General features: G+C 34.2%; 1 protein-coding gene across 1 annotated transcript; it reads left to right on the top strand.

The window, feature by feature from the left end:
- Positions 1 to 2,725: 2,725 nt before the first annotated feature.
- On the top strand, positions 2,726 to 43,242 carry PPP1R3A (protein phosphatase 1 regulatory subunit 3A). Its single transcript, XM_063099371.1, has 4 exons — positions 2,726 to 3,538; positions 37,081 to 37,136; positions 37,236 to 37,360; positions 39,268 to 43,242. The coding sequence occupies exons 1-4, from the start codon at positions 2,751 to 2,753 to the stop codon at positions 41,653 to 41,655; spliced, it is 3,357 nt and encodes a 1,118-aa protein (XP_062955441.1). The 5' UTR covers positions 2,726 to 2,750; the 3' UTR covers positions 41,656 to 43,242.
- Positions 43,243 to 72,089: the final 28,847 nt, after the last annotated feature.

Genomic DNA, 72,089 nt, shown 5'->3' on the forward strand with positions numbered 1-72,089 from the left:
ATCTATCTCTTTACATATCTTAGAAATCAGCCTCTCACAAACACATATAGAAAGAAAAATGATCGCTAATTTTACTATAGGTTTTGTGCTAGACGTTTAACATTCATCTTATTTAATTGTAACATTGCATGTTAATAATTAAGAAAACTAAGGGCTAGAAAATTTGAGCAACATTCTGAAAGTTATCCAACTCATAAGTAGCAGAGGCAGGATAGGAACCCAGGAGTCATCTCCATGCCTCTGCTTGTAACCATTAGATAGTTAAATTACTTTAGTGCATTATTACATCGTTAATTTTCATTGTTCTGTGATTAACATAACCATATGGATTATCTTACCAGTTCTACAAAGTATTTTGCACTAATTTCCTTGATTACATAATGATATATTCTAGATACCTTGAAATATGGCTTCTCAGGGTCATCAGGTTTGCAAGGGATAGCCATTTCCACAGCCATATCCCATTCTTGAACGTCCCACGTGGCCACCACCCATTCTAGCTGTGTAAATAAGATAAAACCTAAATAATTTCATTTCCTTATCCTCCTAGACACTGCTCATTTTTAATTTTGAAAAATAACTTCTCCACCCACTACTTTATGCAATTTATGTTATCCAATAACATATCATATTTATGAAGCTGTCACTTGAAAGAAATTATGCCATTAGACTCTCTTTCATGAAAAAAAAAATCACCTCTCACACTTTATATTTTTTTAATTTATAGATATTTGGAACAAAAACCATGCTCATGTATAACGTTTCAAACAGTACAGAAGACTTTAAATGAAAAAGAAATGAATAAGGCTGCAAACTTCTACCTCTGTGGTTAGAGGTAAATGCTGCTAACATTTTCTTTTGTATCTTTCCAGGAATTTTCTATGCACATACCTGCACATTTTCTTTTTCTTTTCTCTCTCTCTGTCTTTTTTTTTTACTTAGCCATTTATCTTGGATATCTTTCCACGTCAGCACATAAAGTGCTACTTTATCCTTTTTAACGACTGTAAAACATTCTATTGCATGTGTGTAACATTATTTACCCACTTCCGTGTTGATGAGCATTTAGATAGTTTCCAGAGATTTTTAAATAAACATTTCTGTTATGAATATGTATCTACATTTACCTTTGCATACTTTCCCATACTGATAGGGCAAATTTCTAGCTGAGGCATTTCTGGGTCAAATCATGTGTGTGTTTAAAATTTTTATAGGTTTTTACCAAAATGGGTTTTATGTTAACACAAAAAGCATGTGAGAGTCTAAAGAGGCTGTTCATACTTTAAAACTCACATCGAACTACAGGTGTTGTGGTATCAACTGCTTCGTGGGCATAAAATGGTAATTTTCCCAAGATGAACATTTTATTATTATTATTAATTGACACATAATAATTGTATATATTTATGGCATCCAGGTGATATTTTGGTACACGTATACAACACATAATGATCTAATCATGGTAGTTAGCATATTCATCTGGTAGTTAGCATATTCATCACCTCAAACATTTGTCATTTCTTTGTGTTGGGAACATTCAAAATCCCTTCTCCTAGCTATTTAAAAATATACAAAACATTGTTGTTGACTATATTCACCCTGTTCCTCCTATCTAGACATTATATTATATGTGTTAACCGATCTCTCCCTATATTAACCTTCCCCTTCCTTTTCCAGCCTTTAGTAACCATTATTATACCCTCTATTTCTATGAGATCAACTTTTTTACCTTCCACATATGAATGAGAAAATGTGGTAGTTATCTTTCTGTGCCTGGCTTATTTCCCATAACATAATGTCCTCCAGGTTCATCCATGTTGCCATGAATGACAGGATTTCCTTTTTTTTTTTTTTTTTTTTTATGGCCGAATAACCAAGATGAACATTTTACTCTACATAAATATTTTACTCCCGGGCCAGGTTCATCTTTTCCAGCTTGTATTTTCAAGTCAATAATACATGACTTCTGTGTATTTTTCCATGGCTTAATTAAAAGAAACTAATGTTTAAAATAATAGATTGTGTGAATTCTTTGTTCTAGGCGTTGGGTCAGGCTATGTCTTCTACCTGGAAAATCCACCTCATTCCAACCTGCATCTCTAGATTGTACCTGCCCTTCATGTTTTATTTCAAATGGTACCTTCTCCCTCTAAATCATGTTTCCTCCCTCAGAACTTTCAGCACCTCTATTTAACCCTTTTGTAGTAAAGAGTTTACATTATAAGTACCTGAAAATGGTAGCTATCATTATTAGCAGGCTCTAGATCATTCCAGTTCTGTAAATGTTCCTATCCTCCTCTGACTGCCCTGCCCGCTCTGTGGATTGATTTAGCTCAAACTACATATTCAGTATTACGATATTACTTTTATTTTCTTTTTTAAACAAAGTTCCAGGTTTTAATTTTTAATATCAACTGGTTAAAATAATATTTCTAGGTTAAAGTTCCAGAATTTCTAGCACAGCAAAAATGGTATTAAAATGTCTCTTTGGAAGTCTGCTTATAAACAAATACAACATTAAAAACTAAGACTTAAATCTGAAACACACTGGCGAGAGCTGCATGAATGCTATCATATTAAAGGCCTTTGGAAGCAGGCTAGCATAGTTTACACGCCATCGGGTCTATTTATAGAGCTGACTCCTTTCTGCAATGTCAACTGTAACGTTATACTTATTTTAAGCCTAAGTATCTCAAATATCAGCCTCTACTAGTTGTACAATTCTCTCTCATTTGATATCAGAGAGCCCAATGGAGCCTTCTGAAGTACCTAGTCAGATCAGCAAAGATAATTTTTTAGAAGTTCCTAATTTATCTTATTCTCTTTGTGAAGATGAAGAAGTTAAAGCTACCTTCAAACCTAGTTTCTCCCCTCAACCGAGTAGACGAGGTTCTGATTCTTCTGAAGACATGTACCTGGACATCCCATCTTCAGGTACGAGAAGAGTTTCATTTGCTGACTCCTTTGGATTCAATCTTGTGTCTGTTAAGGAATTTGATTCCTGGGAATTACCGGGTGTTTCAACCAATTTTGACTTAACTAAGAACATTTTCCATACAGAAGAATATGTTTTATCTCCACTCTTTGACTTGCCTTCAAAAGAAGATCTTATGCAAAAACTTCAAGTACAGAAAGCAATACTGGAGTCAACTGAGTATCTTCCTGGCTGTACAACTATGAAGGGTATTATTCGAGTTTTGAATATTTCTTTTGAGAAGTTAGTATATGTGAGAATGTCTTTAGATGACTGGCAGACACATTATGACATTTTAGCAGAATATGTTCCTAATTCATGTGATGGTGAAACTGACCAGTTCTCCTTTAAGATTTCACTGGTTCCTCCTTATCAAAAAGATGGTAGTAAAGTTGAGTTTTGTATACGTTATGAAACTTCTGTTGGTACATTTTGGTCAAATAATAATGGCACAAATTATGCATTGGTTTGTCAAAAGAAAGAGCAAGAGCAAGAGCCTGTAAAACCACGAGAAGAAGCTCCTAATAGACAAATAAAAAAAGGCTGCTTAAAGGTAAAATCAAGGTGAGGATATATCTTACATTCTTTAGTATTCATAGTCTTAAAGTTTTTTCTATGTCATTCTTTATTTCATGTGTTTTAAGAAGTAGCCATCCTATTTGAAAATATACTGCTTTTTATGTAAAAAACAATGCTGCCAGGATTTAACAAGGTCAGTGCTATTCAAATAACAGCATTGTGTTCTTCCTTCTCAAAATGTTAGAAAAAATATAGGTATTTTTCCCATAGATGGGGTGGGTGCAATAGGTATATTACTTAATTAATGAGTTATAAATTGCCTCAGTTCAATCCCTGAAATCTAGATTCTTCACATATAAGAACTATTTATTTTGGCACTTAACATGTGTTTATTTTCAGTGGTTTTAAAATGTTTATGCTCTGCTTTGAAACATTTTTGGTTGATGTAAAACTGTATTTCAATATGTACCCAGTAGCCAGAAATTTGTAGACTTCCCCCAAAAGCTGTACCAAACTTAACGACTGATTGAGTCATATATGGATGTTTGAATTAATGTATGTTAAGTTATATCATTAAGAGATGTGACTGTAATGATAAAATAACAGAAAAATGTAAGTATGTAAGTGATATATGAATTACACGTACAATTTTATAATTATAACCCAATGTAACATTCTGGAACACAAATTGGTATAATTTAGTAAAAGTAAATGGAGCAGAATATAAAAATGACCCAAATAGAAATAAGGACATCCAGCTATATAGATTAGAAGTTTGAGATGTGACCCTTCATTAGTAACCCTGCTCTCCTGTTAATGTGAAAAAAAGAAAAAAATACTAGCATTCAGCTCCCTCTGTAGTGCAGAGTCTGCTAAGTTCTATGATGCTAGGTTAGTAGATAAAACATTCAGGAGGAGTTAGACCTCTTCTGCTCCTCCGGGGTCCCAATGAGAAAGTCCACATTGCTCTACTGTCCACAGGCAAATATTTGATTATCCTGAGTGGTCCCCTAACTGTTCCTAAACCCAAAGATTTTAGTAATGGCACCAGAAATAGTGTGATACAATGAAAAGAGAATTGTATTAAGAATCAACACATCCAGATTCTGATTCTCTAAGCAGACTTTCATAATAAATGTAAGGTATGGCATTGGGAAGTTTTTAACCTCTTTATGCTTTAATGTGTAAAGCAATAAATAATAACTACTAAATGTGTTGTTCCATGAATTAATGAACTAATGTAGTTGAAGAAATAGGTGGAAGAAATTGAAATGTGTAAAATATTTCTATTTTTATCTTCCTTTAAAGTTATTTGAAAGATTGGCCTAATCAACTTTGTGATTCATGCCAACTTTCTTAGTCCAAACTTTCTCAGATTTTAACTGATGCTGTTAAAAGAGATAATATAATCATAATCCCTACATACACTAAAATAATTATTTGGATGTTTATGAAATTACTCAGTAGCATATTAGCTACACAGACAAAATAAGTTCAACACTATTTAACAAACTAATTTAAACACATAAACATACACATGTTAAATACTTTGCAAATGATATCAGAATCACTGATTATCTATTAAGCTTGCTGCAACTTGCTTTAAATGTTAGAGAAAACAGAATTTAGGAAAGATACAGCCTTATTTTCAAGGAGCTCATGAAAGAAGCAGTGTTTATCTTAGCAGATTTTTCTGCAAGTTAAAGATACATCTTTAAAATTACAAGCAATACATGCTGAAATATGGTTTAGGTAGAGGATTCTTTCGTAGACCAAACTTGACTTGATACCATGAACAAAGAATGGGCAGCTGATAGCCTCATCTTCTACCTCAGTCCTGATAATACTGGAACTTCTTCCAGTTTGAAGATATGTGTAACTATATATATCGACACATGCACATTTGTATTCAGAACAGTAATCACTGGATTCATAGCGGACACCATGCAAGTTTTGATATTGCTTTGGGGAAAAACCTGAGAAGAACTAAACCACAAAATGGTCTAAAGGCCTGTAAAGTTTCCTAATGAGTTATAAAAATGGAAAAAATCTCTCTCCTTCAAAACCACAAATACATTTTCTGCACTTCTATAACTTAAAAATGACCAACATAATTCAAACCACATTTTGAAAAAGGCATTTGCCTCTGGAGGAGGCTTTTTGTGCTGAGTTTCAGTCCAACATGAATTTTTACATCTGATTTATATACCACTCAAAATGGAGTGTATAAAGGAAATCCTGACAGATCCTTAGAACAGCATGTGCCATAATAGAATATTTATACAGCTTTTCCATGGTATAATTTATATGCAATGGGGTTTCAAATATTCCTAAAACTCACACAAGAGCATTATCAAATTTCTAAATGAATATTGCAGTTGGATTTTATTGTGAAAAATTTGGTTAGAGAAAAATAGCACACCTTATTAGTATTTTAGAAAATGTGTATTTGGCTAAAATAAAAATGAACTAATACTTCTTTGATCAGAAAATTATACCTTCTAAAATCTCCTCCTCCCTCTAAATAGTTACAGAATCTAAATGGATCTTTTTGAGCATTTCCTCACTTCCTATGTAGCTTAATTTGGAGGTTATTTCTTTCAGAAGATAAAAACATAAATGTATATGAATTTTTGTTGTATATATGCAAATAGATTAATAATACTGTGTAACATAAGTCAGAGTTAAAATGAAAATTAGGCTGTCCTAGTGTAGAGTGATGTCTAACTTCAATTCCTCTTAATACCAAAATTAATTTGCTGTCAGGGTCCCTGAGATTGTATCTTCTGAAAGTGTAAATAATCCCTTCTAATAAGTACAGAACAAACTGTGGAAACACATTTAGTGAGGTAGGATTTCTGTTATGTCAATCACCCACCAGGCATTATGTTTTCTCTGTGGAGATTTTCTCGGGTCAGAGTTTGCGAATCTCTATGTTGGTGAGGAGATTTTCTTTTGATGCTTGTTAGTCTATCTATTTTGGACAGAGAGCAATATCTAGAAGGAGAGGAGAGCAGAGTTTGAAATTCAAAGGCATGTGACTCAGAGTGACCTAAAGATATTTAATTGCACTGAGAGGTATTCATCATGAGACACTTGTTAAGTGTCACCACATATGCAGCTCTGTGGCATGTGCTAGCAAACAAACAAAGCAGATTTCGGACCAACTTTCCATGGGCTTTACTTAAAAATCAGTGACAAAAAAAATTGATTAAAATTGCATTAAATGTACATAGCTAAATAAGCTAAACATAGCATGCAGAAACAGTATAACCTCAAAGTTAAAATTATGGGCTTTAGAGTTAAACAGAGTTAAATGTGTTTGAGTCCAAGATCCACCACATAATAACTGAGTGAATTTGGGAAGGTTAAGCTTGGTTTCCACATCTATTAATTGAGAATAATAACAGATTTATCTCATAAGGTTGTTTGAAATTTCCATGAGGTAATACATATAAACTTTTGTCATAGTGTCTTGCACATACTAAGTTATCAGTAAATTTTAACTGCCGTAAAAACACAACATGAACTCCAGCTTTACGTGTATCTAAAAATCTCTTGTAAGGTTCAAGGTGCCCCAAACTCCTTCTTCTCTTTCCTCTCAGGGCTCCTCAGTTTTCAGCTTTGGAGAGCCATTTCTTTGTCTCTTGCAGTATTTCAATCAACAAGCAAAACTGTAATTTTTCTTAAAATATTTACCACCTTATATCTTGAACATCTTAAAGGTAGAAGCGAACTTAGTGACTGTTAAAATTTGCACATTTAATAGATGAAAAAAAAAATAATGAAGGACCAGATTGGAAGGGGTAAAAAAAGGTATTAATTCTGGCATTGAAAAGACATGCATATTAATCACAGTAAAATATACGCTTAATAGCTCTGTGGCTGTGGACATATTACTTTACTCCTCAGAGCCTCAGTTTATTAATCTATCAAATTGGGGTCATGATGCCTGATATTATGATGATTAAATTAAAGTAAATCGAGATTATATTTCTAAAGCTTCTAGTAGCATGTTGAGCAACTATGAAGTAGTCATCAAAAGCTAATTATCATACTTGTCATTATCATGGTCAAACCTTGTTCAGCTAACTAATTTCCTGATTCTTGGACTTACGTTATTTCTCCAGACATCATAGGTGTCCTTGTTCAGTTCCAAAACTCATGCAACAAATATTTCTTAAGGGCCTGTTGTTAGGCAGCAGTATCCAACTGAGAACTAGTTGGAGACATGGGCTTGTGAAGACAAGGACAGACCCCACGGGGAAGGCCTCAATTGGGCAGAGAGAGGAGAGTAGGAGAGAGGGTAAAACCAAATTCAGATTCTCTGGGTCTACAATGAGAGCCACAGATAAAAAACGAAATTAGAGCCATTTATGTTTGAGGTTTTAGAATATGTGCTCTGACTGACATTGAGTACTGGCTGGGGATTGGTCTAAGCACCTCATTTTTTTCCCCCACTGTCTGCTAAATATATGAAAGTGCTTCAAGAATTCGTGGAAAAATTTGTATTACCTATAAATTCTATTTTTCTACAAACTTTTTGACGTGCCCTTGCATGTTCCCAACTGTGGGGTACACAGGTTGACTTCATCTGATTTTGTATTTTATTAAATGAAACCGATTTATTATATTAAGTAAAGAACTAGCATGATATAGGTGTTTGATGGAATTTATAAGTTGGCTAGGTGAATACAAATAAAGCCCTAAATGATGTTAAGGCCAAAGGAGAAAATTGATTAGTCCTCAATTTTTGTTCTCGAGGAATAGAACCAGGCACATTCAGGAATGGAAAAAGGATAAATCCTTTTTAAAGCATGAAGTATACATAGAGTTTATCTTTTATGGTGGTAAAATCATTAAGAGGAGGCCAAGAAAAGCATTAGGAAATGGGGCATAAGATATGTCCATGTGGCGTGTTCCAGTCAGAGCCGCTGGATTGTGAGACTTCCTTAATTCACACATACAGTATAATCTGGGGTCCTGGAAATAGTCCAAAGAGGTGTAAACAGTGCCACGAGGCCTTTGGGATCTAATGTATTCCATAACTAACTCGTTTTGAGTCCACACTAATTGTGGAAGCTGGGTCTGTTTAAGGGGAGGGACCTTTGGCAAAGCCATATGGAAACATAAAACACAGCTGCACAGGGCCCATCAAGAAGAGGTCTGGAAACTGCCAGCTGGTGGACAGCAAGGAGCCAGCGAGCTTCGAGTTATCTTGGAGATCCACCAAGGCTTCGTGGCTTCCTGGCTTTGTGGAAATCCATGCCCGCATAAGCCTGGACTTTCTCTAGAGTAGTTTTAAAACTTTTCTGAAAGAAGGAACAAGAGGGTCTCATCATTTAGAGTTTCTCTCAAGCTCTAGCTGAAAGGAGTCACTATAGATGCCGTGTCTCAAATGGATCCTCTGGGATCTCTGTGAGCCTGACTTCTGCACCTGAAACTCATCTGCAGCCTGTAAAAGTGGAGCATGGCTTAAGAGGTCTGAGCCAAAAGTGCCGCAGGCAAAAACATGATGGCACCACTGTGAAGGGGGCCAAGTTAGTTTTTCAGCTTCATCCATTTCTGCTAGCTGTGACTCTTGTCCCTGTCCCAAGATTTTATCCCAACCCCCCAACAGGAATAACAGAGGGGAAGCAACCTCAGGGCAAACACCTAAGGTGGGCCTGATTGCCCAGTGCCCTGTCAGACTTAAAAGATCCTCTATACTCTGATACCTCACATTGTAATATTGCATAAAATTTATACGTAAGTATATATGTGTGTGTTTATATGTGTATGCACAAACACACACACACACACACACACGCACACGTGCACACACACACACACACATATACACCCTCTGCCCCTCGAGTGTAAACACTTCTAGGGTGTCTGGGGCTTCCCTACCTTATACACACTGAGGATAGTTGCACAGAGGCACTTTGAGTTTGAATCGAGACCATGGAAATGGATACTCTTAGAGCAGAGAGCACTATAGGGTGCAATGGAGATCTGAGTACAGAGTTGTGGTAAGGGCTCCATAGAAGCATGAGGACTCTTGGGGTCTGCAGTGTGTCTGAGTATTGGGGGGTGAGGATGGGCATAATGGAAACAATAGATTTGGACTTTAATAATGGAAGAGAGCAAATTGTGGTTATAATTCTAACCAATTACTGTTTAAAGTTGGAGAAATTATATTTTGTATTCATTTTATTCAGGTGTAAAATAGGAATTGTAATTACTCCGTGGCACAGTTGCTGTGAGTAATGCATTAGCTAACGTATATAAGCATCTATTCTTGTTGCTGACACTTTGTAGATACTCAGAATGGTAGTGTCAGTGGCACTAATGATAAATTCCACATTTTACAATCTTGCGTATGGCTAATCATATGCCCAAGATTCGTGGAGGAATGCTTTTTCCCTCATTATCATTCCTGCTGCCTGGACCCAGACTAATGCAGTTTCAAAATTAGTCATGTTGTGGGTTTTGTAATCTTTGGGGCACTAACCAGGGAAGTGCCCAAAATATTTATGGTATTGCTTCTATGGGGAAAATTATTTTTGAAATTCTAGCAACTCTGGGTTGCAAAAGATTTTTGGAACATCACCTGTTTGTAAGTTGGAGACTTTTTGTGTGTGTGTGTGTGTGTGTGTGTCTTGCCAGTACAGGGATCTGAACCCTTCTTCTTGGTAAGATAATTATTTGGTAATTTTGGACTAAATAACTGTAATGGCTGCAAACAATTCACCTAATTATCCCTTCCCTTTATACCTATGAGTAGAAGATGAAATTGAAGTTTTATATAATTATTTTTCTATAAGAAAATATATTATGTACCATTACATTTTGGTTATTGTTCTGTTTTAAGGCATTCTCTTTACTCCACTACTATATAAACAAGAAATAGCTCCTCAAACATCTCTCTCAGATCTTTTCAGGTTTCTGTGCTACTGCTCAAATAGCTTTACTCGATTAACAGGTTTGGTTATGTTATTATCTTTTAGATAAATAATAACTGGTTTTGAAGCCTTAATCATGCTATCCTGTTTCTTAAAGATTTTATGATAAATAGAAATAAATTGCTAAATTGTAGTGTTATACTGCATTGTTTGGTGACAGAGACCAATTGTACATTAAACAAACTTGTCTTAGAAATTATATATTCCCTCCCTGACAAGTTACTCTGAAAATGGCCCCTCATGTTTTGCATTAGAGCTATTCATGTCACAACTATTAATGGAATTCTAACATCGTAAGATAATGATTGTCCTATGTGCAGTCGTGGATTTGAATTTTACTTAGCATTTTTGAAATTTGCAGTGGTGAAAAAGATCAAAATATCTCCTTCCAAACTGATATTTGTAAATCATACTGAATAGTTGATTCTTTTTCTAATTATGTGAAAACATTTCCTAGCCTACTAATACTATCAGAATACCACTCATTTGTTTTACAGAATGAAGCCATGGTATAAAACTAACCTGTTGACTCTAAATCTATAAGAAAAACCTCAGGCTAATTTCTGTTCTTAAAAGTTACTATGGATATCTTCACACAATTACAAATCACATGTAATTGCTCAGGTAAATTTCAGCGTCATAAGCTAGATATGAAATGAAGTTGGGAAAAACACATTTTATGAACATCTTTTGAAGATCAGTATTTATAAATCATTTTATAATATGTTGATACAGCTTAAGTTTTTAAAGTACTTATGAATGGAAAAATTGTACAGATTTAAAAAATCACAGTAAGAAACGGAGAAAAAAGATTGTATTCTTCACATATGATCTTAAGTAGGGCTATAAGATTATTATGTTTAGTGCAAATATAGTTATAATGATCATTTCCAATGTTAATATAGCATGTGATTTCTGAACAGTCTTCATTGAATCATACTGTAGAAGGGACCGCCTAATTTTACCTTCCACTGAGGCACAGCTCAATTTTCCCTCTTACTTGAGACTTTCTCATGATGTCTCCAATTTATTCAGATCCTTTCTTCCTCTAAGCTTAACATTTAATGCCTACATCACTTATCTGGTACATAGTCAAATGTTGACCCCCCCGCCCCTTTTTTTGCACTTTTAAAAACCTTTTGTATGTGTGCCTTCCTTTCCAACTGGATTGCGAGTTCCTTGAGGTCAGGAATAATATATTAGTCTAAGTAGTATTCCCCACAGTGACTAACACAGGATTTTGCACACAAAAAGCTTTGAAAAAATATTTCTCAAAGGCAATCGGTTTTCTCATTGATAACTCTAAGGCATGGTAAAATCCAAAAGTACTTTCTGAATACTTATATAATAAATTGCTTTTATTATATATAATAAGTTATGTTTGTTATAGTTTTAATGATTAATGCTTTTATTGTTTTCATGATCTTTAAATATCAGAAGCCTCATGTACATCTCCATCTGGATATTCAGGTAGCAAATTAATTAGCTTAATGCTCCAAATAAAAGCTATATTTTACCCTTACCTCTAGTTCCCATTCCTTTATTCTATATGTTTTTTAATATCGTAGTAATCATTCCTGTAGTGCAAATAAAAAACTTCAACATCATAATTAATTTCTCTATTGCCAACTCTTATTCATTCAACACCCATATTATATTCTATAGCCATGTATGCAGTGATCGTTTATTTGATCTAAAATAAAAATTATTTTAAAAATTAAGAATAGAATAGAATATACAGAGTATATTTACATACTATAGAAACAACAGATAAAAGGGAATTTTGTCCCTTTATTAACTACATATTTATTGTTTACATTGACTCAAAATTAAATATAGACTTGAACACATTAACTATTGTAACATCTTGTAAATAGTCTAAATTTAGTTGGTTGAAAACTCTAATTTTTCAATCTTTTCTTCTTTCTTTTGTCTTCCAAAGAGCTGATTCATTGAGTCACTACCATCTTACTTTTCCGTAATGTCAAGTAATTCTAACATCTCAAATAAAAGAAATATTCGTTTGTCGGCCTTTGGCTTCCTTTATACCATAATCCATACAAGTGGGACCAGACCAGAAAAAGCCAGCAGGCTGAATAATAAAAGACCAAAGGCATATATTGTATGTCTGCTAATCAGAACCGATTCATTCACTTTTTCTTCTTGCCATGGCCAGGACTAGGATTAGAGCTCAAGTTAGTGCTGATGCTGATGCTCCATGTGGTCCATTGATGTGACATCCATGGACTCTGGGACAGATGATGTCTCATTTGCTTTTCCTTACCTGAATGACTTCCCTTGACTGGGCCATTTGCCTGTCAAGATCTTCTACCACTAATGAATTCCTCCTTTGTACCTAGATACCCTGCTAAGTTGTATACCACTTTCACCTGTATCTCGAGATGCAGTCTTAGTTTTTCCCTATGTGAAATCAAAAGAAAGAAAGAAAGAGAGGCAGAAAGAAAGAAAGAAAAAGAAGAAAAGAAACACTTAAAGGAGAGCAATGCAATGCATCTAAAATTTTAAACTTAAGACCTATAATAATGTATTGTGGATTTATCTGCTACACTCTGTTTAAATTTTTTAAAGTTTGGTGTAATTTTAGATTTACTGAAGTTACAGGAAGAATTCCCATATTTGCATAAACAAATGTTTTAAAATTGTAAAACAAAGGAGTCCAGTTGCATTGATTCTTATAGTTAAAAACTTTTTTTTTGAAAATTTTAAGCAATGATAACTTTCTAGTTTGTAGACTATTACTGATTTTGCAGAATATAACATACATTTAAAATGTTTTGTGGAGATATTAACAAACTCAAATGGAATTATACTATTATCACCAAATATATACTGCTTTTGAAACTTATTTTAAAATTATAATTTTATGACAATAAGAATTGGAAACAAATATGTATTTTAGGAAATTAACATAAAGTCTCAATAATCATATATTTTATATGGCAAAAATAATAATGTATCCCATCTATAATGATATATCAATTAACTCTTATATCACTACCCTTAACTAGCCTCTCACTGTTTTCATTAAGAACTTTACTATACTTCTCCTAATACCCAAAAGAACTTTATTGTACAAAGCTTGAAGTCTCCACTCAAAGTATAAATGTGTTTTGAGGTAGGCAATGCATGGCATTTGCAACTATTTTATTTTTCACTTTCTCAAGAATAAGTGCTTCAATAAAATTAGCCAAAAACTAAAGTTTTATCATGTACATTTTGTTGTTTTCCCATAACTTTTAATATACAAATGCAATGGGTTCCTGCTCAAAATGTTACTTGTAAAATTGAATTAAAAATTTTCTGAGGAAGGATTAGCTGCTGACTGAGCAATATGTGAAGACACTCTTTTTATTACAATAGAATATACTTGTCTGTGGCAAATTCTAACCTCAAGGAAATTAATTTTATGAAATCCCTTTCAAAATTATGTTGGCATGATTTTTTATTTATTTATTTTTTAATTGAAACATAATTGATTATATGTAAATATGGGGTGCAGAGTTGACTATCAGTATTTGTGTACAATATGTGATGATCGAATCAGTATTGTTAGCATGCTTATTGTTACAAATCGTAATTATTGTTTGTGTCCATTACCCAATTTCTCCTTAATACCCCCTCCATTTCCTACCTCTAGTAATCACAGATCTGTTCTCTCTTTCTGTAAGTTCACATATTTTTGTGGATTCTCTCTCTCTCTCTCTCCCCCCCTCCCCCTCCCTCACTCCCTCCCTCTCTCATTCTTTCTTTCTTTGTTCCCACTTGTGAGTGAGGACACGTGGTATTTCTCATTCTGTGCCTGGCTTATTTCACTTAACATAATTTTCTCCAAGCTCATCCATGTTGCTGTGAATTTCATTCTTTTTATGGCTGAGTACTATTCCATTGTGTATATATACCACATTTTCCTTATACTGTCATCTGTCAATGAACATTTAGGTTCGTTTCATATTTTGTCTATTGTAAGTAGAGCTGTCATGAACATGGGAATGCAGATATCCCTTTGACATGATGATTTCCATTACTTTGGATATATACCCAGTAGTGGGATTGATGGATCATATGGCAGTTCTATCTGTAGTTGTTTGAGGAACCTCCATACTGTTTTCCATAATGGCTGTACTAATTTACAGTCCCACCAACAGTGTAAAAGAGTTCCACTTTCCCTGCATCCTTGTCAGCATTTGTTATTCTCAGTCTTTTTATTAATGGACAGTCTACCTGGGGTGAGATGATATGTCTACATGGTTTTGATTGGCATTTCCCTGATATTTAGAGATGTTGGCATTTTTTCATATCCTATTTGCCATTTGTATGTCTTCTTTTGAAGAAATGTCTATTCAGCTCCTTGCCCATTTTTTAATTGGATTATTTGTCTTTTATTGTATAGTTGTTTGAGTTCCTTGTATATTCTGGATATTAATCCCCTGTTGGAGGTATAGTTTGCAAATGTTTTCTCCCATTCTGTAGCTTGTCTTTTCACTCTGTTCATTGTTTCCTTTGCTGTGTATAAGCTTTTTAGTTTTATATAATCCTATTTGTTTATCTTTTCTTTTGTTGCCTGTGATTTTGGGGTCTTATTCACAAAGTCTTTGCCCAGTCCTACATTCAGAAGTGTTTCCCCTATGATTTCTTCTAGGAGTTTTACAGTTTCAAGTCTTATACTTAAATCTTTAATCCATTTTGAGTTGATTTTGGTGTATGGTGAGATGTCTGGGTTTAGTTTCATTCTTCTATATATGGATATCCTGTTTTCCTAACACCATTTACTGAAGAGGCTGTCCTTTCTTCAATATATGTTCTTGGTACCTTTGTTGAAGATCAGTTGGCTATAAGTATGTGGGTTGATTTCTGGGTTTTCTCTTCTGTTCCATCAGTCCAAGTGTCTATTTTTATGCCAGTACCATTCTGTTTGGGTTACCATAGCTTTGTAGTATAGTTTGAAGTCATGATTATATGGATTTTTTTTCTCTGTATTTCTTGAATTCTTGGTGAATTTCTTGACCACGCATTGTAATTTTGCTCCAATTTCCTCTCATTCATTTAATTTCATATCTGAGGATACCAAAGTTTTAATATTTGTTAGAACTTGGCTACAAAATGAGGTAGGGCTCTCATCTCATGTATGATGAACTGTGGCCTCTTAACAACTTCAGTTTTATAATATTTTACTATGTTAATAAATTAGCTTGTTCTTTATCAAATTAGAAATTTCCTTATTTTACATAGAACTCATTCAGGTAGTGTCTATTTTCAAGCACAGATTCAGTTAAGGGTTAAAATTTGTATACATTAAAAGTTAGCTATAGACACAGTATGTGGCAAATGGAGTGAGACATACCCAGAGGAGTTTATAAGAGATATAGAGCAATAGGCATTAGAAAAATGATTATACTGCATGCAAGCTGCCCTGTTTAGGAACAGCACCACAAGGGAATTGAACTTGACTTTGAATTTGTAAAATTTGGTTAGGTTGAGAAGGAGCAGGAGAACATTTATATAGAGTAAAAAAATACTTGTGGAGATGGCAACAAAAATGATAAGTTAAAGGTTTTTTTTAGTCGATCAGACTGCCCAAAATGGAAAAAATTGTGAGAGTCAATTTTGAAAAACAAGGTTGAAAAATAATTATACAGTATCGCTAGACTGAGGATTTTGTACTTTAGTCCCCACGCTGAAAGGCAAAGTATTATTTGAATTATTATTTGGTTAAATAATTATATTAATCCAGAAGAAGTATGCAGGATTAATTAGAGTGGAAAGAAAAGTTTGATCCAGATTGCTAACTGTAAAAAGGGAAATTTAGTGTAATTGTAAATGCTGAATATGATTTTACCAATTTTTTCTCCTGTGATTAAAAAAAATTATACTATATGAATTATGGCATTTATGAACACTATAATACTTACGGTTGTGTTTGGGGCATGTCATGAATTAAATAAACTCTCTTGTGTTTATAAACCATTATTTGCTCACTGTTTCTATATGTTGGTACATTTCAAACATAGTTTTTATCCTTTCTCATTATCAGTATTATTGAATTCAGCTATAGGTAATTTTTAAACGTAAATGAGCAGGTATGTATTATGGCATAGATTTTTAGATATTTCTATACCTATTTTATGGGTGATTCATCTTACCACTCTGGTCATGCTTAGGGAAAATTTCTTGTAATGAGTTTGGATCCAGACTCTTTCTGCAAAAGTTAAGGAATACATTTTAACTTAGTGAAAAAGATTAGTCCAGGCATCTCAATCTTTATGCTTTTAGATGGGTACATGGAAATTATACTAGTATGGTTTCTGCTATATTACCAATGACCTTAAGATTGAGAGGCTGTGGATTTTGGTTAACATGAAAACAAATTATGAAAATATAAGCAGCAAAACTCTTACTATGCTCTTCAACCTGTGCATTGATAGAATGCTAAAAAAAAATTGTGACTAGAAGAAATGAATAGAGGATCTTTATTCATTTAACAGACTTTGGTTGAACACATACTATGTGTCAAAAACTGTACTAAACACTGGGATACATCAGCAAACATTACAATCCCTGTCCTCATGTAGCTTACATTCTACTGAAGGGGAAACTAGTAGTAAATAATATACATAAAAAATAAGTAAGTTATGGTAGAATATGATAGATGCAATTGAGAAAATAAAATGCAAAGAAGCATAAGTAGAAGGAGTATTCTTCCTTCACTTCATTAAGTGAAGAATGTATTTCACTGAGAATGTGAAAATTGATCAGAGACTTGAAGAGAATCGCCGTGAAGATATATGGGGGCAGGAACTCCACGCTGAAGGAACAAGCCAGTCCAAATACTCTAAGGAAGGAGAGAACAGCAGTGTTTTAGGAGAAGCAAGGAAGCCAGTCGGACTGAGGCAGACTGAGTGAAGCTGAGCATAGTAAATGTGGTCAGGGAAATTGCAAGGAGCCAATCATAGACAACATTATAGTCCATTATAAATCTTCAGCTTGTACTCTGAAGGTAAATAAAGGGGGCCACTGAAGAATGTTAGACATAAGAGTGATGATGTAAATTTCATTGAAAAAAAGGCTGATGCAGGCTGCTGTAGGGGAATAGATTATAAAGGGAGAGCAAGGCAGAAAAAGAGAGAACTGTTTGGGGGCTATTCAGTAATCCAGGCAACAGATGACATGACTTTGACCAGGGTGGAAGCAGTGGAGGTAGTAAGAAGTAAGAAATGGAGTGAGGTAAAGCCAAGAAAATATCCCAAAGGGTTGGATATGGGTTTTGAGAGAAAGACACTAGTCAAGGATGACTCTAAGGTTGTTGCTGAGCTCCTGGAAGAAGAGGTTGTCCATAGTATGACACGAGGAAGACTGAAGAGGGAGTTGAGGAGGGGGAGAACATGAGCTCAGTTTTGCATATGTTCAATTTGATATGTTTTTAAATATCCAAGTGGAGAGGTAGAATGGGTAGTTAGATATACAAATCTGGAGTTTGAGAAAGAAAGAGTTCTGGACTAGAGATACAAATTTAAGAGTTGTCAGCCTGTAAATGGTATGTAAAAACATAAGACTGGAAGGTATCACCATGGGTATACATAAAGAAGAGGTGAGAGATTCCAATATTAAGAGGTCAGAAAAAGATAAGAATGCACCAAAGATGATTAAAATTAGGAACCAAGTTATAGTTATACAATATGCTTGGTATTCTCTAAAAGTTATGACCAAATTGCATCTACAAAACTATTTCAGTTGCAATAGATTAAAAAATCCCTGTCTTGGTGAGGTTCTTAGTTTTCAGAGAGTGCCTTTGTGTTTATGATCTCATTTGTTCTTTTTATCAACCCTGTGGTGTAGTTCAGGCTGATGTTATTATCTCCATGTGTCAACTGAAGAAAGAGGAGGAAGAAGATTTACATGCTTTTCTGAGGTCATAAAATGAGTAGGTGGATTTTGAGGGGACTTAGTAGGAGTATTTTTGACACTACTGCCTATGATCTTTCTGCTATGCCCTGTTACATTGTCCCATACCACTCGCGGCTAACCCAGGTCCAGTTTGCTTAGTTGGGAAGATAATTCGGTCACAAAAGTCTGTGTCAGGGAAGGTTAGTTTTTGTTTCTCATTTTTATTTTATTTTTTTATTTTAAGAATACTAAAAAAAAAGAGAAAAGCAAAATTCACCCTTTATTTTATACTTTTCTTTATGATGTTTCTACCTTAACCCATCCAGTTTCATTTGAAATTAATTTGGAATATAAACTTCCAGTTTTTTTCCTGATTTAATACAAATGTATACACTCTTTCCATTTTTTAAAACAAAAGTGAAAGTATGCAATGCACATGTGTTGGGCTACGAACATTTACTCATCAATATATGGTGTACACTGTTTGGGGCCCATTTGTAGAGTTGGAGGGCCTATTTTAGAATGAGGATGGTGTCCATGTTTGGAAAAAGAATGTACAAGTGATGATGCTTCCCCTTCTGTTTTCAGTGGATTCTGTTGCCCCTTAGGTTTCTTATAGGCTATTGGGCTTGTTTCCCAGAGGATCAGTCACTTCCCACAGAATCTCTGAGGCTGAGGGAGTGCAGGAAAGGCAGAAATGAACACATAACAATTGGCAGTTTGTCTTTGACACCAAACTCTTTTGAGGTGCCTTTCTCCTTTCCTTTGGCTGCCTTCTGGTTATCCAGATCCCCAAATTCTATTCTTTAGATTCATTTTTTCTGCTGAAGGACCCAATTCCTAATTCTGTTTCAGTGAGGGTGGAGTTGCATTATAGTTAATCTAATCAAAGAAGAAATTTCACATTTGGTTTATTTTTAAAAAGCACTAAATCATTGTAGCTATCATTGTTTTTGTTTTCAAAATGTCTCGATTATCTTGAATATAGACTATTAACATCGTACATATTGGATAAGTTTATGTAAATTATACTTGTGAGAAGAAAATATTTTCTATGAAATCAGCCCCATACACATTTCACAAGGAAAACCATTGAAAAGTGATAATTCTGAAAGACAGCAAGTGTGCTCTTGCAAGTGCCTTCATGTATATACCTTATTAGAAAAGATGAAAAGACTGGAATGTATGTAGTTATTGTATTTTTATACAAAATATTCTTGCACATGATAAACTCCAAACACATTAAACTATCAGCATTATCCAGAAACTTGCATTTAAGCCATTGTATTGCATGCTCTGCCTTTTTCAGTAACTGCCACCTCATCTCTATTGCTTTCACCTCAAGACTCCAATTGTTTCTTTTATGCGATCTAACCCACTAGTGTCCTTGGCAATACACTTTATGGGTGCTTGCATGAACAGTAATTTCTTGGGCAATTTGCCATATGGTACAACAAATGAAAAACATTTTGTTAGCCCAGGTCTAAATCTTCTTAAATATAATCACGTTCATAATAAGCAGTAGCTGTTAACATAGAAATGATGAATGTCTCTTACCAAACACAACATCTAACTTCCCTTTCAGTTAAAAAAAAAGTAAATTTAAATTCACTGAAGGATGGATAGGTAATGTTTATGATGAATAAAAATTAATTGTTTTATAGACCTAACAGTAGCATAAATACAATCCATATGCAATTTACATTAATGCTGGATGTTTTCTCTTTCCCCCACCCCCACTGTAAACCTTAATAGCAGAATATTTTTACTGAAAGACTTAAATTTATGTATATTCATATAGTAGAAGTTGGTACAAAATAGTAGTGTTAACTAGTGCTTCTCAAACTAGGTTGTACATAGAAAAGGGGAAAATAAGGTACCCAGACTCAGGCCTCACTACAAAGATTCTAATTTCGTTGGTCTTGGCAGGTCCCAGACACAGGTAATTTTTAAAAGCTCTGTAGATGATTCTAATGTGCCCAAGGACTGAGAATAACAAGTATAAACAAAGATCATAAATACAGGTGTTCTCAGTTACAATTTGAAATATACTGAAAATAATTTGATTAGTCATAGTAAACAAAGGAAAATTAGTTAATTCAAACAAAATAACACTTTTGAAAATGTGGCATGAGAGACTTTTAAGCATTAATAGCAACATGAAGGACTGTGGGACATTGAGATACAAAGGATAAGCCTTATAAAGTATTTATTAAAGATCTTTTGCTTCTGTGATGACTTGGAGAAAAGAGCACTTTACACAGCATGAAAAAGTTAATTTCTGTTTAGGATGAAATAAACTCTTAGAAAGTATTCATTTTTTCTATTCGAAGACACTAGTTACAGTGGTAAGAACAGATTTTAATCAGTAATACACTACTGCAAAAAGGAAGAGGGTCCAGTGTGAAGTGAACTCAACTTGGATTTGTATAGGGGTGACTGGGCATTTTAAAGAGAGAATGAGGGAGTGGTGAGGGGGACAAGAGGGAGCTTGTCAGGAAAGTAAAAATTATGAAGAGTTGGTCTGTATGAATGCTGGTTAGGCTAGCGGTGTCTGTTAGCTGGCAATTATCAGAGTTAGGATTCTATCCTTCCACAGAGACTGGGGGACAGAGGACCTCTCCTTCCTGATGATTATATTTTAAAGAAATGGCTTTCAGGTTCTTGCAAAAGACACTCTTGAATTGTAGAGGATACATACACATCTCAAAGGGACAGAGAAAGGATTCACAATTGTGAGCCCCTTTTCAGGAGATGCTCTGAGAAATGGTGGTCGGTCAGGAGCCTACCTTCAGGTCTTGGCTAGAACAAACTACGTATTTTTTCCGCCTCAAGCTTTCTCAGGTGGGCGCTTTAAGGGGAACTTGGATCATCCTAGAGATGTGCCCTTGAGCAGTTAGAAACTATGTTGGTATTTAAGTCTTCTAATGTGGAGACTGGTGACCAAAATCATTCGTGTTGAGTCTGTAGATTTTGTAGACCAAGGCTGAGGACAAGGAGAGAATCTTTGTCTTTTCTTTGTCATTAAGATCCACCTGTCCTCATCTTTTCGTTCTTTTCAAAGGACATGCATGTCTCTCTCACTACCATGCCCCACGGTAGTCCATCTGCCTGGAACAGTCTTCTACTTCCTCATCTTCATCTGAGTGATCATTCTAAGCCTCCAGGTCTCAGACAAAATGTTTCCTACTCTAGGAAGCCTCTCTTGCCCACCCTGCCTTCCCTGAGATTAGGTTAGTGCTCTTATTATTTTCTTCTGCAGGACTCCATGCCACCCCAATCATGAAACATACAATAGTGATGTTAAAGTGCTGCTTTATTTTTATCCTTCATTAGATCGTAAACTTTATAAAGGTGGAATTTGTTCAATCTTGGCCTTGTGCTAGTGGTTTAAATTCTAGCCTAATGCCCAACACATATAAAATATTTGTTGAACGAATACACGTTGAATTTTGTCTAACATTATTTTGAATGAGCATCATGTCCAATAGAAGGATTGAGTCTTTTTAAACTCACTTGATAGCAGTGTTCTTTAGAGTGTTAACTACAAAGTCCTGTACTGCCTTCTCAAAAGTGTGGCAGAGATCCTAATCTTTGTCAACATAACTTCATCTCAGCAGAATTTGGCTATTGTTCCTGACTTCTTTAGTAATCCCAGTATGTGGCCCAACTTCCTCAGCCACCTGCTCCCTGCCTTACCGTTTGTATCTGGCTCCCAATCTGCCCTTCGTTAAGCACCATATTGCTCTTATACTAATCTTCAACCATAGTCTGTGTATCTGGTTCCCAATTTGCCCTTCCTTAAGCACCATATTGCTCTTATACTCATCTTCAACCATAGTCTGTCTTAGTGAGCCTTCTCACTTCATCTTCTCAGGACTCGCTGGTAATGAACTTTGCTCTATTTAATCAGGGACCTCAAAAACTTCAACTGGCCAACCTTTCTTGGCACTTATGAGCTGTGCTCAACCTTCTCCATCCCCTCCTGTGGTTGGCTCCAGAGAAAATGAGATGATGTCTGCACTGTAAGCTTCCTAAACCAGCCAGCCTTCTTTCCTTGAATCTACATGTTCAGGTGTATCGTCTCTAAATCTGCTTGTATCCATTTCAGTCTAGAACCTGGATAGGCCCTTTAACTGTTGGATGCCTTCTAGCATTTAGTATTGAAATTAACATTAGCCAGCATTTGAAGTGTAATCAGGTGCTTGTGATAATTATATTAATAAATATTATTTAGGTTAAAAGTAATATTGCCTCCTATTTAAAGAATTTTAATAAAATATATGAATAAAAATATAAATTTAATAAAAATATAAGGAGTTACAATAAAATTTATGTTGGATCTCTTCAAGGTAGTGAGAATTTTAAAGCTAATTTAAAACTTATATTAATGACTTTATATGGAGATATGAATGTTTTATGATAAATAGATATAGACTTCTGTAGATCCACTGCAGATTTTGGGGTACATGGAGATTACAAGTTAAAAACTAAGTGTCTATTTCTCCTGAAATTTAGTAAGAAAAGGTAATGTAAGATTGTATTATAGTTTAGACTACACTAGAGTAATAAAGTGACAAGAAAACGAATATAGGCAGTATATAAAGTCCCAGATGAAAAGTTATTCCATAGCAAATTTTCCAAAACATGGTAAGTGGGTAAACTTCAAATATGCTTGAATACCTTTCCATGGATTCTGTAGCTAATTCTGTTGCACAAATATAACTTTGATCCCCTTCTTCATAGTATGTTAGTTGAAAGATTAAACTACTTTCACTTCATGATATTTTTCATATTGTTTCAGTAATGAATGTGGCTATTAACTATATCTTTTGAACACATGCAAAATGCCAGTGTAATAATAATAGTTGATATTTATTGATTGCTTGCTGTATGCCAGGCACTGAGTGGTTTATGTCCATGTCTCTATTTAATGTGTTACATTCGTATAATTACTCTTACTTGGTTTAATTGCACTTTTTTTCTTGTGTTCTCTCCCTTGGGCCTTTCTCTGCTCTCTGTTTCTTTTTTTACTGCACTACTCTTTCCCCACCCACCTTTAGTAAGAATTATTCAGCTGCTGGTTATATCATTCACGTTTCAGAGCTTCATTTTTAAAAAAACAAGCACTTTCTTCACTTGTCTCTATCATTAGCCAAAAACCAATTTGACATTGGAAAAAAATATAAAATCAGATTTTGACCTAAATTTTGACTGATTTAGTCAAAATGGTTCAAGTGGTTTGTGTGTATAAACTTGCCTCTAACTAAAGAAACGTGGGCTGAAGCGGAGGAGGTCTTTGAATGTGAAGTGGTAGATTTCACATGAGTATAGAATCTTTTGTGAAGAAATCTGTGACAGAGGATGGAAGAAAGAAAATAACTCACAAAAGGTGTGGGTGAGGGGTTGAAAAAAGAAAACGTGTATCACAAAATGTGGACATTTGCAAGGTATGCTTCAGTGCTTTGCATTAATAATTTGCATATTAAAAAGTCACGAGTCTTCACATTAATGAATCCCTAACTAGTCTTTGACACAATACACTGATACCTCCCTGGAGGAGTCATTACGGCCTATCATGTCAATGATCCGCATATTAATGACTCTCTTACACGCTCATCAACAGGTAGCCTAATAAGCTCCATTGAGTCTTTTTCATTTGCTTTTTAAATGTATCCTCTCCTCCCTCCCTTTTGTAATACCATTGTGAAGAATTGACAAAAAGGTGCATTAAGATGATTTTAATGTATGAAGTAAGTTCACAAAAGCATTAAATTTGGGAATAATGCTTAAGAGACTTACTGAGCCTGCCTAGAAAACTTTTCAAATGCAGTTAAATACAAATCCAGTTTGATAATAGGATTCTTATTCAAATTTTAACACAAACCATCTAACCCAATTTACTGTATTCCTGTTTTCCCTGATATATTAATTTATGAAATTAGTAGCATAGGTGGAAGGAAATTGTTTGTGAAATGAATTGCTTAAGAACAGAAATAAATTCCAACAGATTTCACATTATAGAGGCTACTAAACATTTGTTAAAACTAGTAAAACTCAGTAACTGATAGTATAAAAAAAATTAGAACTATGGAGGAATGCTAGCTGTATATCTAATTGTAGAGCAATCCAGAATTATGCCCAGGATCTAAAAAGTAACTTCATAGCTTTTAAATTTAACGTTTAAATAAAAACAATCCCAGCAAGGGATCGAGTATCTTAACATTTCCAACTAACTTGCTTTGGCATGTTTTAACTTTTGTAAGCCAAATTATTATATTTAAGATATCTTGTGATGTTTTTACAAACAGAAGAGCTATTTTCTACCATAAGAAATACTGAAGAATTGCCCTTCCAGTACTTTTACTGGATTATACACCGTTTCACCTGATTTACTCTCCAGAGAAAGGGAGGAGTGTTGATACATGTTTGTAATTCTTTATCAAGAGCCAGGAATGGGACAGAAGCTGGGGTAAAAGTTGAATTGTTTTGATACTTTGTTCCCTATAAAAAATAACAAAACAACCACATGAGAACATCACCAGTTCAAGGAACAGCAGAGGCCTCAAACGCCCAGGTGAGTGGTGGTGTTTGCTGCTCTGGCCTCACACCTGCCACTCTCATTTGGGCAAGAGATCTCTCTCCTGAGAGGTGTCACTTCTGAATAATTTGATTTCAAAATCTGGAAGTCTCATGCCCCTTTGTATTCACTTCCTGTCTGAACCTGTCCAAACATACAATGAAAGTATTAATTTAAAATTTTAATTATCTTTTCTTAAAATGGTTTTCAAAACAATATGTAACACAAACGCTGCAGAGCTTGGATGTCTGAGCTCAATATTTAACAAACCAAATAACTTAGGTGATGGTTACTGTAAAGTCTACAGAGAAAATGTGTTTAAACACATTTTCTTTAACTGCAATTAACTGGATCAGGATCCATGACTCTGTGATGATGACTTTCTACGTAACCACAAACAAATAAATACCATTACGAGGAAAATAATGTCCAGTATTTAGTATCCTCAGGAAAAATTACACATGGCTATACTCTGATAAGTTTTACAAGATGGAGGCAGGAAAAAGCTGTTAGCAATCACTTTGTGGGGGAATTGTGGAGAATCAGAATGTCGCACTTAAGAGGTAGCAAGATTCTCAGCTGGACTCTTACTTGTTTCTTGTCACCCACCTGCTTCATGGGTGACAATTACTTCCTTCAAGAACTCAGGTAAAATAAGGAGTTTAGGCCAATAAGTTTAAGAATTTTTTTCCCTGGTATCTCTCTGATGCATATTCTTTAGTTTTTTCAGTATCCATCACTTAAAAACATTTACATTTCTCTCTGTCAATAGAATATAATTGGCAGGTGGTGGCAGAGGAGTCCCTTGGGCCAGGTTTACCTATAAGTCTTTTTCCGCTTAAAATTCATGAATTCTGCTTGTAATTACATCTCATTCCAAAGCAACCTACAATTTTTTTGGCTCACACTTGGACCTCCAAGATTCTACTTAATTAGGCACTCAATTCTCACAATTTAGTGCCTCTTTAGAAAGTACACATCTTTATAGAATTACACATAGTGCTTGGTTCAATCACGGAATTAAATATAAAAAGTCTTTTTCTCCCTGATTCCTTTGGAATGAGCTAGAAAAAAAAAAGGCACCTACCTGCTTTTACTTAGACCTGCAATCCTTGGTAGGAAACAAAGTGTTAGAAATAAGAAACTTACCAAAGAATTTGCCAACAAGGTTATGTCTTTCAGTTACTTCTTTTCCTGCTATTGAAATTTCCTGCACCACGAAGGCAAAGTAAGATTAAGCACAGAGGCAATGGGCAATGTTCTAATTTAGAAATTGAAACACAGAAAATGTTCAGGAATGTAGTAATTCAGCTTTATGCAAAACAGTAAAATTACTCAATAAAACCATCTGGTCACTGAAGTCGTGATATGTTCCTAGTTACTTGAATGTTTGAGCAATTCATTACAGTTTACTCAAGGGGCTTGTGGTTTTTACCATGGTTTATGGTTACATTTTAAAGGCAATAAATGAGCTTGTATAATAGTTACTATTCAATACATATACTTATCTTAATCAATTGTAGATATTGATAATGTTCCAGTATAAGAAAGTTCATGGAAAGATTCATATTATCTCTTAATTCTATTTTTCCATGAACTTTTTGAACTACTCTTGTGTTTGAAAAGTTTTACTTGGACATAAATAAAATAATGTGGAAATAAATCATTGTATAATATGTAACAAAAAATAATATTATGACTAACCCACAAATTGTGCAGGTAAGATGTCTGTGTATTAAATTTAAATTTCTAATGCTGACCATAGATTTAACTGAGAATGTATCTTTGACTATATTGCAATTTCAAATTAGCAGTTATTATGTTTTTTTTTAAAAAAGAAATTTATAAAATAAACATTTGTAAATTCATAGAATACTCCAATTAGTTACATAAATATAGTGCTCTAAAACTGGAAGGCATGTCATTTACTATCAAAACTGAGAAGAGCCAATTGATTCCATTCTGAACAATAAAGGGGTTGACAGGTAGTGGCTGATTGGCTATGGAAAAGAATGGTCCTGGGCTCAATCAGTTCTTAGCAAAGAAGCCCCTTTATCTGTTTTCAGTGCTTGCCATGGGTCCTACAGGCAGGTCACCAGGAGTGTACTGTATTTGTGAGCTCTAATCTAGTGCAGTGCTTTCACTTTAGAGATAAGAAATGTGATGTCCTCAAAAAAACAGGGTGCCTTACCATGTCAGTTATTAGTCCCAGATTCAGCATATAAAGGGAGTATAAAGCCATTTAAAAATTCTGTTGTTCTTTCCTTCAGATTATTTCTTGCTTCTTTCAATGCCTGATAATAATGCAGAACTATATTCATTTTATTTTCCTTTCTGGCATTATCATCAAGGAACTGAACTTGATGCATCTTTTCATCCCAACTCCTTCTGCATAATGCCTTTAATTTTTTTTTTCCTTAGACACTTCTGTTCACAATTAGACATTTATCCCTCTACCTATCTCTCTTTTGATCAAATATTTCTTCTTCTGTCTTCGGTTTTATTCCTGATCAAGGGAACACTACTGGTATTTTAACACACACACACACACACACACACACAAACACACACACTCACACACACACAACTATTAAACTGTAATAGTTGGCTAATGTATTATAAATTTTACCTCTGGTTAAGTACAAGTCTTTGCTTTCTTTTTTCCTCCAATATGTGAGTAGCTATGAAATGTCAGAATGCTAGAAATTCAATTTTTATGGAAATATCAAATTAACATTATGAAAAAAATGGTACACAATACAGCATGTAATTATTTACCCTATGAAAACCTGTTCATTATTTCTGTGAGCATCCACTTATTGTCAATGCTGATATACTGTTAAGTGTCCTAAAAAGTATCTCAAATGAGTTTCGTATCATTTCTGATTTAAAAGATCATTTATTTTCCTTTCTTTCTTGAGGGGAAGGAGGGTAAAGGAAATCAAATGAGACCACAAGCTTTGAACTAAGAGGACTGGTCCAAACTTCTTGAGTAGTTTAACATTCACCTTTTAGTTATTTGTCATAGAGTAAGAGGTGATACCCAAGAATTCCAAGTTTGGTCCTCTTTAGACAGTTCTGAGCACTTTCAGCAGAGTGTTAAGGAGAACATAAATACAACATTCATGACTCACTTTGGAAACGATTCCTTTTTGTGCCAACATTTTGATTCCTCGTGGAACAAAGTTACACCTCACTGCATGCAACCTAATCCTGCCATTCACCCTCACTGGGTAAGTCTATCACATCAGACTTAGATTTTGTGGAACAGATCTCTGAGAGGTTCCACTCTCATTTTAAGAGACATATGGGGTTTCAGCACAATGGAATTACAGGACCTTAGGAAAAACCATATTATTACCTATACTAAAAACAACTACATTTTTGATGGTGTTAAAATTAGCCACAATTCCAAAAGCAGAAGTGCAACATATCCAGAAACTGCAGTAATATTAACATGGCTCCTAAATTCTGACACCGAATAAATCAATTGGGTAATAAAAGAAGGTGTGAATGAGCATTCCAGTGCACACTGTATTTGGAGAGGTTACTTTTAAATAAAAGATTACTTTCACTGGAGATGTACTGTTTTTTCTTTGGAGGGTAGTCTTCTGATAATAAGGGTATATTTTAAAAGGTTAAGCAAGTATGCTATCACAGGCTGCAAATTTTACTTTTAAAAGCAGCTTGTGAATTAAAGATATGAGAGAATGTGGTAAACATTAAAAAATATAGATAACTCCAAGTAAAAGAAGAAGCATGGAAATTGGTTTCTAACGATCAGTGTGTATTTACAACATCACTAATAATAGTAATAGTAGCGATAACAATAATAAATTTATTAAACACTTCCCTATGTTGGAAATTGTGCTAAATAATTACTCTGTGTAAAGAGTAGACAATATTTTGAAAAAAAAAAAAAATGAGGCAGAGAGGTTAAGTATCTTGCCTGAGGTCACATGATTAGTAATTGGCTTAGTAAGTATTAAATAACAGGAAGGACATATTTGCATGCAGGACTTTCTGCTCTTTTTCACTATGAATTGACCCTCTATGGAAAAAACACTGGCATGGTGACTAAGAAACTTGAATCTAGTTATGTCTTTGCCAAGAATTAGCTTGTGTGACTTCTGCCATAATGTTTAACTGGGCTTTGTTTCTTTCTCTATAAAACGATGGGATGGAATTATCCAAGTGTGAGGTCCCTTACATATCTGAGATTCTATGCGAATTAGAGGAATTTGGCATAAAAAGTAAAACAAACTTTCCTTAAGTTACATGAGGCTCAGAGGTAAAAGAGTCTGTAGGACTTAAATTTTTGAATGATTAACAGCTGACTCAGAAACACAAATTATTGTTTGCTTTAAATTTATTAGACACGTTGAAAACACCTTTTAATTCCTATTCCATAAATATTTCATTATTTTATTCTGTAAGGCACATAAGATCGGCCTATTCTTCAATGTGTATTTTCTATTCTGGGTATATTTGAGATATATAAACAATTATTTTCTTCTGTATATACAGCTGCAGCTGTCTTTAGTATAATTGGGTGTGATTTGCCAGACAGTCTGAGGCATAAAGAGGTACTTCCTGCACCGTATTTCTGAGTCTTGGAGTATTTGCCTGCAACCCCTTTTTATACATGTGGTTAGACCAGAGTATTTCTAAACACTTGTGCACCTCACCTAACTCTGAGGTTCCAGTTAAAAATCAGATTCTCATTCCCCACTCCTGAGATGCTGATTCAGTAGGCTGGGTTTCAGGCCCCTGATGCAGAGTTTGTAATAAGTACCAGGTCATTTTCACATAGGAGGTCTGTGAACCACATTTTAAGAGGCAATTTTGGATTTAAATTTGTGTCTCTGGAGCTAGCTGGCTACTAATTGGTTCTCTGGCTTTTAGTCTTTCATTTTCCTAATTTGCATATGATGCCTTAAGTTTGGAATTGCTGCCCTTCTTTTGTCTAGCTAATATTACTTCATGTTCTGGTTTAGTTCAGAGGCCATGTCCTCCTGGAAGCTATTCTTACCCCACTCTGCACTTCACTGAGCACATACTTACTGCACTCTGGGGTTATTGCTTTATTTAATTGTCCACCCTCCCTCCCTGACCTGTGAGCCCTTTGAGAGTAGGGACTCTGTCTTGCTTACTGTAGTGATCTAGTATAACATTTGAAAATTTGTGGGTACTCAATAAATATTTGTTAAATGATGATTGAATGAATGAATGAATATGGATTGATATAAATTTTAAACTATTACACTTTAAAAGCATAACTATTGGCTGGAAACCATTCAGTTCTTCCTATATCCAGCACATATTTATTTAATATCTTCTCTAGGTCATCTCATAAAATTTTAATATTACTTCCTATTTCTTTGAAGTGGAGGTAAATTTACCACAAATTGTAAAGATGATGTAAGCCTTTGTGCAATGATATTGTGAAAAAAAGGAAAAGTGATAAAATCTGGACATTCTTTTATTCTACAAGCACTAGTTTTCATTTCCTATGTGGTCAATAGCCTTCCAAACTCAACACATTTCCTTTAATGAAACTCATACTCTTCTCTTCACCATGCTTCTCCTCCTAATATCTCTATCTCAGTGATGGTTGTTCCATCCTTTTAAATACTCATACTAGAAACCTCCACATCATCCCTTATTTTTCTCTCATCCTAAGTATTGTGTAAACAGTAGCAAAGCATGCTGCAAATTCACATAAAACTAGAAAGAAGTAGGGGAGCTGGGTTTGGGCCAGAATGTCCATTGAAATGAATGAGTCTCCCAACTGCCTGTCATCTTGGGAGGGGTGGTCTGCATAGCTAAATCCAATGGACTTGGTGCACTGAGATACATTGTTGTCTACATCAGGAGTTGCAAATCTGGCCTCACATCAAAATCATTTCAGGAGAGTGTCAGCACTATTGTTCTCTATTTCCCCTCCTCACCATGCACAGGTCTATTAATTTAGAATTTACAGATACAGGGGCTGGTGTTTCTGATATGAAAGGCAATTTGGGGAACTGTTGTATTTGAGAGCTATAGTGTTAGTGAGAGAAGAGAGGAACAAGGTTTCAGGGCTTCTGAACCATTGCGATGCTTAAAGCTCTATATGAGCTTGATTTCTAGAGCTTTAGAAATTCTCCTATGTAGAATGTCCAAATCTAGTAAAAGCAGGTTGGCGAGGACAACTTACAATGTTATGGACCCAGGTGAAGAAAGTGTAGATGGGGAAACATTTTATTTTCCCCAGTGAAGGACTAGAATAAAAACCAGGAACCTAGGCATAACTTGCTGGTCTACTGTCCAGGCACGTGTACCAGAGGTTAGGGAAGAAGGCTGAAAGAGATGTCAGCATGGCCACCTAAGAAGCAGGTCACCCAGCACATTGGACACCAGAAACCAGCCTGCAGACAAATTCAAGAACTTGCTGACTTGTAGTGCAGAAATCCTCAGTTAACTACCAGACTTAACTCTCTCCACCAGTCTTGGAAGAATCAACACTGTAGATTTCTAATTCCCATGAATGCAACCAAGGTTAGGCAGAGAGAGGCATTTGAAAAATCTGTTTACAGAAAATTGACTAACAAATCATATCCATGCTACATCAAAAGTTATAACTCAAATTTGGTTCTTCTCTCTCCTCATTACCTTTACGCTTAACCTGCATCATGTTGTGCCAGAAATGTTGCAGGAGCCAAAGGACTAGTCTTCCTCCTCCACTGTGGGTCACCTCACCCAGGCTCTCCTTTACATTACCTCCAGAGATAGGTCCCTCAGAGTTAATCTGACCATGTCTCTCTCTCCCGCCCCCATTCCACTGGTGAAAATGTACCTAAGGAATTTAGTCCTGTTTTTCCTGGCATTCTAAAGCCTTTACAATCTAGCTCCTCAAACTAACTCCAGTTCTGTCCCTTGGCATTCTCCCCCAAAACACAGTCCAAAGCCTCTGAATATCTCATTGTTCCTGGATGTGTCTTTTCCTTTTGTACTTTCTTTACCATCATCTTTGACCACCTGTTGTTCCCTATGCCTAGAATGACTTTATCATTTTTCTCTAGTCTGGAAATCCTACTTACCCCTAAAGTCTAACTCAAAATATTACCTTTTCTGTATGAAAAATTCCCCAATTCCCCAAAGTGTCCTCCTTATTTCTGTCCTCTCTTCTTTCCTCTTTAAAAAATCTATTATATCCCATTATTAATTATGATATTTATCACTTATTATAGTTATCATGCCCTGTTGATGTGTCTATTTCCATCATTACATTATAACTTTCTTAAGGTAAGAGGCTAGAGATTATTTATCTTTGACTTCCCAGTGCTTATTATAATTCGTGGTATACAGTAGGTATTCAAAATATATATTACAATGAAAGACAACTTTATTATGACATTATAATGTGTCAAGGACTGTGTTAGCCACTGGGAATACAGAAAAACAAGAAACTCCCCTGATCAAAAGGTACTCGAGAAACATAAAGGGGAGATGAGAAATATTCAAAAATACATTTTTCTTATATCACAATTGTATATACTTCAGAGCCCTATCATCAGCAACCATCAAGTTCTTTTTCTTTCTCCTCAAATGTTTTAAAGGTTGGAATTAAACTCCTTAAATGTAATTGGTCATATGACTAATACTTTTAATTTCAGAATGGGATTCTTTTTATAGGCATCCTCTAATCTAGGCCAGAGAGCAGCTCATTTGTCTTTAGAAATTATTTGAAACAAGAGCTAAACTATTTAGATATTTTAAGTAATATAATAAGTCCCTGCAAAACAGCCACCCAAAACAATAACTAAATTCTAATCATTTTTTCCCAATTCCTTCCCCATAACTTGCCCCACCTGATGTAACCATAATCTTGAAAATCTAGCTCTCTTTTTCATATAACTTTTTATTATATTCTACGTGTTTCTTGATATGTAAATATTAAAGTTATTTTAATAGTTTTTATCTTAATAAAAAAAGAATTTTCAGGGGATGGCCAGTTAGCCCAGTTGGTTATAGTGCACCGTTGTTAACACCAAGATCAAGGGTTAGGATCCCTGTACCAGCCAGCCACCAAAAAAATAAATAAATAAAATTCCTTGGATGTATTATTTTGGTACAGTTCATTTAATATTATATTGCTAAGATTTATCCATATTGTTATATGTTTCTGTTGTTTATTAATTTTGAATGCTATATAATATTCCTTTTTGTGATATACATGGTTTTATATCTACTCTTCTGTTGATGGTCATTTGAATTGGTTCAAGATTTATAGAATTGATAACAGTGCCACCATGAACATTCCTTTTGCTCTCTCAGTTATGTGCAAGAGTTTCTCTTGAATATATACCTAGGAGTGGATGAAGTGATCATGGATTATATAAATGTTAGATTTTAGGAGATGATGTCAGTCAAACTGTTTTCTGACAATGTATAAGAAAGCCAGTGGTTCCAATACCATCTCCAACTCTTGGTATTAATGGACGTTTTAATTTTTATCAATTAGATGGGTACAAAATAACATCTTCTGGTCCTGATTTTCATTTCTCTGTTCTCTAATAATCCCCTTTATGTGCTTTTTGGCCATATGTGTTTTTTCTCCTGTGAGATGTCTGCCCTTACATAATGAAATGTTTGTGCTTTCTCATTGAATTCTAGGAATTTTAAAAATATATTCTTGATACCTATTTGTGTTGATTTTGTGTGATGCAAGCATCTTCTCTCAGTTTGTACTTTATATTTTTACTTTATAAAGAGCCTTTTAATGAATAAAACTTTCACATTTTAATAAATTGACCAACATTTTTTATAGTCTTTTTTCTTATTTAAAAAAGTATTTCATATTCTGAGGTCTAAAAGATATTTACATGTATTTTGTACTAATAATGTCAAGGTTTTTGACATTTAGGATCTTAACACATCTGGAGTTGATTTTTGAATATGTGTTGTGCCCATTTCATATTTTCCCATAAGAACAGCTATTTTTCCTATTTCTATTTACTGAAAGGTCCCTTATTTCCCTATTGTCTGACATGTTATGTTTGTCATATACCAAAATACTAGATATGTGTGATTCTGTCACTAAGCTCTCAATCCTGTCAGTCTGTCCTATAACCAATATAACACTGTCTTAATAACTAAATCTTTGTAAGAACTCTTGAAATCAGGGAAAGCAGGTATCTCCTCCCTGGTATTTCTCAGAAATATTGCAGCTATCATTAGCTCTTTATTCTACTCTTTAGAATCATATTTCCAAATTCTGTGAAAAACTGTTTTGGAGTTTTGATTAGAATTGAATTGAATCTGTGTAGATGTACCACATTTTCTGTATCCACTCATCTGATGATGGACATTTGGGCTGGTTCCAACTCTTGGCTATTGTAAAGAGTGCTGCGATGAACATTGGGGAACAGGTATACCTTCGACTTGATGATTTCCATTCCTCTGGGTATAGTCCCAACAGTGGGATAGCTGGGTCATATGGTAGATCTATCTGCAATTGTTTGAGGAACCTCCATACCATTTTCCATAGAGGCTGCACCATTTTGCAGTCCCACCAACAATGTATAAGAGTTCCTTTTTCTCCACAACCTCGCCAGCATTTATCATTCAGAGTCTTTTGGATTTTAGCCATCCTAACTGGGGTTAGATGGTATCTCATGGAATACTACTCAGCTATAAAAACGAATGAAATACTGCCATTTGCAACAACATGGATGGACCTCGAGAGAATTATATTAAGTGAAACAAGTCAGGCACAGAAAGAGAAATACCACATGTTCTCACTTATTGGTGGGAGCTAAAAATTAATATATAAATTCACACACACACACACACACACACACACACACACACACACAAAACCGGGGTGGAGGGAGAAGATATAACAACCACAATTACTTGAAGATGATACGACAAGCAAACAGAAAGGACGTTGTTGGGGGGAAGGGGGGGAGGGAGAAGGGAGGGAGGTTTTGGTGATGGGGAGCAATAATCAGCCAAAATGTATATCGACAAAATAAAATTTTAAAAAAAATTAAAAAAAAAAAAAGAATTGAATTGAATCTGTCGATCAATTTGGGAGAGAATTGGCATCTTCATAATATATTATTCCTTTTTTAAAATTATACATACATGTGTGGTACAACATTGATTTTCAATAATTGTGTAGAATGTGTGGTGGTTAGATCGGTATAGTTAGCTTATTCATCATTACAATATGCAATCATTCTTTGTGTCCATTGACCAGTTCCTATCTATGAACATGGTATATTTCTCAGTTATTCTGAATCTTCTTTAATATTTCTTGATGTAATTTTATTCTTGCACCTTTTCTATTAGTTTTTGTTCACAAATACTTAAATGTAACATATAATTTTTATTTATTTCCACTCTTCTATCTTATATTTATCCCTGAATCGAAAGTTTTTCCCTTGTACTTCTGTATTTACATATTTTTGTAAGACACCAGCATCATAATGCACAATTGGGTACCTAATCATTTGTCCCCAAAATAACTTAAAACAGGCTTCTGTCCTTTAGACTCAATCATTGAAGTATTTTAGAGAATTAAATTAGAAAAATTATTGATAACATTTTGGTTAGATAAAAACAAAAAGCTCGGATTGTCTATTGTTTTTCCTCTACAAATGAGATTTTTAGTATTGTTATTGAAATAAGAGGAAGCAGGAACAATTAAATGCTGTTTAATGATTTGAGATAAAATTGTCTACAAGGCTGGTATTTCAATAAATCCCTTTAAATGGTGAAAAAAAATATAAATAAATAAATACTGCTTTATGATTTATATATTTTTAAACACATAGACTTTATGTACATGGAGGAGGAAAGTGTTAGCTGGATTCTATAAAAATAACTCTTTGTATAGTTATTGGCCTCATTAAGCAATATAGATTTATAGAATGTCAGTATCAATTATGCAAATATTTTTTTCTAATGAAATTATATTTACATAAAAACATTGTTTTCATTTATATGCCCACTAAAGGTACCAAGTGTTTTTAATAAAGTTAAAATTAAGAATCATGAGTATATACAAAGCTGAATACCTTCTTATATAGTCAGGATGGAAGAATTTGCAACTTCTTTATGATATGTTGAAATAAAATTACCCTTCCTGGGATTTGGATCAAAATTGCCTGTGCAATGAAGACTAGATATATTACAAGAGTTTATCAGCCATTGCCAACTTGCAAGATTTCTTTTGTTACAGAACAAGTCATTGAAAAAAGTCAGTAGCAGAAAATTCAACTGAGAGAGTACAAGAAAATGTGGATACTGGACCAAATATTTCTGATGAATTGACTTGTTATAACTATACACAAAGTAGGTTTTTTCACTAACAACTTTTTTCCTACTGAGTGTCATGGACGAATCTAATTTCTAATGACTCCACAAATGCACCTACAAACAGATTACATTTGAATGGAAAAGGTATTTATCTTTTCCAATTGGTATGCAGAATATGCTGGAAAAGGAATTGTGACCTGAATCATTTTAAAGAAAGGAAATATATACTTGCATATGAGTAATCTGAAGTCTTGGCTATAAAGTAGGCCTGTGGCAACATACCTATAAAGTCTTTTAACCGAGTATGAATTTAGCTGCCTTTTAGATTTTGTTAGCTTTTTTTCTCTCTTTTTTTCTCCTTTTCTGGATCTCTATTAATGTTGTATCAATTCAACTGAAAGAATTTTCAGTAAAATGAGACACACAAAAATTAATAATTGAAATGTTAGAAAGCAATTGCTACGACCACAAATGGACTGTAAGTTCATAAAACTTTATCATTTAAACCAACAGAAAAAATGTTCTCACTTATGAAGATTAAATTCATGAATGATGGAATAATCTGCATTTACGTGTATTTTTACTTAGGTTATATGTTAATATGAGTGACAATTGTTTAGAAATGTGGCATTGTGTGAATCCTTTTAAAATTTTTATAAAGCCAATTTTTACTATTGAATCATTACAGAAGATTATTTTTTATTTAAATACATACAAAGTAATGTAAGAAAATATGAAAGGTTATGTAATGTTTATTTAACCTATTGCTGATTTGAATTCCCCCTGTACGAAAATACTTAGATTTAGCCACAAAAAATATATATAACATTTTGTTTTAAATTTAACAGTAAAGAAGAATCAGTTACATCAGAAGATAGTAACTTTGAGAATTCAAAGATTACAGGTAACATTTCTTCTTTAATTTTTAAACAAAATCTGTCTCTTTTATTAAATCCTACAATTAAAACAATCTTACATAGGTACAATTATATTAACTTTTCAGAGACCTATATCCCAACAATTGTTTCTCCTCCTGAGAACAAGGAAGACTTGGAAACCAGTAATCAAAATGTAGAAGATGTAAACAGGGAACATGATGCACATAATGAAAAAGAATTAGAGTTGATGGTAAGTGTTCTGGTTGCCACGGTATTAGGGAAGATGAATCCATTTATGCTTCAAAGATGCTGCAATGCTTGCCTTTCAATAGCTTCAGCTAATATAATTTGCAAATGTGAAAGCACAGCTTATTCTGTCCTTGCATCTCTGGCTTGATCAACAAGGCACTTTGATTTCAGTATGTTGCTTCTGGTCTCTGGAGTGGCAAATTAATGACATTCATTTCTTATCTTTTTACCAGCGGCTCGAGTAATAGTTCGTAGGATTTACAGGAGAGGTAGCACTATCCTGATGTGCATTTCTAATCTTTATGACAAGTGTACACTTAGCATAAACTCATCTGTAAAATGAGAGGGCTGGACATTTATGATTGTTAGGGTCCTGTCCAACTTTACAAGTCTATGATTCTTACATTTAGCAGCATTTTTTTTTACTTCCATCCTTCTAAGAATCCCAAAGTTCCAAATCATTGTATAGTATTAAACTACCAAGTGAGAAGAAAATAGCCTGTGCCATAGTTTTTAAATGGGAAACAAATTCAGTACTGTACAATTTAATAGTAAATTTGTTATCATAAATTTCACACTTATGAACATTCTATTTGGAATTTGGGGGGGTTAGATAGTACATTTATCACAAAGGAAGAAATAGGAGTAAATGAGTCACATAATGCAATTTATTCTTTACTGTTTTTGGTTGGAGCTCCTATCATTGGAATACGTGGGTTCATAATCATCTGAGATTAAAATGACATTTGCCTCTTCAAGTGTCAGTGCTGAAACAGAAAAGAAATTGAGCTCATCTCTTTCTCCACATATTCCACCTTTTCTATAGCGATATGAGAGCTGCATCACTAAAGTATGCAATTTACTTTGCTCCAACTTTAAGAAACTACAAAGTTGTCACCCATTGTGAGAATTCTCACCAGCTGAAAGTTAACATCGCCATTTTTTTTTTCAAACCATAGAATATAATGAAAGGGCCCTGAAAAATCACATACTTCACCAATGCACCTCATTACAACGAGCAGGCTCAAATATAAAAGTTTGTTTAGAAGTTACTGAAATTGTACATCCAATAAATGAACAGGGAGCTGTAATTTAGATGCTAATTTGCTCTATGCTGACGTTAATGCATAAAACAATGAAGCCGTATAATAGATGGAAATACAACCAAATCTGTGGAACCCACAGGCATTGGCTTACAAGACAGCTGTGCAGTTGACAAGTAACATGAGCCTTATGTGAGAAGAAGGGGAAGACGTAAGATTTGCATATAATTATTGAGATCATGCAAATGTCAGTTATGAGGAGAAAAAAAAAAAAACAGGCATCTCACTGTTAAATCCTGACAGTTGGCATCACTGAAGAGCTCAAATACATTTGAGTACCAGTTGGCAGAGGGTCATTAAAACAGAATTTGCAGAGACATTAACTCCCTCACTTTTCTTTGAGTGACGTTTTGCTATTAATAGTTTGCAGAAGCTTTGCAGAAAACATATTAATAAGAGAAACTGTAATGGGGGCACCTACAGCAAGTGTAAATGCAGCAAGGGGCACCCAGGAAGCTGCTCTCTAATTGATTAGCATGGAGCTATCAATGTGTATATCCTAAGTGAGGAGAAAGTGCAATGACAAGCAAGAATAGTTGAATAATACAATGCGATATTTGGGAGCTGGGAAGGAGAGTGATTAATTTGGGCCCCTTTTCTTACTAATCTTGTTCCCAAGACATAGCCTACAAGGATCTCCCCCAAAACATCTGGCTTCCAGAGTTTGCATGAAATCCATAAATGAAATGAGTCCAGGATATCTACCAGATAATTACCAGCCAAGTTAATAAAACCTATCTAATTCATTCTGTATGTTTAAAAAGATCATATGGTCATTATATTTTTTGTTTTTTTATCCCATAAGATAAATCAACGCTTAATACGAAGTAGAAGTACTGCTTTCAGAGATGAAAAAAATACATTTTCAACAGATTCAGACAATTTTCCAAATAAAGCTGAGGAGTTAAAGAAGCAAATCCATGGTGAAATATGCACTGACTCATTCAAAAGGCCTTTGTCTCCAAGTTCATCAGCAGAAAGCTCCATAAAGGGAGATTTTTACCACAAAGAACAATATTCCTCAGGAAATGAGGGTAGTCATCAACCTTTAGAGGAAATTACTTCAGATATGGGAGAAATCAAGCCATTATTGGGAGATACAAGTAATGACGAATTAGTGCAATTACATATCAGCAGCAGAGAAGTCCTGGATGATAATGCTAATCCAGCCCACAGGAGTAGCAGAGTGCAAATATATTGTCCCTCCTCAGATCAACTAACGGCAAGCAACCTTAATAAAAAACATGAAGGAGGAGCTAAGAAAATTGAAATAAAAGACTGGGAATGTCTAAGAAAAGATTTTCATTCAGATGTATCTGCATATCTGGAAGAATCAACAAAAATGGAATCTTCCAAGAAAGATTACGGCAATGGTAAAGATGAGGAGGAACAAAGAATACATTTAGATGTTAATGAAAAACAAAGCAAAAATTTTCAGTCAATCTTACATGATCAAGAAAGGAAGACAAGCCACCCTGAAATAAGTGTGAAGGGGACAGGAACTAGTAACAGAAACCTAACTGCTCTGCCAAGCAAAGGTAGGACAATTCCCACCCAGTCAATCACAGTAGGCACATGTCATTCGCCGAGGACAAATTTAAGATGGGAAGAATCTGTGTTAACAACCACAGAGTGTGATCTCTTGACTAGTGAAGTCACCACTTTAAGAGGGTTAACTGGTCAAGTTTGTTCACCAAGAAATGGAAATGTTTTGAGGAATGATTCTCTTTTCCAAGCTGAAGGAGAAAAATCAGATAGGATTAATCCTGAAGATCAGAATAAAATCACACAGTGTAAACAAAGTTGGAATGTTCTGGAAAGTCAGGGAAAAGCAAGAGGGAGTAAGACAAATGCAACAGAGCAGGTCAAAGAACAAGCAGATTGTGAAGACATGTGGGAAAAAAAAGATAATACAAGGAGTTGGAAAGCTAGTCCTACAGAAGAATTGTTTACCTGCCAAAAAACAGTGTGCTGTGAACTGTCTTCTCTAGCTGATGATGGTATTACTGAGAAAGCAGAAGCAGGTACAGCTTATATAATTAAGACAACATCAGAAAGTACTCTAGAAAGCATGTCTGCTAGAGAAAAAGCAATAATTGCTAAGCTACCTCAAGAGACAGCACGACGTGACAGGCCCATCGAGGTAAAGGAAACAGCGTTTGATCTACATGAAGGGAGAAATGATGGTTCACATTATGCCCTTTGTCAACGAGACACAGTGGGTGTAATCTATGACAATGATTTTGAAAAGGAATCGCATTTAGGTATTTGTAACGTACGTGTAGATGAAGTGGAGAAGAAAGAAGCCATGTCTATGTACAATCCTGGGAAGACACATGACAGGGAGAAACGTAGCCCTGGAAATATAACATCTGCAGAATACTCACAGGTCATTACAGGCAATCAAGAAGCAACTTCAAAATGGGATTTACATTTGGGAATGTTACCAACAGACAAAAAAAGAATTCCAGAAAATAGAGATCGTGGGCAGGTCCAAGAATTATCAAAGAAAATGGACTTAGATACTGTTGTTCATTCTGCTTTTTACTCAGACATGAATGGAGCTTCTCAGAATGGCTCTAACATTTCCAAACACCATACTAAAACTTCAGTGCCATCTTATGAACAGGCAATTGCTGTGGCTACTATGACTCTGCAGTCTATTTCTACTCAATCAGAATATAATTGTAATCCAACAAGTGAAATCCAGGGTATTGAGAAGCACCCTCAGCCTCGGCCTAAACCTGAAGAAGCTTCCAAAAGTTCAGGAATAGTGACATCAGGTAGAACAGAAAGATGTATAGGCCAGATTTTCCAACCAGGAGAATGCAGTGTGGAAAAATCTTTAGGGCCAATGATTTTAATCAGTGCACCTCTTGAGAATGTGGAAGAGGTGAGGCATGAAAATGAAGGATTACCAAATTCTGGACAATCGCTGTGCTCTTCAGGTGACAAAGAATCTGAGAGTTCTGCTTCTGCTAGTCTCCCTGTCCAGGAAAGTCAAGCTCAAAGCAATGAATCTCTGCTTTCAAAATATACCAACTCTAAAATACCTTATTTCCTTTTGTTTCTGATATTTCTTGTAACCATCTATAACTATGACTTAATGATTGGCTTGGCATTCTATCTTTTTTCATTGTACTGGCTATCCTGGGAAGGGGGAAAACAAAAAGAATCTGTCAAAAAGAAGTAACTTCATCTCTATTATTATTCTCCCTTAAAAGATAAGCTATTTAGCCCCAAACATTTGGAATGGTGAAAGAGACTATTCATTGTTCAAAGAGCCAGTGCAGTTTTTCTCTTGAAGGATCATTTAAAAAGGAATGCGTATGAAGTTTGCTCCTTCATATAAGTAATTATTCTATATAGGACCATTATGTTTGGATCATTAAATACCTATATGAATATGAGATCTGAAGCACGTCAAGTTGAAATTAGGTACAGCTGTTGCTCCTTAGCAGGCTATGAAGTTGCAATGCTTCACGTCTCTTCACTACTTAAAGTGCTATTTCTTGCATTCATTTCTTTTGCAGTAAAGCTTCATTTTTTTCCCTGAGTACTTTCCCCCCTGTGGTTTTAAAAAATAGATAAAACATAGACAATGGCAGAGATTTTTTTAGTATTGACCATGAAATTTGCGCTTACCCCACTGTATCATTTATCAGTACATTTTAATAGATCAAATATTTGAACCTCATTTCATATTTTTAAGGAAATACCCAATGTATATTGCAATGTGTAAACTTAAATTGAAGAAAAATTACATTCACTTGAATAATACTTTGTATACGCACACACACACAGCACACATGCACACACCCTATACCTCCTTTATACTTACAAAGTCAGGGCATTCATAAGACAATCTGACAAAGACTGAAACAACTGGAAGATTATTTTTCAATTGTACAAAATTTTATGAGTGGCCTGTCTTTAAGCAATGTTTTTCTCTTGTAAAGGGAGACACAGCTGAACAATTTCAATGTCAACTATTATTCGGAGTTGAAAATTTAAATGCAAAGTTCCACCAGCATTGCTTGAGAATGAATTTGTACCTATAAAGCATAAGGCATTGAATAATAATAATTTTAAAAATTCCAAATGAACTATTTGTTCTTTATGTGAGTATTTTTGTCTTCAAACATATTTATAATCTTTTCTCATTATAAGATAATGAATTTTCCCCCAAAGTACATTTAGAGAACAACCAACCAGTCATAGGTGATATTTATTATGTGGTTATCAGGATGTTGATGATGACTCAAAATTTGAAGTAGGCAAATAGTTATATGTGGAAATCTACTGAAGAAATGAATATCTAGTACAGCAGTGACTTTGTTGTTATTACCTATAGCTAAATGTGTGAAAGAATGGAACTAATCATTTTAGTCAAGTAAGGATAATGCAAGGATTCATACACAATTTATTTCAACAGCTATTTATTGAATGACTACTACATGCAAAACTCTGTGCTCTGTTCTGTGGTACTCTATACAGAGTATAGCTAGTCCTAGGCATAGGTCCATAGTGTGATACTTGTGACTTGGCTGGGAATATGGAAGAGTGTCGCACAGAGGGAGCCTATTTGGATGATTCCTTTTTTTATAGAAACTTTTTTCAAGAAAATGTGACATTGATCTTCAGAGAGAAAAAGTAATCTGTTTGTTTACCCATAAAGGTAAACTCAATGAGTAAAACTTGCTTATGTTATCCCAAAAATCTAAGAATTATGCATTCATGGGAAGAAAAAATAAAAATGAAATATTTAAACTGATTTTCATCTGGTAGTAAATGATTTTCTTAATTTTCATTAGGTACATAACTATTTCCAAATCTCCTAATTGCATATTATTCTCAAGTCCTATTGAAAATGAATGCTTGACTTCAACTTTTTAGCTGATCAAATACAAATATCCTGAAGTAGAACTTAGAACAAATATTTGATTATTTGAGAAGGCACTTTTTATCAAATACAAGTGGATACTGTAAGCAGTACCTAGAAGTTATCTCTAAACTTGCTTTACTGATAATTTTGTTGACAGGTCTAACTTACAATGGGGTTAAGGTTAGCATTTCTTCAGTTCTTAATGGCTTGGTTTTTGAATTCTACATTTAAGAGTTTCAGTCAACATGTCATATCTCATTAATGCAAAGAACACTGCATTACTTTATGAACACAGGTGTCCAAGCTGGAATTATTTCCTTAAAAGAACAACGTTAGCTATTTTATCTCTTTTATTTGACTTTTGATAACATTAACTTATCAAACCTTATACATACTTGTAATACGAAAATAGAATCTTCAAAGAGTTTAAAATACTCAATCATATATTTCTCTGCATGCAATGAAGAAATAATTGATACATTTAACTGACTTTCCAAATACTACTTACGATGAAGTTGAAATAAAGTCATCAGAACTTGTGAAACTATTGCTAGTTGTAGAGGTGAACTTTTGCAGCCTGTTTTGGTCATGTCACGGTGTTGAACAAGAAAAGTGAATCTCACAAAGAACTGGTAGCCCCTGGTTAATAAAGATTTGGTTGTGAATTGCCATGACAAGAGTGATCTATGTAAGCATAGCTGCCCTTACTGTGTCTTACCAAGTATTGGTTAAGGGCCAAATGAAGTTGTAGCAGGAGAGTTAGCGAAGAGTAGTGCATTGCAAATCTGCTTCATACATTGAGTAAGAAAAATGATAAAGTAGCCATCATACTGAGCTTCTGACTACTAGAAAAATTCTAAAAATTAATTGCAAGCCAAACAAGAATAGGTAGCAAAAATAATTATCTTTGAAAAATCACATCTGTACAACTCATCAATGTCATAGTAGATTTCTCAACATAAGAGGAAACAAGTCAATGAGATGGCATTCATCCTTCAACATTGGGTTAATGGAGCTATGTTTCGCTGCTGCACTCCAATATTTTGATAGTGAATTATTTCAAAGAATATATTTATGTATCTGTATCTATATATCATCATTTTGTGAGAGAACCAGGATTATCTTTGATTTATCATCTTAAACCAGTCTGCTGGTTAAATAGAAAACTTAAACATATCCAGACCAAATTTAAGGAAATAAATAAGATATTTTGTTTTCCCAAGAATCATTCATAGTGCTTTCTTAATAATGTTTTTTCCAGTTATGAATATTATGCATATTATTTTGTATCACCAGGACTATTTTCTTCTTTATTAGGATCACTTTTTACTTATAAATAAACTAAAAAAGCAAACAAAGGAAAGCAACAAAAAGCTAGTAGGAAAACAGGTAAGGATGCAGGCAGGTCCATCTATTGATTTCTGTTATCACGATTTCTGATCTTTCTTTCAAATTTTCACTGAGTGAATATAGAAATTGAACTATGCAATAAAGATCCTCTTTTGTTATTTGAATCCTGTCTTAGCCAGTTCCTGTGGAACTGAGGAATAAGATCGACTTTGATTCTGCAACAAGGTGAGAAAGAAATATGACAGGCCATGCTCTGCAGGCATCTCCACAGCAGAACATCTGTCTGAAGAGCACAGCTAACAAGTGTATTTTTATTTATTTGATTAAATTCATTTGATTATTTTTATTTTCAGAAATAATTTATATAAAATCATGGTAACATAATTTATTTTTTATATTTTAAAAATAGATTTGGTCATTAATCCAATATGTTTTCATCACTTTACCCAAACCTCTTTAAACAGCAAAATGTTCAGGAAATTTTCAGCCTAGTTTTGAATAAACACATGTTTTACAAAAAATGCCTTTACTGTACTGTTAAAACCTTATTAAACAGACAACTTTTTAAAAAGTACAGCATTTTTATGTTGTATCATTTCAATATTTGTTAAATGCATATATATTACTTTCATATTTCAAATATAAAACAATATATTATGTGGAAATTTAATGAAAAAAATTTAAGTATTTTACTAATATATTCAATTCTTTATATTCATGATAATAAAGAGGGGTATGGGTAAATCCATAGTGTGTTAGAGAGAAATCATTTTTATTTGTCTGTGATACCTCCAAGATCTTGCAAGCAGATTTCAGTGCCTAATTAAATTACTGGTCTTGGGTTGGAATTGGTGCATCTTCTTTCTTATCGCCCACCCAAACCATCCAGCCTTATTTCCCACTGCTCCCTTTCTCAAGCCCTCTGTCAGTCAAACAAGTCACATTGTCCCTAGAGTATGCCACCTTGTCTGTTCTTCTGTGACTTTGCTCATGCATATCCCTCCGTCTAGAGGACACTTTATATTATCTCTACTTCTCTCTTCCTATCCAATTCTGCACTTTTTTCTATGTACAGTTCAAGTCCCTGTCCTTTCGAAGTATCCTGCTATTTTAGTTGGTGGAATCTCTCTGTTTTCATATCTCTTGTGACACTAACCTTCTTGTGTGCACTGGGCATTTGACTAATTATCCTAACTGGACTGTCTGCCTAAGGTTTTCTCTTCCCTCCTATCACCCTGCAAGGTCTAGTTTGTAGGGATCTTCAGTCAATACTTGTGGATAAAATTGAATTGCAGTGATGCCTCATTTCTTTCCTGTCCCTGAAATGTGGGCAAGATACTCTGAGGTCTGATTTAAAAATGAATAAATCTAACCAAATCGAAACTAGGTTGTTTTAGAAAACTACTAAAGACAAGTAAAAAAAGTGGTTGAAAAAGGCAAAGAGGATGTGGACAGGCCAGAGTGGTGCGGTGGATTTGGGACGTGGGAGCAGAGAAACAATCCTTTCTCTCCATTTCTCTTAAGAACTAAATTGATTTTCCATATTTATAAATTCTTCCTAGCACATAAAACATTTAAAAAATTCTATTTCATAGCAAGTATTATACCAATTATGTATTAAAAGGATAGTAAAACATACCTTAATTCACTGGCTAAGGTGAAAACTAATAGAATAAGACGTGTTTTCAGATAAAGTAGCTCAGTAGCTTAAAAACCAACAAACATCACAAGGGATAAAGTGTAAGAAACCCGATATTCCTAACTGCTGCCATGCCCTTTAAAAATGGCTGATCTCTCAATTTCACACCTGTTCTGCATGACAACTTTTAGGGTAAGCAAATAGAACAACTGGAAAAAAAATAGCCAGTGAATTTTTAAAATAGAAAGCATTTGCTTAACTTATAAAGGAATATACACACACGCACACACAAACATATGTGTGCACACATACATATACCCACATCTGGTTCTAACATCCAATAAGTGACAGTAATTGCAGTGAACACAATCTACTAGTACTATGTGTAGGAATGTATGTAATATGTGGAGGCTTATCCTTTCCTTGAAGAGACTCATTATGAAATTAAAGTAATAACACAAAGACATGCCTATTTTTGAGACAGAATCCAAAAGAAAGCAGTATATGACCTGGAAATGTAGTAGCAAGTCATATAATGGCTTAGGACCATCAGCAATTAGTCTTGTAAAACTTAAACAAAAGCCAGATACATGTCTTCTAGATTGCAGAATTCATTAACATCATGTATTGGTTGACTTGGTTCTGAATGGAAACATTTTTAGAATTTCCTAAAGACACTCTGCAAAACACAATATGGAACAGCAGAGTGATGGTACTTAGGAATCATTATAAGAGGTTAGAAATTCTCTTTGTAAACACTTAACCCATAATCTACATTTCATAATTTTATGTAAGTGGCCTTTATGTTAGAATTTACAAATATTTTTAGCAAGGAGCATTTATGAAAGGTATCACAAATTTAAATCATTTTTAATGTACACTATAAAAATATTATATTTTGTTTCTACACATTAACTGACTTCCCAATTAATAAATAAATCTTTGGGAAATCCAATTGTCTTTTTTCATGATACATATAAATTTTCCCTGTTTTTAAGTGAAACTGTTCTGAGTCCTGCCTAAAAAAGGGAACAAAGATTAAAGAAAAGTTCATTTATTTCCTACCTTTATAGATATAAGTGAAAATATCTTAAATACATTTTTACTCTTTGAAAGAAGTAAAGTAGGAAGTAAAGACAAAGTATTAAAATATCCTTTATATTTATTTCATAGACTTTAATATGTTGGGTCAGGCCTATAGTTCACAATTTAAGTCATTCACCTCCTCCCATGTGAATTCTTTGGCCTGCCTTTTCCTATTCCTATCCTTAAATTATTGTTCAATACAAGTGCAACAGCTTATTTGCTGTTACATGAATAAGCAAGGCATCAAGTTGTATTCTGAATCTTTGAGCATAACATCTGCATATGTGTCTCTACTGATCTGTGCATGAGAGGTTCAATCTTTAATAATAATAACAACAACAAAACTACAGGCAGTTCTTGAGTGCTTACAATGAATTGGGCACTGTTTTAAGCTCTTTATGTGAAAGACACAAATATTTTTTACACCTTCATGAGAGATATACTTACTATTACTCTCTTATTTTATAGATAGAAATGGACGCACAAGGAGGTTAGTTTTTCCAGGTCACATAGCTATTAAGTGGTAGAGTCTAGACTCAGACCCTAGCAGTCTTTCTCCAGAATTGATCCTCTTAACCATAGCCCCGTGTCACTCCTTCATTCCAGATACACTGAGCTATCTAATGAATTATACAGTTCTATGTTGACATGCTGCATGGTGCTATATTCACATATAAGTACATTATATGTGACACACCATATCTCTTCTACAGATAATCTTCTCTTTATTAATGCTCCTAAAAATGGAAAGTTTCTAAAAATATTCTGTTCATTTTCATTTACTTTTATTCACATCATTTCAATTAAAAAACATTCATTGGCCTTCTTCTAGGCCACAAGCAATGTGCCAGGCCTGCACCTTACCTAGCTTGAGCATAGCAAAGGATATAGAGACATAAATCTATAACTGCAATATTTTGTGACCAGCTCAATAATAGGGGTAAGATTTAGGAAAAGAAGTGGCAAAAAGGAAGTACTATTTGATCCCAAAAACACTTTGCCTCTTAGGTTTCAGAGATGTGCCATCCTTTTCACTGTCATTTTAGGGATCAAGAAAATCACAATGAAACTCTCCAAATGCCTCATTACAACTTTTACATATGTAGTAACTAGGATGAGGATACATCTTGATGTGATCGGTATACTGCTTATTTATGCCTGATGTCCCTGATGTAATTATTAATAGCACCCGTTTAACTTTCAAAAGTAACATGGTTTAGATAATAAATTAAAAGTCAGCCTAAAAACCCAAGAAAATAACCTAGCCAGTAGATGTAAATTACACTATGTCACATGAACAAAAGGGGCAGCTTCCAATTTAAATGCCACCTATAACCTACAGACCTAATTCTTGTCCTTAGGGTTATAAAATATAATTCAGATATACCAGCCCCTGAGAAGCATAGGTAAAGTAGAAGTAACATTTTTTGCAGAGTCAGTAATGTAGGGTGTGATGATCAAAAAAAATTAAAAAGTATGAACATTTTTTTTGAAGACTGTGCTGGTCAAAACCTGTTAGAAAGAAGTCATTGACATTACTGATACCAGATAATTATTTATAATATTGTGGAACCAGATACTACAGCCTATTGAGAGGGCTCAGAACATGATAATTCCATCATTCAAGATAGCCAAAGTGAAACAAGATGGAAGAAACTTTTGCAAAAGATGTGGAGGCCACTGTGGTTACTGGAAATTATAATGGTGTATGTTGCTGGAAGTCATATTGTGAAAATACATTTTGTTCATTATCAGTAAGAGGAAGAAAAATATAAGGGGAAAAATCAGATCATACAACTGGCATTTGACAATCATGTGGTTAGACAACACTATTAGAATAGCAAAAATAAAGGACAATGTAAACAGCCCAAGATGTTTAGTAAGAGACAAAGACATTTTAGGGGAGAACCAGTGTCACTCCATCTAAAAGTTTTGGCCTTTGCAATACCTTGACTTTTGGTCTTACTTCATACAGGTAACACTGTGCTAAGACTGTGAATAACAACAGACTTTTTTCCCTGCACTTTTGCTTAAGGGATGTATATGGAAAGCTTGTCTAAAGGACTACTATTATTATGTAAGACCATAGAATATGTTCATATGATATGCTAGCAAAAGGCTAGCTGAGTTGCCCTAAAAGCCTTTAGTCATGACTGTACTGGCTTCCCCTTAATCTAACCCACACAAGTCACAGAGGAGCAGTTTTTGAATACTGCTCTTTCTATATCTTCTCTTTGCTTGTTTAAAAATTATCACTGGCATCAATTTTATGTATCCATAAAGCTGTTCTATTATTGAAGATATTGAGCACATGATATTTTTTACAGTTGGACATCATTATTTTTAATTATTAAGGCCAAGGATAATTTGATAATAGTCAAACTGTATCATTTAATGTTCTTTGATCTCAAATAAAACTCCTCAAAGTAGTATAAGCAAAAAATGGAACATATCGAAAGGAAATAAGGCCACTAAGTGAGAAGTGAAAATAGGTGTCACAAGGGACTGGAACTGGGAAATGAAGAGCAGTCAGAAATGGGGTCTCTCCTGGTTTTTATGTTCTCTCACCTTTTTTTCCATTTTCATTTTTCTGTTTTTGTCAGTGGGTTTTCTCCTTACATTTACTCATCAAGATTTATGGTCCCTAAAATAGATTCCCCAACAATGGCTTTACATCCTGATTATATATTTCCAAAAGCTAACTGGTTAGAGTTTTCTGAACCTCAGATCTAAACTCCTAGGATGGAGAAATTTATTGTCTCCGAGAATACAATCCATTGTTTCCTGGTAACTTCAAGCAGAGGGTAATAGGAAATGTGAGAGTGCTCACTGTAAAGGGAGTGTTTCCAGATTCTCAAAATACTGGAAGGAACAGTAGATTTGTAATGTATATCTGTAACATAATAATTCTTGTTGCTTTATGGATATATTTCTGCCTCTTTTTTTCCTTTTGTAGATGTATGCAGCCCTAATTTCTACAGATTTATATTATATCTTGGTATCAATTAGGGCAGGTTCCTCTATCTTGTTCATTCTGTAACTCTTGGCCCTTTGCTTTTCCATATAAATTGCAGGATCAGCTTATCAGGTTTCATGAAGAATTTGATTTTTATTGGAATTTTACTGAATGTGTACATTATTTTGAGAAGAATTTACATCCTAAAAATATTAATTCTTTCAAACCATGAGAATAGTATACTCCTTGATTTATTCATTTATTTTGTTCCTTCAATCATGATTTATAATTTTCTCCATGAATAAATTGCACATTTACTATTAGATTTATTCCTAGGGACTTTAGGTACTTTATTACTATTATAATCAAATAATTTTTTTTCTATTATATTTTCTTTTGGGAAATTATTGATATATTGTAGCACTATTGATTTTTACATGTCACTTATTCAGACATTTCACTGAGCTCTTTTATTAGTTCTACTAGCTATTAGTGATATGTTTCAATAATTATGCTAAAAGTGTATATGAATGCTTTTAATTTGTATGTTTTCTCATGCTCCTTTGCCAATAGTTCAACTGGTTTTATTTTTTGATCCACTCCTATTTTCTTTTCCTTGACTTCTTGAAGTAAGTGTATGGCTCATTTGTTTTTAATTCTGTCTCTTTAATAAAAAAGTCCATATAATGCTATAATACACACCTAACATTTTAGCTGTATTGAATTGATTTTGAGATAATTGTGTATCAAAAACATATACACACACATATATAAAATCTTTACTTTTTTCCCTTTTATTTCCTAATTCCCATTGTAATTTCCATTATAATTTAACATATGAGTTATTTAGCATAACATTCAATATTTTCTCAGATCTTTTATTATTGGTGTAAAATTAGATTGGGCTATTGTTATAAAATATTGGTTATTGCCAATTATTTGAAATGGAATAACACTGCTTTTGTAACCTACTACATTGTCAATTTGATTATCAGTCCATGTATGTATGTTCTCTTTTGGATACAGAGTTTGTTAGATCAAGCTTCTCAAATTTGTTCTTCAAAACCATATTTAATATATTTAGTCTGCTTAAACTGTTATTATTTAAAATTTCCTACTAATATTACGAAAGTATTCATTTCTCCTTGTGTTTGTGCTATTTTTGCTTTCAATATTTCGATTTAACTCTTAGTTGAAAATAAGTTCATGATTTTTACTAATTCTTAGTGAATTTCCCTTTTATTAGTGTACATAATATTCCTATTAATATTTTCCTTAAATTCTATACCGTGTGATATTACTCTTGCTGCACCAGTCTTCTTATAGTTAGTGTTCACATATCATAGTTTTTCACATCACCTTATCATGGTTCTAGCCAGCAACTTATAGCTGTATTTTTAAAAATCCAGTCTGCAATCTATTTTAATAGGTGAGTTTAAACCTTTTACATTATTTTGATTAGCTAAAATGTTTGGACTTATTTCTACCATGTTATTCTGAGTTTTCTGTTTGTCATCTCTGTGCCTTATTTTTCTCTATTTATTAGTGCTTTGGGGAGTGAAAACTTAAAAAAAATTCCTTTCTTTTCTCTGATGCTCTAGAAGTGATATTTGTTCTTTCAATTCCTCTAGTTGTCACTCTTAATTTAAAAAAAATATAGTTAATGATTTTTAAAACAAAGTTATTTATGTTTTCTGTTCTGTCAAGAAAAATCCTCTAAGCAGTATGTTTTAATTACCTCATATTGCTATTGTTTTCTAAAGTTTTTTTAATACATTTAATTCACATATAGTTATTGTATTTAAAATCCATCATTTAATTTACACACATTTCTTCCAGTTTGGTGTTTACTCTTGTTTCTTGTATCTCATGCTGTCTGTCTGGGTTCCCTCTTTTTCCTAAGAAAGTGCACTCAATTATTATTGCTTCAGTGAGAGTCTTTTTGAAAAATTTCCTCAGTCTTTGTAAATCTGAAAATGCCTTCTCTGGTGATTTTTTTTTTCTAAGCATGGCATTTGATGTGGATAGTTATTTTTCTTTTGCACTTTGAAGATATTCCATCATCTTCTGCCATCTGAACAGGTAGTTTGTACTTCCTTCTTTGCATTTTTGAGATTTTTTTTCTCATTGGTTAGATAAACATGGTAGACCGAAAATGATTGTTAATTTTCCTCCTTCCTAAAACTCCATAAAAACGAGATTAAAAGGATAAAATAATATAATATAAAGAGCTATAGCAATAAAAATAGTGGGGGAAGACATTGTAGCAACAAATTTTTGGAAGCTCTAACATATTGATAACTACTAATTTACTTAAAAGACCAAATAAAGTTGAAATTTATCCTAGCATTGGCAGAAGCTCAGAATCAATCCAGTTCCACCAATAATGAAATATTGAGAAATTAGAGACACTAAGTGCCTTTTAAAATGGTAATACAGTTAGATGGTTGAAAGACTATGTAAGATTCATTTAGACCCCTAGATAACTTATCCTTCCTACACAGCCAATGAACTGTACTTCCCCCAACCCTGGTAGAATGCACTAATTCTCTTGTCTATTGTGTCTATTGTAGAACTTCTTTTCAAATTTCAGTGACCATAATTTTTATTTAAAGATATCTAACTTGTTTGTTTCATACCTAGCCATTTTTTTCTTATTAAAAAAAAAAAAACTCCTTGCCATTAAAAAAAATAAAGTTGTTCTTTTATTTATCAATGTGAGTATCTTAAATATAGATATTTAATGTCATTATTGGACTGTTTCATAAAAATAATTTGAGGGGGGGTGGATTCATGTTCCAATTCTTGATTTAGCTACCTGTACTTTCTTGGTATTTGATTTCTTCATGTGTTTTAGAATTTTGTATATAAACTTATTTCTCTTTTTCTCTGGGTTTATTTTCCCCTATCTCAAGCCTGCTTTTTAAAAAAATTATTTTAATTTGATTTTTTCATTGTACGTGTCCGTGGGGTACAGCTTGTTGTTTCAATACAGGCATGTACTATATAATGATCTCATCAGAATAGTTAGCGTATCTGTCACCTACAGATTTATCATTTCTTTGTGGTTTTAACATTCAAAATCCTCTTTTCTGGTTATCTCAAAATATACAATATGGTATTATTAGCTATTGTCACCTTACAGTATAAGAACTTAGACTTCCTATCCAACTGTACCTTTGTAACTTTGTACCAGTCTACCAACCTTCCCCTCCACCCCTTTCCCTTCCTCTGGTAACCACCATTCTACTCTCTATCTCTTTCTCTCTTTTTAAATTTCTTCCTCTTTTTAATTTATTTTTCTTCATTGACCCATGATAATTGTAGATATTTATGGAGTACAATATCAACCCTGTTTTGGGGTTGGCTTCTTGATCCTCACATGCAGAACCAGACCGTATCATGGGATTGCAGGATCTGTTCCATGGGAATAACAGAAATGTTGAAGATTCTGCCATCTGCAAAGTCAGTTGGTGGTTTTTGTGTGGTTCTTAGAAGGGAGGCTATGTCTGCGTTCTGCTTAGGCCTGGAGCTTTTTAAAGTTACGTTCTAAGTTTTAGTCAGGGTTTTTTTCTTGAGAAGGGAAGCCCCACTTCAGTCTTTGGCTTCAAATGGTGAACGTGCCTTGAGTCACATTATCAAATGTTGTTTTCAGTTATCTCAGTATCGTATGTGTCATGTCCTAAGAAATAGCAGGTGTGGAGTTATTAGGAGAGAAATTCAGCCCTGTCATATTAGCTAAAAAGGGTTTTAGAGGGATAGGAGAGAGGGCATGTGTACTAGCTGTTTCTGTTTTAGTGTTATATATTTAGGATTGTCTCATAGTCCAGGTTACTCCAAAGAAAGTCTTTGTTTAGAAGGCCTAATAGGTCAATGCCAATTTTAACGAAAGCAAGTAATATTGAGTATATTGCCTCATTATATTTGATGGGTATATTGAAATTAATAAAAATTTAGATTTTAGATCAGACAGAGTCACTGTGTTTCTCAAATACTTATGATGTATCCTAAATGGCACTACCACATATCCTTTTATGGAATTCTAAATACGTAGAACTCATGTTTGAAAATTATTATGTTTGAAAAAGGAGGAAATGATCTGTTATTAAAGGTTCCCAGACATTTGATAAAATATTTGTTTTATTGTAATCCAAGTGTTCTCCAGGGCTTGAATGATATATATCTGAATCACTGGTGAAATAAAACCTCCTTTGTCACAAAATCCAAGTTCATGCATTTGAAGTATTTGATACACTTTTTTCATATACCTCATACTGCAGCAGGGAAACTGATGGTGGCCTCTACAAGATTATACAATTCCATTGAGAAACCTGAGAGGAAATTCAGTGTTTAGTTTTCTAGGCTTTTTCTTTTCCATTTTTCATTTATATCCTACCCTCTCCTCTTTTCTTCCTAATCTTTGACACTATGAATATCTCACTATAACCTTGAGACGGTCTCAGACATGTTAAAAAAAAGTATCTCACAAAATTTTTGGACTGAGTCAAATTATTATTCCCACTAAATTATAAAATCACTAAAATATGAAATAATACCTAACATTATATAGCCAATTCTTACTAGAGGAAAAGGGTAAAAAATTACTTTAGTGTTAAAAAACCATATTAGCCTATCATTGACTTAAACTACTGTCATGTTTCATTTTCAAAAGGTGCGGCCAAAATACAGCGACATCAACATACCTCCCTGCACCCTCTCCTCTGTCACTTGTGTCATCCTCCTGAGCCACATTGTGGATTGTGGGTGACGCAAACAAGCTATCAAGTCCTGACAATTGTTGTGAAATCCCTTCTATCTTAGTCAGGGAAAATGCCTGGTATATATTTACTTTTCATTATAGGAACATACATCTTTATGGATTATGTCTTTAAAAACATGCTTTAATATAACCTAGAAAATTGAGCATGGTTCCTCAGATACCAAAACAATTCTGGTATGGGAAAAGATTAAATTAAATTGGGATTTTACTAGCATATTGAGTAAACATTTCATTTTTGATATGTTAACACTACCTGGGACCCTAAGAAATTTTTTTCCCCTAATTTATAATTAGAATTCTGCTGTAGGTGTGGCCAAGGATAGAGTTTTTGTTTTGGATATACCCATTCAGGTCTTTTAAAGTATCCTACCTACTACAAGAATAATTTTTACATATTTAGATAAGTTCAATGGAAAGATTGGACCCCAAACACAGAAGGTTAGATGATCGGGTTTTTTTGTTGTTGTTGTTATTATGAGAAAAAGTTCACAACTCATTATAGCTATTTCTCACATTACAGCTAATTATAGCTGACCATGACTGTTTTCTATAGCTAACATAAATTATAGTTAGGTGATGTGTAAGGTTAGAAGTGTACAATACTGTGAAAGAATAATCCTATTGGGACTGGGAATAATTTCACAGAGAGGAGTTGGCTTCTAGGCAGGTCTTTAAAGCTGGAAGAGGATTTTGACAGAAGGTGAAAAAGTAAGAAGTGTTTTAACCCAGGAGGGTTCAATTAATTAACTCGACAAATACTTAGAACAAACTATAATAAATAGAGGTAACTCCTACTCTGCTTTGCGATGTGCTAAGCACTAGTCAGAGTATTTAACATGAATGATGTAAATCAATTTATTTAAAAATCTATGAGTGAGATATTATTATTTTCATTTTATAGATGAAGCCCTTAGTTACAGAGAGATCACTCAACTATTAAATGGTAGAATCAGGATCCAGTCCAAAGCAACCAACTACAGAGCCCACATCCCTAAAAGCAAGGACTCTGGAGCCAACTGCCTGGCTTCAAATCTTGATTTCATCCACAGTCCTTAGATCAGTGACTGACATAGGGTAAGTGTCTAATAAATGTTAACTATGTTAATTATGTTGTTTATTATTAATAATAAACTGTTATACCATAGTTACTTCTCTGTGCCTGTGAATAAGTTACTCATTGTACTGCAGATTATATAAATATGATGAGAAAAAGGTCTTAGTCCTCAGTGAACTTACAGTCTTGTGGAAGAAACAGATGCATACCTCAGAGGTATAATGGGCTAAGCATGGGAGAAATTAATTCCAATAGGAAGAGAAGAGATCAAGAAAGACCACAGAGGTGGTTTTTAGCAGAACATAGGATAGGTGAGCTTGCAGTTGAAGAGATAAGGGGACAGCATTATGGGCTGAAAGAGCAGTGTGCACTAAGTCACATTGTTTTAAAAATATTCAGCATATGTTTAGAGAACAGGTTGACTTGTGTTTAGTTTGCATAGGGGGTGGGAGAGTAGTGAGAGGAAAGGTAGGAAAGCAGCCTTAAGTTCAGATCTCATGGAGCCTTGAAGAGGTCTTTAAACAAGTCAGTGACAGATCAAAGGCATTTTTGGAAAATCATTTTTGTAACAGGGCATAGAGTAGAGGAAGGGAGGGCAGGGGGATTACTACAGGCATGAAAACCAAGTGAGGTTTGCGGCCATAATTTAGTTCCAGCTTCGTAATTTTAACAGCACACTAGATCATTAATTTGTGTGTGAAACTGGAGAGATCACTATGATTTTGATCCTCTGTTTCCTCATCTCAAAATAAGGGAGCTGAATTAATAAGTATACAACCATCAGCTCATAGAGGTCATGAACACTGTGTGTGACTTTGTGCTTAAATACTTTTATATATAAGTTTTGCTCATGATGGTGGTGGACAAATATGAATATCTTCCTTCTCTTAGTAAATTCTTACTTTCATTTTATATCTCCATTAGTTTGGCACAGAATGCTACGTTATTGATCATTATTTTTACCTTATTCGCTTTTCTTCTCAACCAAACTGTAAGTTAATTAAGAAAAAGACTACATTTTATGCTTCTGTATCTAAGCAGAGATTGATATATAAGATAGACTCAAAGAATATTTACTTACTGATTTATTAATGACAATATGAAGTTCTATGCTGTGATTATGGTCCTTTTCCAGTGGGTTAAACAGTTTGCGAGATCCAGTTTTTAGAACAAATTTGACATGTAAAATTAAAATCATAATTTGTTTTACCATCACTGCTTAAGTAAACTAATGAAAGTATTAATTTTTATTGTGTGTCATTTTGTATCTTACCTTCAAAGTCAGAACATATACCATTGAAAACAGTGAAAGAGGATATGTTTTTATCTCAAAATAAATATTCAAATCCATCGAAAAAGTGACAATTATATCAAGTTTATTTTTTTAACTATGAAAAGTATCAATATATTGTACTTTCCAAATAAGAAAAGTTGATCTCAAAATAAATGGCTTCTATCTGGGAATTTTTGTTGTGACTTTCACACCACATTTTCACATGAGAAGCCCCTGGAACTAAATCTTAAACCTAATTATGGTTCTCCTGCTTAGAGTTTCTGTAAGAGCCACTTTCCAATCTCTTTCAAACATTTGCAGTTCTAATACAAATACAATTATTTTTTTCCAGAATTAATTCACTTTCATTTAAACTTCAATATAGTGTTTGCCTTTCATTGTGAAATAGCCAAAGGTTATAAAGAAATTTCCAAAGAATGAAAAAATTAACTGTGAAAATCCTCTTCTAATTTTGCAAAATCTTAGTGAGTCTGGTTCTAACAATCATAGAGATATACAACTATTTTTTGGATTTGGGATGAACTCGTTGCCAATTCAGGCTTTTAAAGAAAAAAATCAATTCTTAAAAATAAACCCTCTGAGTTGATTGTATTGCCAATCTAAACTTTAGAGGAAAATTACCAAATGTCCTTTCGTCTTTGAGTCGCATTTATTTTCTTTCCCCGTGAAAACCAAACACAGCAACAATGAATTCCCTGTACTGTTCTCTGACCAACACAGATGAGTTGTAATTGCTTGTGGGTGATACATTCTCCTGAGTCAAGAGTTTCATGGAGACTTACTACATTTAAAGGGTCTTCCTGCCTGATACCACTTTTTGTCTCAGAAAAAGAAGTGAATTGGATTTAGTCCAAATTTATCTCTAATGTCTATATCTTAACATTTTTAAAAAAGAAGAATCAAAGTCAACAGTAAGTCTAATTGGGCCATTTTTGTCAATTAGGGAACTTACTTAAAAATCAACATTGATATTTAGGTAAATATCACATATATAAGAATTAGTTATGTGAGCACAAAAATTGAATTTGCATTAGATTGTAAAATACTAAGGTTTATTTAAAAAATTATTTTTATTTTTTATTTTATTTTTATTTATTACCTAAATAATTCACAAAAAAGGTCTCTTCAAGCCCTGTTTTATTAACAACTTGGATGGAATGAAGCCTACCATTTAGAATTTACTAACATATCTAATAAAATTTATAAAGCAAGTTTCATTAACTAGGTTTACATAATATATTTTTCTTATGACAATCAGACCTATAACATTCAAGAATATATCTGTTTAAAAATTTTAAATAAATTACTCGGTTTTTTTCTTGGCTCTTTGTTATTTGACTGAAGCCCACAGTTACATCTGATGAAAAGTTAAAAATAAAGTTTCTGTCAACTATTTTCCACCACCAAACATAGTGACTCACCTTCCAAATAAAAGCATATCAACATGAAAGTTTCCCAAGGGTATATTCTAGGTCATAATCTTTATGTTAATGAATTCCTTACTGAATAGTAAATTGTAAGAATATATTACTTTATTCCTGTAATACATTACCTGCCAGCAGGTAATTACCCATCAAAACCTAAACAGAGAGGAAGATTGCCCTGTGACACCAGTGACCCCTGCAGGTAAAATTAAAGAAACAAGCACACTGTGATTGGACAAAAGATACTGCTCTATATTAGAATGTAGATAGATAATACTAAAGCGTTAACATTTATCAGTAACTCCTAATGAGATTTGTTATTATTATTTACTAATTGCCATTGGAGATTTTGTAACCTGCAGAATAAGTCAAACATATGTTTTGGGATTTTACTGGCTGTTATTGAGTACATTTACATTTTGCAAATCAAGTATAGTTGTTAGAGAATGCTGTACAAATAGGGCATTCAAAAAGCTTTTTGGAGTTATTTGATTGAGAAGTTAGACGAGATCACACCTGGCCATCTGGTTCACTGGTCTGCCTAAAGATTCGTTTAAATAACCAGCTAACTGGGTACTTGTGTTTTACAAAGCACTTCGCTTGCAGTCTCAGGAACTCCCAGTGAGATAAATATTACTACCCACCTATTATAGAAAAAGATGGTTATGTGGCTATATGGGTATCAAAGCTGGGAGACATACCCAGAGCCCCTACTCCTGAGCATTATACTACAGGTGAAGGTAATGTTTAGGTAAGGTCACAAAATAGATACATATACTTCAATTCTTAACTTAATGGCATATATTTAATGACTCCTCATTTATTTAATATGTATGGAGTGCTTACTTAATATATCACTATGGGCTGGGTCCTGAATCTGTTTGAAAAATAGCCAACAACAATTAGCATAAAATTTTTTGAAAGAACAATGTATCACGTTCATGATTTAAACAAATGCAGTTTTGAACTCTGATGGTAATTAAGACAGTAGCTACCAATTCAACCATTTCATGTATATATTTGAGTCATTATTTACAGACTTATATCAACATAAAATTCTCTAGCAACCTATGAAAGGTATGAATAATTTTTATAGCTACACATTTCTTCATTTCTTATATTATTTTTTTCAGAAAGGAGAGTTACATTTTTAAAATTTATGCTTTAGGGTTCCTCATGAAGTTTATTTTTGTCTTTTATGTTTTCAAACAACCTGTGTAATATGTGATATAATAACTCTTACAAAATAATAATGGAAGAGTATTGTAGTCAAATCTTATCTTTAAAAGAACTTAACTAACTGTAAAACTCCTAAAATCTTAGTGTTGTCATGAAAACAACAACATAGTAACAAACAAAAAGAAAACAAAAGCAGAACTTCCAATATCTTGGTATTGATTGGATTTGTCATTTAATAGTAAGCGGATCACCAAAAACAAAAATAATATTAATATTAAAAATGTACCAAGACTTCACAGCAAAGCCAAATATTAAATTATGCCTATTTATTTTTTTCCACAAATATTTAATGAGCACCTAATATCTACCAGGCAATGAGGCAGATACTGAGTGTATTGCAGTCAACAAAACAAATATGTTTTGTGCATTTACACAGCCTACAGTCTAGAGGGGAAAGTGGTAGTAAAGAAACAAATAAATAATTAAGGGTGTTAAATGCTGTTAAGGAAATAAGCAGAGCAGGAGGCTAGAGAATAACATGGTGGAAGAACTACTTAAAAAGAGTGAACAAGGAAAGCATCTGTCTCAGTTAGCTTGGGCTGCTATAACAAATAGCATAGACTGGGTGGCTTAAACAACAAGTGTTTATTTCTCATAATTCTGGAGGTTGGAAGTCTGCGATCAGGTGCCAGCATGGTCATGATCTTAGTGTTGGCCTCCTTCCTATTTTATAGAGGGGGCTGCCTTTTTACTGTATTCTCACATGGCTGGGAGGTGGGGGGGGTGGAGAGAGAGAAGATATGCAAGCTCTCTTGTCTCTTCTTATAATGAGGTGTCTCCACCCTCATGACTTCATTTAAACGTAATTATCTCCCAAAGGCCCCACCTCCAAATACCATCATATTGGGGATTAGCGCTTCAACCAATGACTTCTGGGAAGACATGAATTCACAGCCCATAAAAGCATCCATGAAGAAGTGTTCTAAACTTGAGCTGAAGCCTGAATCATTAGAAGGAGTTAGCCATGGAAGGGCTGAGGAACAACATGAGTAGAGGATCTGAGGAGGGAAAGAACCGACTCTGGTTAAGTAAGTAGGAGGCCAATGTGGTGGTGGGCAGCAGGGTGGGCAGTGGGCCAAATGAACTGGACTCAGACCAGGCAGCATCTTAATGCATCATGAGAGGGCGTATGAATCTCATTTAATGGGTAATGGGCTTCAGGTAGAAACGAACAGGACCTTCTCTTGCTGCTATATGGTGACAGATCTTAGATGGAGAAGATTAGAATGGGGAGATGAGAAAGGAGGATATTATATGAGATAAAAGCTAAGTCTGGCTATTGGAACAAGGTCCATTATTTCCTCAGTTTCCTATAAATGGAGCAGGTCTAAGAATATTGTCTTAGAAATCAAATTGCCATATTAATGTTAAAATATAAGGTTTGTGTAGATTGAATTGAATCAAAAATCAGTTATACTGGGTAAAGGAAATACATTGTCTTATTATAATGGCTCCAACTTCTGAGTCTCTGCTCTTTAATTAAGTAAAGTAACATTGTATCCCTTTTAATTAAAAATAGGCAAAATATTTTTACATCAGCTTTCAAGAAGATTGGTGGAGAAACGAATCTTCTAAAAGGTAAATTAAGGGTGATTTCCCCCCTCTATAATAAGCATAGCCCAAGTATAAAACAGTAATGAGTCAATCTGTACATCATGCACAGTCAAGTTGGTGAGGAAAAATTAGTCAAGCCAGTTATTTGGTTTAAGAGAGAATTCAAAAGGGTGTGTTTTCTGCATTCAGCACTTTATAAGAAGTTGTTGGCCTCCTGTAACTATAATTATTTTGTTCACTTATATGTAAAATGGACAGAATAACACCTAACATAATAGAATTTTGTACCAAGTTAGATGACAAGCTTATCGCCCAGGGTATGGGACATAGGAGGCATTTGGTTATTATAAACATTATAGTGAGTTGAAGGCCTACCTAAAGCTATGCTGTTCATTGGCAGTTAGTTGGTAACAAGTATAACTGGTGTCAGGTAATTTTTAGAAATTCTGTCAAAAGGTTCATAATCTAGGAAACTCTGTTCTTCAAACATTCTACAATTTTTAAAATATAACAAAGTGAGAATGCTATAATTAGATTGAGAAGGTAAGAGAGTCAGTGAAATTCAAACATAACTTTCAGCACTATTACAGCGCTGGTGTGTGCTTCTCACCCTCTTATGTGTAAATATATCATCTAATACAAAATAGGTTTAGGAAAAGCAATTGAGAATTTCCATGGGTTGAATTGTGTTTTTCAAAAAAGATATGTTGAAGTCCTAACCACTAGTATCTCAGAATGTGAATTTATTTGGAAATTGAGTCTTTGCAGATATAATTAATTAAGATAAGATGAGGTCTTACTGGAGTAGATTGGGCCCTGAATACAATATAACTAGTGTCCTTATAGGAAGAGAACACAGAAACAGAGTCACTCAGGGAAAGGATAGCCATGTGACAATGATGACAAAGATTGGAATGATGTGTCTACGAGCCAAGGATTTCTGGTAAACATGAGCACCTAGAGGAAGCAAGAAAAGATTCTCCCTTCCAGATGTCCGAGGGATGATGGCCCTGTGGACAACTTGATTTCAGACTTCTAATCTCCAGAACAGTGAGACAATCAACCTCTGTTCTTTTAAGCCACCCAGTCAGTGGTTATTTGTTAAGACAACCCAAAGAAAGTAATACAAAAGAATAGCCACAGGGAGACCTAGCTGACTAGACTCAGTCTACAGTTTTTTACCCTAACAGAGCAAGAGAAAATAGAAACTACATGGAATGAGATGATAGTGATAGCGTTTCATTCTTAGTGCTGGTCTGTTCAACAGCATGCCTTAGCAAAAGCAAAACAAAACAAAACAAGGAAGCAAACAAACACCTCCACCCTTAATTGTATCTTCTTTTCTGAGTCTTTAATGCATCATTTAAGTGACAGACAGATGCTTATTACTGTGCAACCTCCAGAGCCTATGCAGCTGTAGAGAAATAAGGTCTACTCAATAGACTTCATGCATCTTTAAGAAAGGTGTCATCTGTGGTCTAACACTAGAAATCTCTTTTATTGGTGATGATGTATGAAACTAAAAGAACACAATCTGATTTTTTTTTTCAGACCCAGGTACATGAAATTGAGCTTATAGTGCTGCAAGTTAGGAAAACCTTGTTTTTAAGGCTGTATGTAAACTGCATATAACTTTGTGAATATATTCATATGCATGATACTAAAATAGCTTATGTGCACCTAAAATCCTAGATTACAAAAATAGCATTCAGCTAAAAACTGGATTTTTTTTAGTCGATGCTCTCTCCTTCTGTGACCATTATAGTTTTCTGTGTCCTGTCTTGCCTGCGCAGTATTATTTGCCATCAGTCTTAATCCATTTTCACAAACAAATTAAGTCAGAGAACCAGATGAGGTAGGCAACTCTACTCTCTATCATTCACTTCCCTATGCCTCTGTCAGAATCAATAAATACTCATTCAAAGGAGGGGGGCTAAGAAACTCATTAACCTTCCTATCCACTGCTTCCAAAATACAGGTGGCTTGTTAGGTGCACTCTGAAATCCACAGTGCAAAGTGTAGCTCATGAGTGCTGCTAAAGACCTAGCCATACAGGCATAGCGCCTGGGGAAAGGGACTCACCAGTGACAATTACACTGGTGAATGTGTGTCCTGTGATTAATTCACTCACAGAATTTTTCAAATAATATCTTTTCTTTATACAGGATATAGGTTGTCTTTGTTTTCAGAGACTCAACCAAGCCTAGTGTCTCCTTATTGTTTAAATCTGCTCTTGAACATAAACAATGCTCTGGGAATTTCAAATTTTATGCAACACTTTCCAAAGCTCATAAAAAGAAAGTTCTTCAAATTCAAAAGAGTGAATAGTGACTGCTGACTTGTTTAGAGTGAATACTGAAAGAGATGTTAGTCAAAAACTCTTTTAGCAATGCACGTGAGGAATGTGGATATCAACACCATAGAAACTCACACGTAATATTAAGGATTAAAGGAAACAAGCCAAATGCAGACTTTGAATGGATCTATGTGCTTAGAAATTTCTCACTCTCCTTGACCTCAAAGTTAGAAGTGTGATATCTTGGGCTTATTCGTCTAATTCTTTTGTTGCCTCAAGTTTGGGGGATTTTATTGTTATTCCTTACGGATCTTCTAACTCTAAGAGAAGTGATGTGAAAAATAACATCAGCCTGAACTTGGTAACTTCTACTTTATTTTATTTTTTTAGTTTGACTTGGCTAAAAGCCATCATAGCTGCTGTTTATTATTTCAAAACACCATTAATTCTTACTGTGTGATTCATTTCCATGTAAATTTTCTTTTAGAGAGCTTTGCTTTAGAGCAATATATGCATTAGGAGGAAAACATCAGATAATCATTTACTCAAAAAACAAGAGAGAGGAAGGTTGAAGAGAACATATCCCCTGAGATTTAAGACTGACAGATTAGCAGCAGAAAACCTTTTGTCTGGAAAGTAAGAAAATGATCCCAAGAGCTATGCACAATATACCTCTCAACTTGTCAAAACCAAAGAAGCTTTATATTTCCAATTCTCTTTTCTCATACACAACTAACTTGAAAGTTTATCTGACCTGGAAAATAACCAAATTGAAAATAAAACCTGTAATCATAAACATAACATTTTTATAGATTAAAAAATGAAACCATTACATTTTTCAGAAGTAAAATTTTGCTACTTTATAATTTCAAATATTTCTTCTAGTGTATTAATTTATTGATGAGATATAAAAAAGTGGTAGCCTATCAGTGAGAGAGTATAGAGTATCAAAAGTTTAGAGATAATAAAAATAATAGCTTCTACTCTTTCAGCACTTAGAATATTTCAGGCATAATACTATTCTCTTTATTTAATTTTTTTCCTCCAGTGTCCACAATAAACCTATGGATTTAATAGTATGATTTCCATTTAATAGATGAGGAATCTCAGAATCATAGATATTAACTAACTTAAGATCACATATCTGAAAAGAGTCAGAGTTGGGGGTCACATCCAGGTTTACGTACCCTGAGGTGGATGTTTTGTTTACTGTTGCCAGGCAACCTTGCTGACCAGATATTACAGATGATATTACATCCTACCAATTCACTGGATTTCTCAAACTCAAAATTATTTCCCCCTTCTAATGAAACAGACACAATTCACTTATTTTGGAACTTGATTGCATTAAAAACATGATATTTTCTCATTTTCTCTCTATCTCTTTCTTCTCCTCTCTCCCTCTGGCTCTTCCTTCCTTCCTTCCTTCTTTCCTTCCTTCCGTCCGTCCGTCCTGGTTTTCTTCATTTCCTCCACTCTCTTCTCTCTCTCTTTCCATTCTATTCCAAAAATAATTTAAACAAACTTATGGTAAAATGCATATAAAATTGGACCACTAAAATCTCCTCCCACAATTATACATCCACAAGTTTGTATAATATGAGTGATTAAAAATTACTACAAAACTCCTTTAAAAAAACAACATTCACAAACAATTTCAACACTTCATTCATTAATTTGGTATTTATTCATTCAGCACAACGTGTTGAGCTACTGCTCTGTCCTAGAGATTGTGAGGAGTCCTGAGAACGCAGAGACAAATACATCACACATGTCACAGGCTTTTCCTTCATGACGTACTATATTAGGGTAACATATAAAAGTGATGGGAATAGACGACCTGACAGCATTCATTTGGGATAATTGAAAAGGTTCCACAGGAGAGTAGACATTTAAAGGGATTATAAAAAGTAAGGTAAAAATTTCCAGGAGAGAGGAGAGAAACGGTATTTGGTATTTGGAGGTCAGCTTTGGAGAGTTAATTAGGTTTAGATGAGGTCATCCCTCATAATGGGATTAGTGCCCTTATAAGAAAAGACAGCAGAGAGCTGTGTCTTAGTCCATTTGGGCTGCTATAACAAAATACCATAAACTGAGAAACTTAAAAACAACACAAATTTATTTCTTATAGCTCTGGGGGCTGTGAAGTGCAAAATCAAGATGCTGGCAAATTCGGTGTCTGTTGAGAGCCCACCTCCTTCACAGAGGGATGTCTTCTCACTATAACTTCACATGGTGGAGGGGGCAAAGGGACTCTCTTGGAGTCTCTTTTATAAGGGCACTAATTCCATTCATGAGAACTCAAACCTCATGATCTAATTATCTCTCAAAGACCCTACCTATAGTACCACTACATTGGTGATTAGATTTCAACATACGAGTTTTGGGAAGACACAAATATTCAGAACATAGCACCTGAGCTAGATCCATTTCTCCTGCGTCCTATGTTTCTCTTATTTGATTTACTCTCCAATGTTACTGAAGCTGCTTCCTAATATTAGATGTAAGAAAAGTAAAATTTCTAAGATCTTACATGTCTAAAAATTTCTGAAGGATAATCTTTCTGTAAAATACTAAAGAAAGTACAAGGCCACTACATTCAAATACATGTATGCAGTGGATTGAATTATGTCCCCGCAAAACTCACTGCAGCTTGAGTTGTGTCCCCCAAGTCTTATGTATTAGAAACTTGGTCCCCACTGTGACTGTTAAGAGGGTGGGAAATCCTATTATGGTAATTTAAAGGTGGAGCCTTGAAGAGGTGATTGGATTGTAGGACCATGCTGTAGTGAATGGATTAAAAATGGTGGTCAGGGGCGTGGTTCTGAGGGTTTTAAAAGAAGAGAGGGAGGTTTTCCCTCTCTCTCTCTCTCTCTGTCTTTCTCTGTCTCTGTCTCTGTCTCTCTCTGTCTCTCTCTCTGTTCTCTCTGCTTCCATCATTTTGCAATGTGAGACCCCTGGGTCACTGTCGCCACCACATGTGTTCCTTGGGCTTTGAACTTTCCAGCCTCAGAAGCTGTAAGCAATAAATTTCATTTTCTTTATAAATCACCCAGTTTTAGGTATTTTGTTAAAAGCAACAGAAATGGACTAATACAATGTATAATAAAATAATTGCTTTTCCTAGCTCCTTTCCCTTAACTAGTTTGCCTGAATTATGAACAAAATATTAGATAAATGATTATAACTACTTTATAACACCTTAAAAATCACTTGGAAAATTTTTTTATTAACAATCTTGGGATTCAAATCTTAATGAATATTGAGGCTTTTTATTACATATCAAAATTTATTTTCTCTAAGAAAATAATTTGTATACCTATTGTGCGTAAGTATGTACTTATATATATATATATACACTTACAATGCAAACCTTTAACCAAAAACTAATCTTCACTTAAAAATAGTGGCTTCTTTTTATCTCTCTGTTTGTTTATTTATTTATTTATTTTTACCGAAGCATAATTGATTATACATACTTGAGGGGTACAGGGTTGACTACCATTATTTAGACACAATATGTGATGATCAAAACTGTAATTATTCTTTGGGCCTGTTAACCAATTTCTCCCTAAACCCCCTCCCCCTCCCCATCTCTAGTAACTATAGATTTGTTCTCTCCTTCTGGAAGTTCACCATATTTGTGGTTTCTTTCTTTCTTTCTTCCTTTCTTCCTACCCACTTATGAGTGAGGACATGCAACATTTCTTTTTCTACTTACAATAGCCAAGATATGGAACCATCCTAGATGTCCAGTGTTGGACAACTAGATACGGAAAATATGGTATATATACATAATGGAATACTACTCAGCCCTAAAAAAGAACGAAATTCTGCCATTCACAGCAACATGAAGGAGCTTGGAGAAAATTACATTAAGTGAAATAAACCAGACACAGAAATAGTGGCTTCTGACTTATCTTCTTCCCCATGGTTCCCTCTTCCCCGATGAGTAGGAAGAATTTTGGAACTTTAAAAAAACTCTTCAGATGGTAAGAAAGTCAAGAAACATTAAAAAACAGACATTATTTAGAAGGGCTAACCCTGCGGGCACCTGTGGTGATCCCTAGTTACCTTATTACAGTTCAATTCACTTTGTTACAGTTATGATACTCTACAGATGAAAAACTCATTTGGATTAATAAAAATGAATATTTAATAAATGAACATTAATACAGTAAACATTTATTATAGGGTTTAGAAATTGGTGTCAATTTTCCATGTTTTAAAGAAAATTAGCACCCACATTTACCCCGTCAATGTTTCTCTTAACATCCACCTGAGATTATCAGGATGGAGACTGAGAAGATAAAGACAATTAGAATGAATAGTGGAGCAGGCTCGGGGCTGTGCAAAGTGTGTATCAAGCTAACGTGGTGCTGGCCCCAGTATCAGGAGGTGAAGTTTTTCAGATAAACCCAAAGGAGAGAGAAGAGATAAACCCAAAGGAAAGAGAAAGAAGAGACAGGGGCCAGAAGTAGAAAATCTGCTAAATATGGGCTAGTTTAATTGACTATAATTAGAGGCAGAACTATATTCCGAACGAAGAACAGAAAATTTCCACATATTCCAATTGCTTTCCCCACATTTAAAATAAAACCAAATCTTTATTAGGGCTTATAAGACCCTATAGTATCTGGTCCTTGCTTATTTCTCCAACTGCATCTCCTGTTACTTCTTTCCTCTCCGCTCACTACATTTCAGCCACGTTGGTATTCCTGCTATTCCTTGAACATGCTAAACTCATTCCTGCCTAAGGCCTTTGCACTTGATGTTCTTGCTGACGGAGAAGCCCAGCTCCAGATCACCTTGTGTCTTCTTCATATCACTCACAGGCCAGCTCAGATATCATCTCCTCAGAAAGGTCTTCCAATTTAAAATAGACACTGCCCGTTTGCACCAGCCCCCCTTCCTGCATTCTCTACCACTTTCCTCTATAAGTCTTCCCAGCACTTATCACTTTCTGAAATTATCTTGTTTGTTTATGTCTTGTTGCCTGACTTTGCCCTGAGATTATAAATGCTTGACAGCAGGGACTTAGTTAGCCTTGTTCATTGTGTGTTCTCAGTTCCTAAAACCCTGCTTGGCCTGATGTAGGTACTCAGTAAATGTATTTTGAATGAATAACTGAATAAATGAACTAGAGAGATGACAAAATAGGAATTAAGACAGAACCTCAGCCTGCTTGTCTGATACGATGGAAGGAGTGAGGTAGGGGAAAAGCTATAATGAATAAACAGTAAATTCGGGATGGACTAAAAGTTCAAGTTTGCCATTCTGTGACACGGAAAAAATTACTTACTCTATCGAACCTCAGTTTCCTCAGCTGTGAAATGGTGGTAACTATTGTATATGGCCAGTTAAAAAAGTCAGTGAAGTGAAATAATGAATATATAAATGTACACATAAAGAGTAAGGCACAGAGAAGGTGCTCAATAATCGTAGCCATTATTGTTGTCAGTGCTGGGCCAAATGAATTTTTGCATCCTTAATGTGTTGACATTCTGGATGAGAAAGCTTAAGAACTCCCTATTCAATTTTCTTCTTTCCCTAAAGTGTGCCTTTATACACAACTTATTATATGTTTATGAAGGTAACGGGAACTTGAGTGTATTTTTCATATCAAACAAAATATTCACATAAGCTTGATTTTCAGATGCAGCCAAATAATAAATTGGACCATAAAGTATGAATACTTTACCTAGAGATGAAAGAGTGGTACACATGAATGCAAGAGACATAATCATTGGTCATAAAGTTTGATCAACCTCGTTGAAACCAAAGGCCCTAGTACCTCACAAGTGGTGAACTCATTAGCAGGTTATAAGGGCTGCACATGAGTGAAGAAATCATGTATAATGGTTGCTCATTACATACCCTATTTAATCCTAGGGTTCTTTTTGTGAGGCTTGTTTTTTCAATTAAGTTTAAGCAAGAAGAGAGAAAAGCATGATATAAGAATATACCAACCATATTTAAAAACAGTATTATTAAGGAAATTGGTCCGTATTAAGCAAAAGAAACCTAACCCTTAATGACAAAGTGGATTGGGTGGGTATTCCATGAATGATCAAGCTATTTAGCATTGCTTTAAAATGAAAACTTTTATGAAGCAGAACCTTTTGGTGGGCTATTTCATGCTGGCCTGTTCCCTCTCTCCTTTCTGTTTTTACTATTACTGCTCTTGTAGCCGCAGTTTTGCCAAAACTTCTGTGACTTTGGGTAGTATAATTAACCATGCTGGGCCTCAGTTTCCACATTTGACATGGTAAGAAGGACATCCATGTTGTCTGTCTTATAACTCAAAACAAGATGATACCTGTGAAAGCTGGAAGCACTTTAAAGTACCATATACGCACAATGTGCTGTCATAGAACACTTAGTCAGTGCCTTTGTATCACAGGTATTCAATAAATATTAATGGAAAAAACAGAGCCATTGTGATAACTGGCCCAGCCTTTTTACACAGAGATTGGTGGGACAGGAATCTGACTTATCTCTCTTCAATGTATTATATCTGTAAGTGGCAGGTGATAAAAACAGGAAACGTACAAATGCTTGCCTTATATATTTCTCCATGAAAATATTTTAAGGATTAAAATTTGGCTAAATTTCACTAATTTTGAAGTTTTTTTGTATTAAGTACTTCATCATTCAAAAATTTTGTATTGTTTAAGCAGGTGTTCAATGGGAGTCATTTAGAAGATTTCAAAATATATTATAATATTATAATGTGGTATAATATCTGCTAAAAGTATTCATATTTGAATAAAATGTGGGGAACGCACAGTTAAACAACATTATGTTGTTAACAGAATGCTATGTACTCAAATTTTCAAATTCAATTTTTGGACCTTGTTAAAATAACCATAGGAATACTCTCTGGTAGATTATGACTCAAGAGCACAAGTGACAGACTAAGATAATTAAATCAATGACTAATTTTTTTTAATACAAGCTACCCATCTGATTCAGGCCAAAATATTTTATCTTTTCTTGAGAACAAAATTTCAATCTGAAGGGTTCAGTTACCTCAACACTTCCTTTAATTTGCCAGTTTGTTCCACTGGTCATTCCTTCATTTATCTTTTCAAGGATTGATTTTTTTGAGCGTGTGACAGGAAATATGTCAGGTTTAAGACAACAGAAATAGTTAACAATGGTCCTTATACTAGAAGAGGTCACAGTCTTATAGGTAGTGCTAATGAAAAAAAACTTGTATTTATTTAATAGAGGCAAAAAAGACTTTGAAGATTAGTTTTCAAAGTAACTAATCAAACTCAAAATATCTTCTTTGGGTTGGGCTGCTAAGTGAACTATCTACACTGATATTTTAAGTGACTTCATTTTGTACAGAACTTTTGTAAAGGCAATACAGATTCAGGTTTAAGAGCATGGATCCTGGAGCAGACTCTGTAAATCTGAATCCCAGGTCTAATACTAATGAACAATATCACCTTAATTACATTAATTAACCTCCCTGCGCCTCAGTTTCCTCATCTCAAAATGTGGATAATAAGAGTACCTATCTCACAGGTCACAAAATTTAATTGCAAAACCCTTAAAACAGTACCTAACAGAGTGTGGGTTATAGAAGTGTTAGCTATTACTATCAGAAACAAAATATTTGTCTAAATGAACTATGAGATTTGTAACTATAATGTGAAACATGATAATTTTGTATATTATATATATGTGTGAATGCTGGCATAGATCGATGACAAATGAAGCAATGTTGTGATACTAAGTCAACTGAAAGTTTTGTCTTAGATGAGGAATATACTGCTTATATTGAGATGGAAACATAAACAGGACTTCTTCCTTTGTCTTTCCACCAAAAAGTTAAACTTTACCTTTTTATAATGGATATAGGTTGAACCAAAGTTGTTTTTAGTTGGACTGGACTGGCAAATCTTAGTAATCAATGTGGTAATCCTTAACACTGAGGATACAGGAAGGGAAAGATTTAAATCAAATAGAATAATTCCTAGCCATAGACATATATGATTTTTAAAAACTTAACTCCACAGGATTAATTATCTAGTACTACAGCAGTAGGATCTATTTATA

Source organism: Cynocephalus volans, chromosome 6, assembly GCF_027409185.1.
Source record: "Cynocephalus volans isolate mCynVol1 chromosome 6, mCynVol1.pri, whole genome shotgun sequence".
Classification (NCBI taxonomy): Eukaryota; Metazoa; Chordata; class Mammalia; order Dermoptera; family Cynocephalidae; genus Cynocephalus; species Cynocephalus volans.

Excerpts from the sequence above, each read along its gene's own strand:
- PPP1R3A (XM_063099371.1), top strand. The coding sequence starts at position 2,751 with ATGGAGCCTTCTGAAGTACCTAGTCAGATCAGCAAAGATAATTTTTTA. Across the intron at positions 3,539-37,080 it reads TGCTTAAAGGTAAAATCAAG|TAAAGAAGAATCAGTTACAT; the intron begins GTGAGGATATAT and ends TAAATTTAACAG. Across the intron at positions 37,137-37,235 it reads TGAGAATTCAAAGATTACAG|AGACCTATATCCCAACAATT; the intron begins GTAACATTTCTT and ends TTAACTTTTCAG.